The 72,089-nt window shown below is 43.1% G+C and overlaps 2 protein-coding genes across 3 annotated transcripts; one reads left to right on the forward strand and one right to left on the reverse strand.

The window, feature by feature from the left end:
- Positions 1-480: 480 nt before the first annotated feature.
- LOC119649717 (ubiquitin carboxyl-terminal hydrolase nonstop) lies at positions 481-11,340 on the reverse strand. 2 transcript variants are annotated; one of them, XM_038051996.1, is made up of 6 exons: positions 11,095-11,333; positions 10,164-11,019; positions 2,210-2,722; positions 1,612-2,148; positions 1,295-1,539; positions 481-1,235 (listed from the first exon to the last, which is right to left on the reverse strand). In XM_038051996.1, exons 2-6 carry the CDS (start codon positions 10,287-10,289, stop codon positions 1,193-1,195), a joined length of 1,464 nt encoding a protein of 487 aa, XP_037907924.1. In that variant the 5' UTR covers positions 10,290-11,019; positions 11,095-11,333; the 3' UTR covers positions 481-1,192. The 2 variants fall into 2 exon arrangements, with proteins under 2 accessions (XP_037907924.1, XP_037907923.1); XM_038051995.1 differs by having other exon boundaries at positions 1,295-2,148; positions 11,095-11,340.
- An 88-nt stretch (positions 11,341-11,428) lies between these two features.
- Positions 11,429-39,679, forward strand: LOC119649716 (protein argonaute-2-like). The gene is made up of 9 exons (XM_038051994.1): positions 11,429-11,587; positions 11,650-11,787; positions 35,865-36,071; positions 36,444-37,177; positions 37,241-37,338; positions 37,389-38,298; positions 38,359-39,015; positions 39,074-39,459; positions 39,525-39,679. Exons 1-9 carry the CDS (start codon positions 11,575-11,577, stop codon positions 39,613-39,615), a joined length of 3,234 nt encoding a protein of 1,077 aa, XP_037907922.1. The 5' UTR covers positions 11,429-11,574; the 3' UTR covers positions 39,616-39,679.
- The last annotated feature ends 32,410 nt before the right edge of the window (positions 39,680-72,089 follow it).

A 72,089-nucleotide genomic window follows, 5' to 3' on the forward strand; every position in this document is an offset into this window, starting at 1 on the left:
ACCGTCCGGTTGTGGATAAAATCCGGCTCAATAGATTACGGTGGTGGTTTAATCCGTATGGATGAGGATGATCCAGCCCGGAAAGTCTATAAGGGCAGACTCTGCCTAAGATGGAGCGATGGCGTAGGTCAGGACGCTAGACAGCTTTTGGGGATATCGGCGCAAAACCGGGATGTCTGGAGTTCCTTATTAAGGCAGGTCTAGACCGGATACCGGTTGTTGCGCCGTTGATGATGATGATAATCTAATCTTAAGCATCACAACTCTTGCTTTACCTGCTGCGAATGGTTTTGTTTGCTCAATTACCATTTAGTAGACTTAGTTTAACTCACTGCATGTGACCAAAACGCCTGAATTTGCCTGGTTTGGACTTATGGAGAATATTTTTCGCTGTAGACGCCAGTTAAGATTTCTAGCACCATGGATGGAGGGAAAGTTGAAAGTCATGGACCCCCTACAAGTGGAAATTACAAGTCACAGTTTTTTTGGTTACCAATATTATTATTTAAACGTAAAAACTAAAACTAGTGGAAAAATTAAAAAACGAGAATCATAATCATAATATTTACAATCATAAAATCAATTATTTAAATGGAATCCTATCATTATCGCCATTTGATGATATTGTCAGTAAAAAAATCATGTGAACTTCATTTGAATTGAACTAAAAGTTGTAAGAGTAAGCAGAAGTAGAATTCGAAACGTACGGTATCGCCTATTAAACAGATAGAAGCGATTTTTCTGCGCACACGTATGCTTGGAATAGCGATGCTTTTGGGATGGGAGATCCGAGAAAAAGATTGAAGGAAAAGGAAAAGAGATATGCCTCCATTAAAAGCGTATAACCGCAAATGTATGCACTACTAAAATAATTCTCATTACAGGAAGGTATATTCATAGAGGTACCATAATGTCGAGTAGATTCTTTGAAATTTCTGTCCTTTTCCAATACGCGTATTTATCAAGTTTAGCTTTTGAATATGGTTTTAAGTAAGAACACAATTGATTTATAGTGTACACAACGATATAGTTGCATGGCTCACAGCTCGACCGCTCGTCCAAGTCATATCTTACGTATGCATTTGCCTGGTGTTGTAGTTGGAAACATCTTAAGTACTTGCAGGTATACTATTTAGCTCCTTGACCTATTCTCCTACGTTAATAATGTTCAGTCATTTTGTTCAAAGCCGGCTTACTCGTATTCAAGCACTTTCTTGTGGTAAAATAGTAAATACCTGAAATCAGAGGAATGCATCGAACACTTGCCGCTGGCGACAGAGAAAACAAAACTTACCCTTCACTATCTAATACTTGTTTAATGGTGGCAGTTGTTATAATGTCATCGTCACATTTTACCCAAATATCCTTTTGATGTCTCACGTAGGCCGTATAGTGACCCTTATCGAGAGTGCCTACGTGATTTACAACGGCATAAAGAGAGTATCGATAATCTCCGTGATTATCCTTTTTTTGCGACATAAATGGTGTCATGTCAAGTTCTGATGGAAAGGATATAAATGTGGAAATTTTCTTATTAATCTGCAAAATATGGTTAGGATACAGTGATAGAGCTCGGGACATTGAATGATCATGTGCATTGGTTTCACTTACGAGGCTAATACGTTCGAACCGCTTCAAATGAAAACTAGCGACGATAGGTAATGTCCGCATCGATAGTTGTTTCGTCGATTCCTGATAGCTTTCACAATTCGAGCATTTAATTTTTACATTGGAACCTAAATGTTCGGCCCGCGTAAACCTTTCCAAGCAATCAATCAAACTCTTTGGTGGGCCACCACCCGGTTGTGCTTCGCCCAAGTCCAGAGAGATATCCCAAAAAGGATCGATCGTAGTTGATACTCCTTGACATTTTTGGCATACAACATCACTTTGTAGTCCTCCCGTGAATATTTGATCTATTATGCAATTGCACTGCGTGTTGGACGTTTCCGTTTTCTGTGCGATTGAATTTTTGTCAGATTCGTTGTTCTGTGAGTTTTCACAGTGACGATGCAAGACATCCAAGGTTGCCATAAAAAATTCATGAGCATCTTGCTGTTCGTAGCCTGCCAAATGCCTTGCGTGATTCCAGATGAGATGAAGCAGACGATGCAGTGACAGTGGCCCGCGAGCTCCAGAATAAAACTCCTTTTTTCATGGAAGAAAAAGAGTTCAATCAAGTCGAAAACCTTCGACAAATAAGATTTACCTGAAATAAACGAGAAACCTCGCAAACTAAACAGTTGATGGATGATTTAATGCTACATTCATGTCGTTCTGAGAGAAAATAATCTCGCAGCAATGGTGTGTGTATCAAGGCCTGGACTATGCAATTCATAAAGCACGTCGAGCCCAGATTAAGTAGACCTCTCAAGCCAATCGATGAACATGGAGTTACATGACGCCTTTTCGGATGCTGTCGCAGCAGATTCATTTCAACCTGCGATGGTATCCATGGACGCCATGACACGCTTTTATTTAAATTCCTAGCCTCTTTTCTTAGATGTTTTTCGGCGATAGCTTGGCACTGCTGATCATAGATAAAATCCTTGCATGAGTTACAGTAAATCATTCCATAGCAAAGTTCTAATGCGATGACATGTTTGCTTGTTTTAAGATGATCGAGAATATGTTGACCTTTACAGCCGAAGTAAATACAATGCAGACAGGAGTAAAGTTGTGGGCCTGAGCCGCCGCATGTGTAACACAAACATGATAAAGCCTGCAGAAAAAAGAGAGAGATGATTAACGTAAGGCAAATTGGAAGAAATGTAATTTAATAATTATTAAAGAAGAACGCCATGGAGTTCTAATGGAGCGATCAAAGGATAGTATACAGTCCCTGGCCATATTATTAGACGCACTGCAGATTCTATGTTTTAAGCTTTAAAATTTATTAATATACTCATTTATGTAATTTCTATGTACAATATACTTAGTTACCTAATTGTTAGCAAAAATAAAACATCATCTTTTTAGAAAAAATATGTATTTATTAACTGCTAAAGAACTTTGAAATGTATGCCATAAAATATTAATATTTTGTTGAGCCACCTTTTGCTATGATAGCTTCAATTCTGCGCGGCATGCTGTCAATGCGAGATTGTACTCTATCCTGCAATTGAGGATGATGGTTCCACACATGGTTTATTTTTTCTAGGAGCTGAGTTTTGGTTGTGATCACCTCTTTAGCCTTCATCAGCTCCCATACATTTCCAATTGGGTTCATATCGGGGCTATTACCCGGCCAAACCAATAGAGGAATATTCTGCTCTCGCAAATAAGTTTTCACAGATCGCACTGTGTGACAGGGAGTCCCATCCTTGCACGAAAATGAATGGCTCGCCATTCGAAAACCACTCTCTGAGCTGCTACTACTACCAATCTTGCCTCATAATGCCTTTTACCACGGACAAACGTCCAGTAAGCTTGCCACTGATAACTGACCAGATCATAGCCTTTGTAGGGTGCTTCACAGTTGGAACAACGCAGTCAGGATTAAATTTTTCTCCAGGACGACGGCGTCCAAATTGAGTTCTATTCTGCAAAATTTTAAATGTGCTTTCATCGCTAAAGCAGACCTATCAAGAATAGAAAAAATAAATATCCCAAGTATCAGTGCTTATCTTTCATTATTTCATAGTAGATGATGCATCTAATATCAACTTACCGATACCCAGAAGATGACATCTTTATCACGCCACTGTGTGGCCCATTTCCGACGCTTGGCCTTCATCGCAGCCATTAACAATGGGCATCTTGGCGGGTCAGCAGGCCTTTAAATGTAAATCCTTTCATTTTCGCAATTACATTAGCATTTTCCAGTTGAGATTTTATCTGTTTTGTGGTAGCACACCTGTTTTCTAGGCAAATTTTCCTTAGCTATCTTTCTGACCTGGTAGTAAAAATGGGTTTCCTACCGCATCTATTCCTTCGTTTCCACTTTCTTCTTTATACGTCGTACGGTGGCTTCAGACACCCTTCGTGATATTTCGCGGTTGGAAAACGTTTTCAGATCAATGAGGGCCTTTACTTCAACTATTTTATTCAGTGACAGGTCGCCTTTTTTGCCCATGGTTAAAATGTTCAAATTTATTATCTATACTTGTTAAATGTCCTGCACACACAATAAACAAACAGTTGCGTAGTATAAAACTGTGAAATAAATTAATGCACCGTATAAAACTACAAAAAAACCCCTCTGTACCTATAGCACTCGAGAATGCAACTGAAACAAATTTATACTTATTTGGGCTCTTGAGCCAAGCCAGGGACTGTAGGTTGTAGGGCGAAAACGTGGATTGGTGCCTACGGCGGAGCATAGAACCTGGGAAACGCCTGCCGAACCAGCACCAACTGCTCTACCCTACCTCCTCTCAGACGTGGTAACCGGTGGGAGCTCTTTGTTAACGAAAAGCCATAGACGGTCCCTCGCGCCTAAAAACTGGACAAATCATACTAAGTGGTCCTCCAGGTAGTCAAGCAAAACCGAATCGTCACTTTCTCGTAGCGAATACTGGCTAACGCCAACGACGGTCGTAGCGAGTAGAACACGTGATATTCTCACCTACCAGCGAGGCGCAACCAACCCCTCCTGGCAATACCCTTTTGCCGCACAACCTAGACAACAGCCTCGGACCCGACGGATTCAGCGGCAACGACTTCAGCAACGAAATATGATCAATGTGCGATTCGCGGTGTTTCTAGCGAAAAGTTTTGAGGAATTAAAACATAACACCGTTTTCTTGGATGGCCAGGTTGTTGATGTTGTATCCTGAAACTCTCCTAAAGTTTTCGCAGAGCTCTGATTCTATTTAGAGTGCGAACATTTTCAGCTTCAGGATACAACATCAACAACCTGGCTATCCAAGAAACGAAATGGCTCGGATGCAAAGTTGATGACATGCATTCGCTAACAGTTTTCACCAGCGGAAAACAATCGGGAAGCAGAGAATTTAGAGTGGCATTTATCGTGGACAACAAATTCAAAGAACGAATCATTGACTTTAAAGCAATAAATGAACGACTGTGTGCAATACGTATCAAAACGGATGTTTTTTTAACGTGTGGCGTGTGGCTGCCAGGCATCAACGGAAGAGAAGACAACCCGGCCAACGACAAATTCCCCTATACCCTGGTCGGTGAACAGGCCTCGCACCCGTACGCACTGTGATCTGAATGCGGAAGTAGCAGTGGATAGGCCACACATTAAGGAAGGGCGTGAATTGTATTGCTGCTACAGTGGAATCCGACGGGTAGGTATTCGCATTTCAGGTAACAGCAAACGATGACGCGTATGTAACCATATATAAATAAAAAATCAAAACTGCTTTTATCGTTACTTATCTCTTCGTTTATGAGGTAAATTTCGAAACATACGCATCATTTACATTCACGTCCCTATAGAGGAGACTAAAGAGTAGGAAAAGGATACTTTCTCCGAAGCAGTGAAAAGAACTGACGAAGCCTGCACCAGGTATGATATCAAATTATATTTGGAGATTTTAACAGCTAAGTAGGGACGGAGACCAATTCAAACTCGACTCGACTCTCATAGTTTGCATAAAATTACCAATGACAACGGACTGCGAATTATTCAACCAATAGTATCACTTCTCGCTAGAAGGTGGCGAACTGCCGTCTTCATATCGACCGTTTTGTATGCTTGACACTACTGAGAAAGTGCTCGAAAAGCTCATCAGACTCACGATTCGCTGAACGATATGTGCTGGCGTACCCTTATTCCCACGGCTTTAGAGCAGAAAGATCCACAGTTGACGCTATCGTGCAAGTCGCGGATGCTGTTCATCGGGCGGAGGCACACAGCCGCCGAGCTTGACGGGAGGTGCTCGGCGTATGCTTGACGTCAGATGGCTTTAATTCTGGAAGATGGGAAGACATTCTAGGCACACTATACAGTACTTTCCAGGCGTCTCTTACGGATATTGAAGGATTATCTGAGGAACCGCTCCTTGCTCTGTGAGACGCGAGAAGGACAGAAGAGGATAAAGGTCTCGTCGGAAGTAGCGCAGGGATCCAGCCTAGGATCAGACCTCTGGAACGTTTCCTATGATAGTCTGCTTAGACTCGACATGTTAGAAGCGTCGGTTATGTAGATGATGTTGCGGCACTTGTTGGCAGATGCACTGTCGAACAGGCGCAAAGCATACTTGGCATCTTGATGCGATGGATAAGCGGATGACTGTCATGGTTTCAACGTACACAGGATATCGAACACTTCTTTTAGGTTAATGACAAGATCGGTACTTTGCTTATCAAGCGTCGAGCCGCAACGGATAGATGGCGAGAATACTTCGAGCAGATTTCAACTGAAAAATTTGCTCATCCTCCACTTCCACAATCATTGCCGACATTTGGAACAATTCCACCTGCCAGCGCAACTGGGTGCTCAGAGGTGGCGGTGAGGAAGACGGGGCAGGAGACGCTGTACTCACTTTGGTTTGTCGGCCGTGATGCAGTAGGTGAATGCTCCAAAGCCCTAATTAGGGCCGAGTAGACCCGAGTCTGACGGGGACTCATCTGAAGTGACAAATTGGTCACGAAAGCTTACCAAGGGTATACTGGTACCATGGGAACCGGAATAGCCCCTGGACTACTTCGGGTGAACTCTCGTTGTATGTGAGTACGGCTCGGTTGTTTGCGGTTGGCCCCCTAGTGGGAGCTTCATGGGGGTTGTGGTTATGCTCAAGCGAGAAGAGACTTTCGGGCCACGGCGTGGTGTTACGTTTCAACACGGGTGCCGTACTCCGTACTGGTGCGTACCAGTATGAATGCTAAGCCATGCACTTGGTATAGACTGATACCGTTGTTGCTGGTCTCGGCGGGGCTCTGATTGTGGTCACAAAATCAATCCGTGTCTTAACAAGACCGTAGGATTAAGTCACAAGATAGATGCTCACGTTAAACCCTCGAGGACTAGAACTATCAGCACAACTGCAGTCGAGGAGGCAATAAAACGATTGAAATCGGGCAAAGCCACAGAACCTGACGACATCGCATCTGAGCTCTGGAAAGCGGAGAGCTGAGACCCAACACTGTGGCTCAGTGAATTCTTTAATTGGGTTATTCAAGAAGGAAGAACACCAACTGACTGGCAAGAGAGTACCACTGTTCCAATATGGAAAAAGAAAGGAAGTCCAGCAGAATGCTCAAATTACTGTCCGATCCGGTTACTTTCCCATATCATGAAGATTTTTGAACGCCTTCTTGACAACCGTACTCGCGAAATCGTTCAAATAACCGTGAATTGGATTTGTCAAGAACTGTGGAACTACGGACGCAATACACGCTTCGCGGTTACTGATGGAGAAACACCGTGAAAAGCATCGTTCTCTTTACATTGCATTTCTGGATCTAGAGAAAGCGTTTGACCGTGAGCCACACGAACTCATTTGATATACTTTACGATAACACTTAGTGCCAGAAGGACTCGTGCGCTGAGTTCAATTGCTCTACCACGATCCGAAAAGTTCGAAGTATGGCGGGTGTATCAAAACCGCTTCGTGTCTCTATTGGTGTTCATCAAGGAAGCGCCCTCTCACCACTCCTCTTTGTTCTTGTTATGGACACCGTCACACGGGATATACAACGTCCAGCGCCCTTCACACTGTTTTATGCAGATGTTTTCCTAACATCTGATAGCAAAAATGATCTCGAGCAACTTGTCCAAAAATGGAATGATTGCCTCTTGCAACACGGTCTCACGTTACGGGGTTGTACCGATCGTGGAAAAGTTGCGAGAGAGGCGTCTTCGATGGTATGGTCACGCAATTCGTGCTAACGCGAATTCCCTTGCCAAGATTGGCAGGCCTAAACAACGGTGCTTGAAACGCTGGATGGGGATTTAAAAGCCTCGAGATTGCACCCAAAGCAGGCATTCGATAGAGCCATATGGCGAAACCGATCACGACGTGCCGACCCCGCACTTGTGAACGGGACAAAGGCTGAAGAAAAAGAAGGACTGATTTGAATCAGCTTAGCAATGTCCTGACCTAGTGAGTCACACGGCGTTCTAGATGAATTTTCCATGGTGGATTTCTTCGGCTACTCAAACCAGTAACGCGAAAGCGAATCTTCTGATCGTACAATTCGACACCCGCAACTGCACCACATTTCACAAGTGATTGCAGTTGCAGCAACGACATATCAGCACACAGTCGAGAAGCAATCTCATTGATTTGAAATAGAATTCTCAGAGTGGCTGGAAATGCATAGATCCTGGGAATATCTGGTCTATGCAAAGGATCTATTCCCGAGAATTATATACACACTCTTTGGAATTCGTCCCAAACCTCAGCGGAAACTTCAACTGGACGGTGAAGGAGAGTGCCTCGGTGAGTACGCAAACTGTTGCCTGCAGTGTGGCGTGATGTTATTGATTCCGCCACCTCTGTCCCTATCGACTCTCGATCACCAATTTCGACGATGAACTCAAGTTGAACACGCTCCCTAATGATGGCCGGAATTGTGTCGCAACGAGTTGTAGAGCGGTACGGGTCTGCGACTTGCTACAGAGTCACGTGCGCGAGTTGCGGGAAACACTTTGTTATTACTATTCTATATAAAATATGCTACCAAATTATATATAACACATAACATAAGGATTAAAAATGCATTTGTTCTTGAACGAAAAACATCTGTAAAAATTTTGAGCAGGTTTCTTTTTTCGGCATTGTATCTAGGGTGGAAAATCACAACAGTTACGACGATGAAATCTGCGCACGGTTGTTGGTTATTGGCTCAAAATGTCTCACCATAGGATCAAAGCTCTTACTATACAAGACAATGATCTTGCCAGTCCTTAAGCTTTCCTCGGGGATTTGGATCCTTAGCTAGAAAAATTGCAAGCTGTTGGCCGCGTTCGAGAGAAGAGTCCTCCGAAAAATGTTTGGCTTCCTTCTTGCGGATCGGCGATTCCGTAGCCTATATAACGGCCAAATTTATGAGCGATACTACGATCGTCTGGTTGTCGATGAAATCCGTCTCAATAGGTTGCGGTGGGTGGGTCACTTAATCCGTATGGATGAGGATGATCCATTTCGGAAGTTATAGACCTTCAATATCTAGGGTAGAAAAAGGAGACCTAGCAGATTCTGCTTCAGATGAAGCGATGACGTAGGCCAGGATGGCACACAGCCTTTAGGAGTGTCGAATTGGTGGACCTCGGCGCAAAACGAGATGTCTGGAGTTCCTTAGTAAGGTAAGCCTAGACCTATAAGCCGCGTTATGAAATTCTCGTATCAATGTAATTTGGGTTAAGTGGCATTTCACAAGAGGCGTTTTTTTACGATCGACGCATCAATAAACGTCTCAAATCCAAAATTTACCGAAGTGCCGTCGTCTCTGTGACAGGCCAACTATAAAAAGTAATGAACGGCGCCTCGCGGTGATGGAGACGAAAATGTTCCGTCGCCCACTGGCTCTATCACGTAATGATCACATACAAAATGAGGTATGCAGTTGCACCGTCCGTAGAGAAATTGTGAGAAAGGCGTCTTTGATGTTAGCGACATGCAATTCGCGCTGATGAAAACTCGTCAAACGTTGCATAGTGATTTGAATCTAGATCAGGCCTTTGACCGACCAAAGTGGTGCAACCGATCAGGATGAACGGAAAAAAAATGTGCATTGTTAAGGGATGACAATGTAAGACACAGACTCAATGGGGATCTAGTAGGATGCCGAAAGAGAATGGCATGCGCTTCGCTTACGAGTCTGTATCAGTGCAGTTCCTATGGCGTCACCACATCAGAAAGGAGAGAACGAATGTAAGGCTGGCAAAAAGGAATCGGCGAAAAATTATTTCAGTCGTAATTACAAATTGAACTGTGGTTTTCTAAAAATTGGACTCGGAGGAGAAAAGAGCAAAGTTCCCAGGCCTTTGTTTAATGTTTATAAAGCGACTGAAAGAATTAATAATAACAAAAGTAACAAGTCGTCCTGAAAAATCAAGCGCCTCAAAGAAAACGCTAATGCTTTAGATATTGGGGTTTTGTACAACTTTTTCAAGGGCACCAAATGTTGAAACTCCGACCTAGACGACAACTGTCACCAGGACTGATCCCTGATCCATTTAACTTTGCGGACTGCAAATCGCGTCCTTACGCTCAATAACACGAGTTTTCTAATCAAAAACCACTCACCTTCCGCCTCCTCGCTTCTTTTGTTACGCACGCAGAGAAGAAAGCGTGCACCACACTAAACGAATCGAAGCCAAACTCCTTCACGTAAGCCGCAAAATGCTGACAGGCCGTGGCAATTTCGCCCATTTTCACAGCCGCCGGATGCCTTCAAATTGCCTGAACTTCGATCCGCACCGTCGCCCTCTAACTTTTAAATGTTGCAGGTGAAATAGCGTCGCGTTCGATTCACCGGGTGTGGGCTCGCCATTCACTTTTCCTTGCTGGTCGTTGAGTTTGTCTCGCCGAACTGGCTGCAGTCAATTTGCTGTGAAATTATATGCCGACGACCGGACAGTCGCACCTAGATCGTGCTCTCGTCGCCGCTGACGACACACAAGATCTGACGCACAAATTGGGTGAAAAAAAGAATATCCAGATATCAAACGGAAGTTAGTGAACTTCTGCGAAAATTGCAGACACACCAGCGTGCAAGGCCGTTAGGTAGGGCCTCGAATTCGAGGAACGGGCAATGAAAATGTCCGCCGGTGACACTTTGACAGCTCGGGCCGTGGTCGCAGCTTTTGTATGGCTTTTATTTTCCACTCCCGGGTTTTGTTTTGACGTCGCCTACTACCGCTGCGGCAGCCAGTGCGGCTCGTGATTTGCGTGCATGTGTTTGTGTCGCCGTTCGCCCAGAGTCAGCTCACATTCGTAGCACTTCGGCGAAGTTCGACGCTTTTGTTGTTATTTTTGTTTACATTCCAATCAGCTGATGTCGACTAGATGAGCTGATTAGGGAAGTTGTCATGATTCGGAGACTTGTGGTCGTGTTCGCAGGAATCAGGTGAATCGCATTCCTGTTTTGGGCAGGTAGCCTCTGCATAATATCAAGAGGAGGAAATGTCTTCATCGTATCTCTTCTTCTATGTGTAATATTCACCTGCGTCCTTACCTTGAAAGGCGATTTGTAATTCACTAAGACGCCCGTAGATAGAGCAGTCTGGTTTCCGGCCAAGTCACAATTCACTTACCACCTACCATCCAACTTTTTTAGGAACAGAGATCTGTGACGCGCTAATGCAGCTTGGTTGTAAACCTGGAACTCCACCCACAAATATCAGAATCTCTTATTATTCTTGTAACCGTTTCTGCAACACAAGTCAGCAGCTCGAGTTTCCTCGCTTTCCAACTTAACTAGATATTTCGTCTGCTAACTTCTTTAAGCGACACCCATTCAAGTCCAAATTACACATTGAACGCTCTTCAGGGTTGAGTGGGATTCTAGTGTTGTTTGCAATCTTTTTACTAAACTACCGACTTCAATTCGGGGATCTCAGTTCGCTGTGTCAATTGTGTGAGGTTGTGTTGGAATTATCTTAGGAATTTTTCTGGAAGACAATTTATTGTGCGTAGAGAGCTTAATCCTATTAAAATGGGCAAAGGAAGTAAGATTCTAATTTTCGTGCGTTTGGTTTCGTTCCTAATGAAGATATTTTATATATTGCAGAAAATAAAGGCAAAGGGAAGAAGCAAGAAGACCAGGGGGCGGGCGCAGGAGGAGGAGGGGGGCGTCCGCCAACGCAGCCCGAGCAAAAGCAGGATGAGAAACCACCGAAAAAACATGACGCGACGCGACCAGTGCCAGGTAAGTACGAAATTAACATTTTCCTCTGCGAGTGGAAAAACATGGCGGCTCTCAAAACCATAGGCGAAGAATCGCCGTCTTCTGATTGTCAGTGCCTTGTTCCCCATTGCTAGTGTACTTTCCGTGACAAACTATACTGCCGGGGGCAGGGCCAATCACCAATCATAGGGCGAAGATGCTTTCATCGTGAGAGTTGCTATCCAGTGGCCACCCGCGGTTGCGCCACTTGTGAAATGAGTTTTCGGGGAAGTACCCAATACGCCAGATTTCTAGATGTTTCTTGGACTAGACGAGGTCATATCAATGCGAAACGTCAAATTGATGATGACGTCACAGACTGATATAATGGGTAGTGAAATTTAATGGATATCTTGTATCTCTGGAACTAGTATGGCTAAAGATGGGTGATTACGGTCTCCGTGGCCCCGCAATTTGATGATGGATTCTGGTACAATGGCCTAAAATAAGACTAAAACAACTCGGGAAACCGGAAGCTTGACGCTTCAAGTATAAAATGTTTTGTGTTTCCCTATGTGAGCAGCATAACGCAGTTCTCCATTGGCTGACAGCATTGATTCGAGATATTTAAATTGCTCAGTGCTGTCAGCTTCAGTAACATGTCCAGAACAGCGAATTAAATACGAGGGGGAACGAAAAAAACGGGAATTTCTATTGAAATATTGGCACAGAATCTATTTAATGAAAACACAATTGTTCTTTCTTTCTATTATTAATTTCATTAATCTTCACTACTAAGCAAGGAGTGACTTACTTACTTCAGAAAGGTCTATCGAAGACTAAACTTATTGAACAAAACTAGCAGATATGTAACTATATGTACCACAAGCATTTATCTAACTCATTTTACATGCACACTTGTATAAACAGTAAAAGAATGAGTTCCGGACTTTATCTCTTTTCTAAGAAAAGGTTTATTAGGGTACAGTAATAAAAGTAGAAAAGAATTAGTTTTTGTTGAAATGTAAATGATAATATTTCAACACTGCCCCTCAAAAACTAATCGTGTGAAATGTAATGTTTTAAATTCTAAGAATTTGTCATATCAAAAATGCTAGAGTCACTCCTTTGTATGTTCGTTCTGGGAAAATTACAAAATACCTGTAGTCCAACATTTGTTGCAAGGATTAGGAAAACCCAGTCAAAACCTAATCAGACCACTCACTTAAAGTACCTTATATTACTCCAAGCCGATCGCTGTTCTGAGCTCCTTAAACTTGATTGCTGATACGGGCTTCGTTAGAATATCTGCCTGCTGATTATCTGTTGAAATATAACTAACTTTGATTATTTTTCTTTCTATTTGTTCCCTAGAAAAATGATACTTAATATTAATGTGTTTCGATCTCTTGTGATTGGTCGGATTATTTGCTATGCTGATACAATTAACATTATCTTCATATATTATAATTGGTTCTGGGATATGGAGATTGATACTTTTTGATAAAGATTTCAACCATAATGCTTCTCTAACTGCTTCGAATAAAGCCATATACTCTGCTTCTGTAGAAGAAGCTGCTACTGATTTTTGTCTTCTAGTATTCCACGCTATTGTACAATTTTCAAATAATTTGAATAGATATCCAGTGGTACTTTTTCTATCTGTATTAGCATCTCCACCCCAATCAGAATCTACAAACCCTATTAATATATTAGTATAATTGTTTCTTGTATATGTTAATTTAATGTTAGTGGACCCTCTTAAATATCTTAATACTCTCTTCAAATATTTCCACAACTCTTGATTATTGTTATTCATGTATCTGCTCAAAATATTAACAGCTACACTCAAGTCAGGTCGTGTACATACCATTACATACATTAAGCATCCAATTAGATTTCTAGAAGGTGCATTGTAGTTCTCTTCTAAACTAAGAGCTTCATAGTTTAATTTACTTTCGAGTGGAGTGGAAACCGCTTTACAATCTTGCATATTAAATTTCTTCAGAATTGTTTCTATATATGCACTCTGATCTAAAGTAATTTCTTCACCATTCCCAGTAACTTTTATTCCCAAAAATAACTTTATTTCTTTCAAATCAACCATTGAGAATCTATTCATCAAATAAGTTTTAAAATTATTTAATGTATCAATATCAGCAGTCACAATCACAAGATCGTCAACATACAGTACTACATATATATTTTTCGAAATATCTTTTCTGTCTAAAATATAAATACACCTATCAACAGGTGAACTACGAAAACCTCTATCTTTTAAAGCAAGATCGAACTCTTCAAACCAGCTTCTTGCTGCTTGTTTCAAACCGTATAGGGATTTATTCAGTTTACAAACTAAATTCTCTTTACATGATATTCCTTGTGGAACTTTCATATAAATTTCTTCTTTTAATTTGCCATTTAAGAAGGCTGTCTTTACATCCATATGATGAATTAGTAGATTAAATTGATTGGCGAATGCAATCATGAATCGGAAACTAGAAATTCTTGCAACAGGTGCGAAGGTTTCATTATAATCTACCAAGTATTGCTGACTAAAACCTTTTGCAACAAGGCGTGCTTTATATTTTAATGGATTTCCAAATTCGTCATTTTTTATTGTAAAAACCCATTTACAATCAACAATATTTTTATTTTCTGGTCTTGGTACTAAAGTCCAAGTTTTATTAATTGAAAGATAATTTAGTTCTTCCCTTATTGCTTCTTCCCATTTATCTTTATCATCACTATCTTTAATTTGATTATATGAAGTTGGAATTTTGCAAATTATTGATTGAGCGCATAAAATATGATCATCATTTATATTATCTTCATTATAATTTACCAATGGCTTACACTTAATTCGATCACTTCTCCTTGGTTCATTAGGAATTTTTTTATCACTATCAGATGAATGCGGACTATTATTCTCTTTTACAGAAGTTTCATTTTCATTTTTTTCACTCATGGGATCTGTCACATCTGATTTACTATTATCAGATTTTTCACGGTCAACTACTGATTTTGACTGAATACCAGCGGAATCAGTTTCTACTTGCACATTATTTTTATCTGATATATTTTCAGATACTTGACCTTCTACTGATTTTGACTTTTTGTCAGAAACATCAGTTTTATCTTCAGAGTTTCTTTTATTAATTCCTTCACATTTCGCAATAGGTCTTGATCTTATAAAATCAAGTTCATCAACAATTACATCTCTTACTATTGCATACTTTTCTCTTTCAACATCCCATACTTTGTAACCATTTGGCTCGTATCCAACTAATATTCCCTTCCAAGACTTATCATCAAACTTTGTTCTACTGTTTTTGTTATGTACAAAAACAGTAGAACCAAATATCTTCAAATATTTTATTTGTGGCTTTTTACCATGCCACATTTCATATGGTGTCTTGGTTTGTTTTAGGGCTCTAGTTGGAGTGATATTTATTAAATAGGTAGCAGTGAGAACTGCATCACCCCAGAAAATTTTATCCATACAAGCACTAATTATCATGGATCGAGCCTTTTCGGTTAACGTTCTTACCATTCGTTCCGAAACACCATTCAACTGTGGCGTTCGCGGAACTGTCAAATGATAAGTAATACCTTTTTCACAACAATAGTCCTTCATTTCATTTGATAGATATTCTCCTCCATTATCACTATATAAATTTACTACTTTTAAATCAAAATGTGCTTCACTTTTTGCCACAAAGTCTTTAAAAACCAGGAAAACGTCGGATTTATGTGCAATCGTGTATGACACACAATAATGTGTATATTCATCAACAAATAACACAAAATAATTTTTGTTGTTTATAGCCGTAGGAGATATTGGACCGCAAACATCAGAATGAATAATAAACAATGGTCTTTTTACATGACTTTTATCCTTTTCTTTATTAAATGGTAGCTTGGCTTGCTTACCTTTAATGCAAGCTTCACACAAGTCATCACTAGGATTTATGTTACAAATTTGATCTAAATCATAAATCATTTGTTTATTTTTCAATTCTATAAACTTTTGTTTGCCTATATGTCCTAATCGTTGATGCCACAGGTTATAATTGACTTTCGTAACATTGAAAGCGCGATCAATATTTTCTGTCTTACAAATTCCAACTTTAAAATTCAATTTCAAAATACTGTTAAAATGCTCACCTGTCATCAAGGTCTTACCACCTTTTTGAACAACGACACCACGTTCATTAAAAATTATCGTCATTCCAGCTGCTTGCATTTTTGTTACAGATAATAGATTGTATGGAACTTCCGGGCAGTACAAAACATCCTTTAATTCTCCTTGTATCCCTATTTTGCTGATTACGTTCAGTTTGCCTCTTTTAGCTGCTGTTATAAATGATCCAGTCTTTGCCACAGATAATTTCAACGGATGTTGAAGATGCTCAAAGTCTTTTGCTAAATCTTCTCTATTTATTATGTGGTCGGATGCACCAGAATCGATGACAAATTCTATTTCATTCTTCACGTGGTCACTCTCATAATTATCACCAATCATAAATGCGAATCCCGAAGCGTAAGCATTCTTTGCTGATGATTCACTTTTCTTATCCATAGTTTCATTCTTTTTATCGAACTTCGATTTAGAGTTTTTATAATAATAGCAGTCCTTTTTGATGTGCCCTTTCCTTCCACAATGGTGACATTCAAATTTTCTTGTATTTTTAGGGAATTTTAATTTATTAATTTTATTATTATGTCTGTTAAAGTCGCTTTTATTCATAGCACCTTTTTGCTTAAATTTCTTTTTATTGTATGACACATTTTCAACATGGAGCACTTGTTCACATAAATTTCGTCCCTCATTCGTTAATTTAACTTCATGGTCCAACAGTCGTGTTTTAACGAAAGCTAGACTTAAGCTATCATCTGATAATGTCTCTATTGCAGTTATCACACCATCATACGAATTCGGTAACGACAACAGCAAATGTGCAACTTTATCAGTTTCATCTAATTTTGCGCCAGCCGCCAACATGTCGCGAATAATGTCGTCGAAATTAGTGAAATGTTTTATCAGTTTTGTATCACCTTGCAACTTTAAAGAGAGTAACTTCTTTCTTAAAGCCAATTGGGTTGCGACACTTTTTCGTTCGTATATTGCATCCAAGTCACTTATTATTTCTTTTGTCGTATGTACTTCATTTGCAAAACTCAAAAAGGAATCACTTAAATATTCTACTATTACACTTTTTGCAGTCCTTTCTGCAATTTTCCACTCTTCGGTTATTTCATCTGGAACTTCACTGTCTACAACTTGCACAACATTTAATTCGGTTAATAAGGCGCGAATTCGAAATTTCCAGACACTATATTTTTCACCGTCAAAGGGTTTAATGTTTCTTTTCGCACTAACACGATCCATAACTACCTATATGTTATTGTTTTTCAATTTTCACAGAATCCACTATTCTTCACTGTCTTTGTATTGTTCAAAATTACTTTTCAAAACCGAAACTAATTCACAACGTGTACTGGGCCCATAACCTATTGAAATATTGGCACAGAATCTATTTAATGAAAACACAATTGTTCTTTCTTTCTATTATTAATTTTATTAATCTTCACTACTAAGCAAGGAGTGACTTACTTACTTCAGAAAGGTCTATCGAAGACTAAACTTATTGAACAAAACTAGCAGATATGTAACTATATGTACCACAAGCATTTATCTAACTCATTTTACATGCACACTTGTATAAACAGTAAAAGAATGAGTTCCGGACTTTATCTCTTTTCTAAGAAAAGGTTTATTAGGGTACAGTAATAAAAGTAGAAAAGAATTAGTTTTTGTTGAAATGTAAATGATAATATTTCAACAATTTCGTCATAACTTCCTTATTTCTCAATATTTTTACACCAAATTTTGATCAACTTGAAAGTATTCGCCATTGACCACAACGCACTTCTCTAAACGATCCATTGTTCAAAACATTTCCTTTAAGCCTTCTAGCGATTTTTGTTTCACCTCCTCCACAGTGGCAAAACGCTTTCCTTTCATATTCCTTTTGAGTCCGGGGAACAAAAAGAAGTCACAGGGGGCTAGATCCGGTGAGTATCGGTGTCCTGGCGTTGGTTGTTGGTCGAAAATTGCTTCACGGAAAGGGCGGTGTGGACGTTTTCTTCCGGACACTCTCCCTTAATCTTTTCAAAACTTCCAAGTAGAACTTCTGGTTGACAGTTTGACCCGGGGAACGAACTTTGCGTGCACTAGACCTCTGCAATCGAAGAAAAAAAATGAGCATTGTCTGGATGTTTGACTTCACTTGGCGAGCTTTTTTGGGGCGAGGAGAGTCAGCTGTCTTCAACTGGCTTGATTGCTGCTTTGTTTCGGGGTATCACCAGTAATCACCTTGGACAAAATTTCAGGGTCCTCTTCGAGCTGATTTTGAAGCTCACGACATGCCTGAAGTCGACGCTTCCTTTGCTCGTTTGTGAGAAGGCGCGGGACGAATCTTGCTGCAACCCTTCTCATGTGCAAATCTCTGAATTGAACTCCATTACATTCCCGACATCTCACAGCGTTGATCAATATTTCGGCGACGGTCTTTACGAACGAGGGCATTGATTTTGTCGACGTTTTCATCAGTTATTGACGTTGAGGGGCGTCCTGAACCAAGTTGGTCTTCAATAGACATTTCTCTTAAAACGTGAAAACCAATCGTAAACTCTGGTTTTACTCAAGGCAGTATTCCCATAAGCAGTCTTAAGCATTACAATGGTGTCCGCGGCCGATTTCCCCAACAGGAAACAAAATTTCACTGCCGCGCGTTATTCTCGACAATCTGCCATTACGTTTTCAACGAAATGTAAAAATTTGTTTTACTAAAAAAAATATCACAGGCGAACCGATGCACTCACAGCGACACAACTTCGCACACTGACGCAGGTGGCGTAAAACTAACGGACATGTGGTCAAACAATAGGTTCCCCCACTCTCCCTCCCCACCACAGCGTAATTTCCGGAACTTATGGGTCCCCCCTCGTATCTCCTGTCAATGTTATCAGCGAATGGAGAACTGCGTTTTGAAGTTGCTTCATGCATTAAGGGGGACATCCCGTGTGAAGGCCGTTTTTTTGAAAAATTATTTTGGAGGACTGGATAAAGATTGAAACGTGATTTTTTCACCATATGTTTATTGATATCTCTAGTATATGTGATAAATTTAGCTTGATATCGTAGCTAGTTTTCGGAATACGTGTCAACGTATGCACCCATCTCCAAAAAAAAGATGTTTTTATGCTGCCACGCTGGAGGGCGCTGTGTTCATCTAAGGAAAAAAAACTAAACGGCATTTTAATGTGGACAATATTCCACGGTCCGCAAACTAGGATAGTTAGAAAATATTAAAAGGTAAATTTTTGGTGGGCTTTTAAACTTAATTTTTTGGAATTTGGTGTTTTTTACGGCTTTTTTTATGAATAAAAAAAAAACGACCCGTCTGATTGCAATTATCCTAGTTTGCGGACCGTAGAAATATGTATTAAAGAAGTTGTGAAAATTTCAAAGAATTTGGTTGGATAGATTTTGAGCTATGGTGGCAGCCGATTTTTAAGATGCAGTTTCGAGAAAAACACATTTGAAAATTTAAATGTGATTATCAACAGTAAAATTTTAACTTATTAATCTGGTATACCTGGTCCATAGAGAGCCCCCTCCGTTTCTTCAAAAAAGTCTTGTAAGGCCGATTGTTGCCCTCTGGTTTCAATTTTGGCTCTTTTAGCGAGGTCAGTCGATCGTTGTTCGGACCGCCAAATTCGCGCTTCGTTACGGCGGTCGACATTTTTTTTTTTTTTTGGAGTAGGGTAGGTGAATGCGTTTACACACAGAGTGTTGGACTTCCGCAACAGCACGCTGGCGGACTACCAACTAAACACCTCCCTGTCATCAGAGAACTAACCTGGAACCGTTTAACACATTACTTCGGGCTAGCCCTCCCGCTCTCCCGGCTTTGGGAGCCCTCAAGTCAGGGAATTCCTTTCACCAACGGGAGGGGAGGGGAGGAAGGGAGTTGTTGTTAGTTCAGAGAACCCCTTACCGTCCGATCTCTCCGACGGTCGAGTTCAATCTTCTTTGTAATAAGAAGAGCCCAAACATAATGCGCAATACAATTCCAGCTGCCAGCGCTCTTCAGCATCTCTCTGACAATGTTGTCTGGAGAGAGCTCCCCTGCGTCTGCATAAAGCTGCTGGCGGAGGCCGTCCCGCCTCTCGCAAGAGAAAAAGGTGTGTTCAGCATCATCCGCCACTCCATTGCAGAACACACAATCAGGAGATCGCGCCTTCCCAATCCTGGGCAGGTAAGACTGAAAACCTCCATGCCCACTTAGAAGTTGGGTAAGGAAGTAATCAATATCACCATGCGTTCTGTTCAACCATGGGTCTAATTTGTCGATAAGCCGCGCAGTCCCCTTGCCCCTTGGCTCATTTTGCCAAGAAATTTGCCACTTGCTAAGGGTGCGTTGACGTTCTTCTCGGGCAACCACTTCTCTTAAGTTTTCGCCTTACGGCGATAGATAGCTTTGCGCTCCTTGGCAAGGAGGGCAACGGGGATCACTCCCGTAATCACCATCACAGCCGGTTCGGAGACGATGCGATAAGGAGACGCCACTCGCAAAGCTCCCCGCCTCTGCACTTGAGCGAGGCGTTTACGATGCACCTCCTTGTCAAGGGCATCAGCGCATACCTCCGCACCATAGAGAAGAACGGACTGCGTTGCTCGCATGAGGAGACGATCTCCTAGTTGATATAGGGCCTCCAACATTCGCCATTAGCCGACTCAAGGCCGCGACTCCAGCTGCAGCCCTGTCCGCTGCTGCTTTGATTTGCTCGAAGAAGCTCATCTTCGAGTCGAGCATTAAACCAAGATATTTAATCGCTGGTTTTGATTCTAGTCAACACGCCGATCGATATGGGACGCGAAGTCGGGATTCTCCTTCTGGTCAGGATGACTACTTCGGTTTTTTGCATCGCAAAGTTGAAACCGTGAGCAGTCATCCATCCGCTTACCCGTCGCATCAATATGCCAAGTCTGCTTTGCGCCTGTTCAACAGTGCGTCCGGCAACAAGTGCCGCAACGTCGTCTGCATAACCGAGCAGGCGCCATTCTTCGGGCATATCGAGTCTCAGCAGACTATCGTAGGAAGCGTTCCAGCCCTAGGATGGATCCCTGTGCTACTCCCGACGTGATTTCCATCCTCCTCTGGCCCTCTAGCGTCTCATAGAGCAGGGAGCGGTCTTTCAGATAATCCCTCAATATCCGCAATAGATAGCTTGGCACGTGAAAGGAGTTCTCTAGTGTGTCTAGCATATCTGTCCATTTTACGGAATTGAAGGCATTTCTGACATCAAGCGTTATGAGGAGCACTATCCGTCGAGATCGGCGGCTGTGTGCCTCGGCTCGATTAAACGCATCTACGACCTCCATAACAGCATCCACTGTAGATTTCCCTATTCTAAACCCGGCAGCACGGATCGCTTCAGCTCGAGCTTCTCGAGCACTTTTCCGGCCGTGTCAAACATACACAGCGGTCGGTATACAGACGGGAGCTCCGGGTCTCCTTTACCATTACTGATCAACGCGAGTCTGGTCACTTTCCAGCGACAAGGAAAAATGTCCTCCTTCAAGCACGCGTTGAATACTTGGCGGTACACCAGTTTGTAAATTTCCGCCGGCCCGCACGGCGGTCGACATAAACCTAACATATGTGACCAACTTAACATCCCATTGTCACTAGGATTTTGCCATTGAATCCTTCATTGAAAATAATTACAGCCAGAAAAGTGGCTATTTCTACGACCTTGGCCCCAGAATGAAGGTGTTTAGGAGCGAAAGTCCAGATCAATGCATTTAACGATTCATTGTTATTCTGGGTCTCTGCGCCTAAACATCTGTTCAAGAGATCATCTCGTGCCAAATCTTCGTAGATTGGTTTGATGACTGTTTGAACTTCTTCAGTCAAAGGGTCCTTCTCGTGGTGGAAACTATCCAGTTCTCCTTTAGCTTCCGCTTTGCGCCATTTGCACCAACTGTCCTCGCCTGCTGGACAATTTTGATGCTGAGGATTTTCGTCTGTAGAACACTTATGGAAGAAAGTTGACCAAATTTCTTGTTTCATTCCTTCTATCGAATTTGGGTGTCGCCCAAAAAATGTAGTGAAGTCGTTAATAACCTTACCAGTAAGTTTTCCAGCCCCTTTTCCACCAATGCCTTTGTGATTCTTCTTTGCATTTCGAAGCCGCGTTCCCATTCTTTTGTCGACATGTCCTATGCGAAGTCCTTTTTCTTCTCTGATAAGTATCGATTCCCATGAAATACTCGTTCTTTAGTGCGAGCATGACGTTAAACGTTAAAGCGATCTCCCTTCGTACGATCCATTTAAAAAAATTACTGAACACACAAACAGCACAACAAAATATAACTGAGTATAGCTTGAAAGCCTTTCAGTGCTCACTCTAGACTGGATTATCCTTTTTATTCCAAACAGCAAACAAGTTTAGACAATTGATTGGTTTTCCATTTTTTTATATTTATACATGTGTTCGAATTTGTAAGGCTCAGGTAAAAAAGGATTCGACGCTCTTTCTCATCGAGTACTCTAGTCGCGGCTGCAAACTCCTTACCTGTTTAACACTCTCATTTCTGAACTACTCGGAATATCGAAAAATCCCTTTGCCCACATATTCTCCACTATTGGCGAAAAGTAAGTTGCCATCCTGCAAATTTTCGTCTACCACCCCTCGATGCTCGATGCCATATATTGGTGTAATAAGCGAGATCACTTGCGATATTTGATTCAATTTTTCAAAAGTCGGTTTTGGTTCTCTACATCGTTGATAGTATTGATTGGATTGGATTATTCCACATATTCACCTTTGCTGTGATTTGTTCACAAATAAGCAGTACTAGGGCCGAACAATTGCTCAAATTCTTCGTACTGTTTTGCGCTGTCGGTGCATATCCTCAATGTTGAAGAATTCACATACTACTTATTCTCAAAAATAAACGAAAATGAGCTGATCTGATCTTCCTTACAATATAAACCCAGCACGTACTCATTTACTCGGTAATACGGCCCCTATTATATTTTCAAAAGGTAGTATAGGTCCCAGGGCGAAACGTGAATTGGTACCCACGATGGAGCATAAAACCTAGTAATCGCCTGCTGAACCAACACCAACAGCTCAATTACCAAACCCTATGTCCACCTCAACGCGGTGACCGCTCTTAACAAAAAGCTGCATACGGAGAAGGATGAAGGCGAGTCTCCCGCGCCTAAAAACGGGACAAATTGTGTCAACTGGTCTTCATGGTTGGGGGGCTGACAACTGGTCTTCATGGTTGGGGGGCTGACAACCCTACCCCTTGTTACGAAGCCACAACAGGAGCCTCGGACGGATTTTACAACGACGACCCCGGCAACGAAAACGCAATAACAATTTTCGCAGGGAACGTGCGCTCTCTGTACAGAGATGGAGCTGCCAAGCAGCTAACCGATACCCTGTCCCAATATAAGACTGATGTAATAGTGTTGAAGGAGATGCGTTGGACAAGGACCAGTTTCCTGGAGAAGAGTCACTGCACTTAATAGTGGCCATCCAGTAAACCATGTGCTCGAAGTAGGTTTCTAAGTCAGCCAAAAAATGAAATCTACTGTTATCGGCTTTGAAAACATAAGCCAACGGCTATGCATTATGCGCTTGCGACGCGAATTTAGAGATATAAGCTTCATCACGCCCCTACAGAGGAGACTGTAGGTTCGGAGAAGGATACCTTCTACGAGGCAGTAGAACGAACCTTCGAAGCCTGTGCCAGATATGATACCAAAATCATACTTGAGGGATTTTAACAGCCAAGATAGGGACGGAGCCCCTATTCAGGTGATTCGTTGGCTTCCACAACTTACATCAAAATACAAATGATAACAGACTGCTTATTCAATTAGCAATGTCACACGCAATGGTTGTTGGAAGTACATGGTTTGCGCGAAAAGCGGTCCACAAACAAACATGACCAAGTGCTGATCGAACGCTGCCATCTCTCAGCTTTGAAGAATGTCAGAATATATAGAGGGCCAATATAGACTCGGATCACTATCTCGTGGCGGTCCACAAACAACGTCCACACGGGACCGCTTTCAATTAAATTGAACGCCGCCATCTCAGCCAATATAGACTCGGATCACTATCTCGTTGGCATAGTGCTCCGGGCTCGAATTACAACACCATGTACAACCCCCTCCGACAATCAGGTGAGAGTGAACATTGAATCCATTGACAACACAGCCTTCCGCAACACCTATAAGGGGAAAATGGGTGCCGCAATAACCGCAGTCAACAGAAGTCCTGGAAATGAAGCATCGACAAATGAACTTCACAACCACCTGAAGAACGTTATCATTGATATTGGCACAAACATACTTGACCCCAGCTGCAAAAAAGTCGGAACGGCTGGTTTGACGGAACGAAAGAATGCCGCATACCGAATAGTGTTGCATTCTCAACGAACGCAGGCACGCGCAGAGACTTATCACGAACTCCGTCGAGCGGAGAAGCGATTTCACAGGTCTATGAACTAGAAAAGCACAGGGAGCAAACGCACCGGGCGCGTAAGTTTTATCAACAAGTCAGCAGGATGAAACCTTACATACCTCGATGCTCATCCTGCCGAGACAAAGAGGGAAATTTGATTTCCGACAGAATGGACATATTGGAGCGATTGGTTGAGTACTTTGATGAACTACTGACCAACCAGAACATCCGCCAGTTGGAGGTCCCGCCAACTGAAGACGACGGACAAATATTGCCACCATCAAGTGTAGAAGAAACAGTCCGTGTCATTCATCGGTTTAAAAATCATGAGCCGCCAGGAGCCGATGGAGTTACAGCCGAATTGGTTAAATATGGAGGTGTGGGACAGTGAATCAATGTCTAACGACTGGCAAAGAGCCATTATCTGGCTCAAATTTGTGAGGGAACTAGATGGAAGCTAGATGTTTCCGGTATAAAAATTTTTCTGATTTTCTTGTGTTGTGAGGCTAGTTATTACAAAGTGGTACTTATATACTATGATGCCGTGGGAGTACAGTAAATTCGCACGAAATCATCATCATCATCAATCAAGTATTTTTAACAAAAGAATTTATTAAGTTGTTTGTTTAATTAAAATTGAATAACAAAATACTATAAAATGGCAGTGAACGAACTGAAATTCAATTTGACTAGAAACTAAGCGAGATATTGAAAAGTTTTCAATATTATGAATGCTAACTGAGACGTCGAGACTTTTTATTTTCGTTTCATTTTGTTTTATTTTAAGAAAATTTTTTCCTTTTTATTTTGTCTTATTTTGCGCTATTGTATCAGAATCCATCATTAAATCGCGGGGCACGGAAGCCGTAATCGTGCCGCTAAAGCAAAGTTATGAATTAAGATTTGTAGGTAACATCTCTATCTATGAATAAAATCCATAGCTATAAAAATCGGTAGAAAAGTCTCAGATATATTCCATTTCGAAATTCCAATTTGGTAAGATGATCACAGATTCGTTAATGCTATGACCAAAAATGAAGTCGAAACTAAAATTGATTATAAGTAAATCGAACGCTGCTATCAATTACGAACAACAGAACACCTCACTCTCAGAAAGTCAAAGAAAAATTTGCAAAATTCAAGTGCAAGTCGTTTGTCTTATCATGCTCAAAAGTACTTTTGATCTTTATCTCGTAGAAAGATAAAACACCCAGTCGTTCCTTAATGTCGTACTTGATTTTGATAGTAGTTGCGGCACAGTATTCATGATTTCAGGATTTAGTTTTATCTTTTGAGCACATTTTCTTAGTGTAGGGAGGCAGTGCTACTTTTCTCTTTGTATAGAAGCCTTGTATGCTTGTGGTCCAGTAGAGCAAAGAGAAATGGCAGAAGAAATACCCTCACTACTCTAAGGTATCTTTTTATTCGGATTTCCCATTTTCCGAATTTGCCTTTCCGTAAAAGTACCCTTCAGTAAAGAAATAGTATGTTCTGCCATTTTTAGATGTTTAGGTGTTTTTATTGCGAGCGTTGAGGTGCCTGCTTTTCTGTTGTAGCTTCAATATTTCCAATTCTTCGCTACAATCGTGATCAACCCTGTTTTAATCATTTTATTTTACTTTTAATGTTAACTTTCATTGTTTGGACCTCGGCATCTTTTCGAGTCGATCGAACAGGCAAAATACTTTCTACTTCGCTTTGACAGCTTGCAATCTCTTCTTGTCCTTAAGGAGACGTGACGGGTTCAACTTTTGTAAATTTTAATTTTTTTATGATTGATTTTACTTGAAAATACATCCGAAAATATGTGATAAGAATATGAAAGTCATATTCGGTTTTAAAAAGTCGGGAAACCGGGAACTGGACGCTTCAGGTACGAAAGGTTTTGTGTATTTCGTTTATAAAGACATTTCAGTGAGCATTTGTCCCATTGTGTCCGGCTGTCGTACGGAAGGTCGCGGTTCAAATCTCACTGCTGGCAGTGGAATTTATATCGTGATTTCACGTCGTATACCAGTCGACTCAGCTGTGAATGAGTACCTGAGTCAAATTAGGATAATAATCTCGGGCGAGTGCAATGCTGAGCACATTGTCTCCTACGGGGTACTGTAATCCTGTATTGTACCGTTACTGTCTTGAATGAAGTGTTCTAACACACTTCGATGCTCTGATCCAATTGGATTGTTGCGCGAACGATTATTATTATTATTATTTGCCCCATTAAGGGGGTCATCCCGTGTGTCAGATCCGCGGAATCGAATTTTTTTTGGCATCAATTGTATCTAAATATAGTGCAGAATATGTGGGCGAAGGGATTTTTTGATATTCGGAGCCGTTCGGAAATTATAGTGTTAAACACGTGGTAAGTCACATGCCAGATTTATGTCGATCGCCGTAATAACTCTCGTATTTATCGGTCCGAATGACTTCGCTAAAAAGATAAGAATTGAAGCCAAGGCTGTGCATGTCTTTCTTGAAGAAGCCTAAGGTTTATGGACTAGGTATAGGAAATTAATGGTCAGTTAAGGTTTTATGGCTAAAAATCGTATTCTACTTTTTAAATGCGTTTTTCCAGAACTGCATGTTGAAAATTTGCTGCCACCATAGCCCAAAATCGATCCAACCAAATTCTTTGAAATTTTCACGACTAATTTAGGACATATTTCTGCGGTCCGCAAACTGGGATAATTGCGATTTATTCAGTAGTTTTTTTTTTATTTATTGAAGAAGTGAAGAAACAGCAAAATTCACAAAAAAAAGTTTAACACGGCATCAAAAATGTAGCTTTTAATATTTTTTAATAATCCTAGTTTGCGGACTGTAGTTAAGTCTGTACGTTGAAATGTCGTTTACTTTTTAAGGTTTTGTTTGTAAAACAAAACCTTATAAAGATCGGTTCAATGTCTGTCTGTCTGTCCGTCTGTCTGTCTCTCACACACTTTTCTCAGAAACGGCTATACCGATTGTCACGAAATTTGGTGAGAAAGTGGGAACTGTGGACCCCCAGACATGCAGTGAGTGATATCCTCCTACGTTGAGATTTAGGGGTGGGGGTCCCCATACATGTAAAAGGGGGGTGTAACATGGGTATCAAATGAAAGGTCTCGATTAGTACTTTTCGAAGCCGATCTTAATTTTGAGATTTGTTAAAAAGGCGGGGAGTGGGAGGGGTGCAAAATGATGGTTTCTTTAACGGAGCCTTTCTCAGAAACTACCCAACCGAAAAATCTGGAAAAAATCATGAAGCTGCTTCTATATGGTGTCTAGGTCTCAAAATACTCTCCATATCGATATCTGTTCAAATTAAGTTAATAACAGTATATTACCATATTTTTGGGAAAATTGAGTAAAACCCCCCTTACGTTTATCTCAGAGTTATAAAAGTTGGTAGTAGTGTAAAATATAATATGAAGCATATTATCTCCAAGTTTGATCAAAATCATACTATTAGTAACAAAGTTACAGTAGCTCAAGTTGTCTTTACCGTGTAAATTTACAACCCGAAGTACTAATTTAGTATATATGCATATTCTTAACGGGCTACGCACAAATGGGATAGTTCTACACTCAAATATACTCATAGGAGAAGCAGACAAAACCTTTCATATCTGAAGCGCCCAGCTTCCGGTTTCCCGACTTGTTTTCTTTAAGATGATGGCAGTGCCATCTAGCGGGGCAGCAGAAAAATACCTTTTTTTTGGAGGTGGGTGTATAAATTGCTCTGTATTTTAAAAATGAACTATGCGATCGGGCTCGAAAAATTGCTATGAACGCTCAAGATATTAGTAAATCTATGGAGAAAAATTCGTATTTTTATCTTTATCCAGTTCTTCACAAAAAAAATTCTAAAAAAAGTCAAAACAGGTCGGAAAACCGGAAGCTGGACGCTTAGGTACGAAAGGTGTTGTGTATTTCTGAGTACGTAGCACGTAATATATCTGTATATAATGTGAGAGTATCCACTTTCGGGTGATATTGACATTCATAGTCTTCAATTTTCAAAACGCAACAATTTTCGCGTTAGTAATAGTATGATTTCCACCAAACTTGGTACGATCATGCTCTACATTATAGCCTACATCACTGCATTTCGTGGTGCTAGGATGAACTTAAGGGGAGTTTCCAGCCAATTACGAAAAATTATAGTAATATACTATTAACTTTATTCGAACAGATATCGGTATGGAAGGTATTTCGGAGCCCAGGCACCATATAGTGGCAGCCTCCTGATTTTTTTCAGATTTTTCGGTTGAGTAGTTTCTGAGAATGGCCCCCTTAAAGAGGTGATCACTTTCAACCCCCCGCATTCCCCACTTTTCCAACAAATGCCAAAACTAAGACCGGCTTTACTAATTGATCCTTGGTTGAGTTCCTTATTGGTAATCTTGACTCCAATTCCGGACCTGGTCACAATGGGTTTCCTAAGTGCCCAACGGAGCCCTTGCGGACGTTGTCTTCTCGTCGTCGTTTACTGCAGAGCGAACCCAATTTTCTGCCTGGTGCTCTGGCGCGGGGCCGAAGGCAGGCGGCCGAGGTGGATAAATAATATTTCGGTTCGCCATTCTGCTTTCATTGCACCTTAGAAAATTTTAAATAATTAAGATACATCAATTTAGAGGTCATTATTCATTAAATTGTTATCCTATCAGTGCCATTCGTTAAGGATCTCTTAATGAGTAATGCCATCGTTGGTACTGTAGACGATCATTCTGAGCCTTGATCAGTTTCTTTCGCCGGTGTTAAGTAACTTTTCCGCGTCGCTTTTCATTATTTCTCTCTCGTGTGTCTAACTATGAGCCTTATTTATGTGCCTGGTTCCAGGCTGTTTGCTGTTACTAAATGTCCCTCGTCGACAATGGGCATGGCGCCTATTGATCTTATCCTCTTTCTCCGCTTCTTTGCCGTGTTATATGTGCTGCTTTTTCAAGTTTTGTGTCTATTTGTCACACGCAGCATTCTCAGAACGGTCCTGTCGATTTACATCAAATTTGGTGGGAAGGTGGGAACTATGAATGCCCACGAATGCAGAAAGTTACATCGTTCTACGAGGAACTTAATGGGGTCATCCCGTGTGAAGGCCGTTATTTTTGCCTTTTTTGAAAAATTATTTTGTAGGACTGGATAAAGATAAAAACGTGATTTTTTCACCATATATTTATTGATATCTCTAGTATATGTGATAAAGCTTGATATCAAAGCTAATTTTTGGAATAGGTGTTAATTTATGCACCCATCTCCAAAAAAAGGTGTTTTTCTGCTGCAACGCTGGAGGACGCTGTGTTCATCTGAGGAAAAAAACTGAACGACATTTTAATGTGGACAATATTTCCCGGTCCGCAAACTAGGATAATTAGAAAATATTGAAAGGTAAATTTTTGGTGGGCTTTTAAACTTAATTTTTTGGATTTTACGGCTTTTTTGATAAATAAAAAAAAACTACCCGTCTGATTGCAATTATCCTAGTTTGCGGACCGTAGAAATATGTACTAAAGAAGCCGTGAAAATTTCAAAGAATAGATAGATTTTGAGCTATGGCGGCAGCCGATTTTCAAGATGCAGTTTCGAGAAAAACGCATTTGAAAATTTAAATGTGATTATCAACAATAAAATTTTAGCTCATCATTAATCTGCTATACCTGGTCCATAGAGAGCACCCTCTGTTTCTTCAAAAAAGTCTTGTAAGGCCGATTGTTGCTCTCTGGTTTCAATTCTGGCTCTTTTAGCGAGGTCAGTCGATCGTCGTTCGGACCGCCAAATTCGCGCTTCATTATGGCGTCGGCATAAACCTGACATATGTGACCAACTTGACATCCCATTGTCACTAGGATTTTGAGAATACCATTGAATCCTTTATTGAAAATAATTACAGCCAGAAAAGTGGCTATTTCTACGACCTTGGCCCCAGAATGAAGGTGTTTAGGAGCGAAAGTCTAGATCAATGCATTTAACGACTCATTGTTATTTTGGGTCTCTGCTCCTAAATTTCTGTTCACGAGATCATCTCGTGACAAATCTTCGTAGATTGGTTTGATGATTGTTTGAACTTCTTCAGTCAAAGGGTCCTTCTCGTGGTGAAAACTATCCAGTTCTCCTTCAGCTTCCGCTTTGCGCCATTTGCACCAACTGTCCTCGCCTGCTGGACAATTTTGATGCTGAGGATTTTCGTCTCTAGAGGTCCTTATCAGTAAGTTTTCCAGCCCCTTTTCAACCAATGCCTTTGTGATTCTTCTTTGCATTTCTAAGCCGCGTTCCCATTCTTTTCTCGACATGTCCTACGCATTCCTTTGTTACTACTACGTATATTTTATTATTTGCAGAAATACCGGAGAAAACTCCACCAAAATCCAATATACAATATACAAAACTTGTCGCAATTGGAACATCCATGTTCATGCTTGCTAAAAGTTTCTTTGCTGATGTTGATGCGAAGTCCCTTTTCTTCTCTGATAACTATCGATTCCCATGAAATACTCTTTTTTTAGTTGACGTTGAACGTTAAAGCGGTCTCCCTTCGTACGATCCATTTAAAAAAATCACTGAACACACAAACAGCACAACAAAATATAACCGAGTATAGCTTGAAAGCCTTTCAGTGCTCACTCTAGACTGGATTATCCTTTTTATTCCAAACCGCAAATAAGTTTAGACAATTGATTGGTTTTCCATTTTTTATATTTATACATGTGTTCGAATTTATAACGCTCAGCTAAAAAACTAATCGGTAAAAAAAGATTCGACGCTCTTTCTCATCGAGTACTCTAGTCGCGACTGCAAACTCCTTACCTGTTTAACCCTGTAATTTCTGAAGGACTCGGAATATCGGAAAATCCCTTTGCCCACATATTCTCCACTATATATAGATACAATTCATGCAAAAAGAATAGATTTCTCCAACCCGACACACGGGATGACCCCCTTAAGTAGGGTTTCCATAAATGCAAAGGGGTGTGTAGTTTTTTTCTTGTCATCAAATATAGTCATGTGGGGTATCAAATGAAAGGTATCGGTCAGTACTTTTCAATGCCTTTCTGACATTTAATGCAAAAAGGAAAGAGCGGGACTGAAAAGTGGTCATTTCTTTCATTAACTCATTGTCAGAAATCTACTCAACCGAAAAATCTGAAAAAAAAATGCAGGGCTGCCATTATACGGTGCCTAGGCTCTGAAATATCCTCCATACCGATATCTGTTCAAATAAATTGAATAATAGTATATCACTATAACTTTTAGTAATTGACTGCAAAACTCTCCTTAAGTTCATCTTAGAATCAAGTTTGATAGAAATTGCACAGCGTTAACGTTGGTCGAAGTTGTCTGTTCGGTGCAAATTCTAAAACTTTGCCCACAAGCCTACCACACTGTCAGGTTAACTACACACTTGGTTGTCCCCGTGGAGAATCATTCCCGGAAAACTTCTGAATAGTACTAGCGACTGCGGTCCCTGCTCGGACGCCAGTAAAACACAAAAGTTTCTCAAAAAAATATCTTTACTTTATGGGATGCACTTAAAGACTTGAATCACAACTTATACAGAAACACTTTTCAGTGTAGGATTAACGAAAAGCAACCTTCCTTTTTGAGTTTCAACTGGGCGTGATAAGAAATGTCATTTTGTAACAAATGATGCAAAAAAAGTCCATTTTTAAGCACATACCTTCCAATATTCAACCACCAACATTCATGTTGTGTTTAAAATTTTCACTACAAATGAAATCAATGGCGTGTGGAATTTTATGTTTTTGATCGCGAAAAACAAAGCCAAATCATTTCAAATCAGGGAAGAATTGAAACAAAGGAAAGGCTGAACCTTCCTGCAATGGTCCTTTAACGAAGTAGGTAACAGTAACCTTTTATGACATACACTTATATTGAACTTTTCATAAAATTTTTGGAATCGAAATGAATTTACACACAAAGTAGTTTTGCACTTTGTGTCTTATGCACTGGCTAAAATTAGGACAAGAATCCGGAACCATTTGACATATTACCTCAGGCGAGGCCACTTTGTTTCCCGTGTCCCTACCTGGCCAACAGAACTACCTTCTACAGAACCGGAACCGCCGCTTCTCTGCAGTAAATACAGTCAAGCAACAGTGATTGTGAGCAGGAGAGGCTAAAACTATCCGTGTCTGCTGAGCGGCTGAGTTAGGAATTGAATTAGTCGGCCTCACCATACTTTCGATTGAATCATCTTTCGTGAGATGTGCGATCCATTTACCTTTCCTACGATTGCTGCCATGCATTGAAGATTCAGGCTCTTTCTTTTCACTTTCTGCAATACTTCATTGAAGATGTGGCGCCACCCGGAATCGGGAACATAAACCCCGCGGTCCTTGCAAAGAACACAGCATTTTCTGACCCCCAAGTATTGGCTTTGTGACCGGGTTCGCCACATCTGTCACACAAAGTGCTTCTATCCTCTCTTTTGCAAACCCCTGCTAAGTGCACATAGGCCTAGCACTTAAAGCAACAAGATGGCCTTTTCCTGCAAATGATTCACGCGGTCTTTATTTTCTCGCCATGAAGAAATTGGCTCTCTGTGTTCTCAGAGGCGTGGACAATGGCCAATTTTTGTCTTCTGGAATTTGACAAATATAATACATCAGTCAATAATTGAGAAAAATATTATTATCTTTGCTCTCAAAATTGCCCTCAATTTCTGCAGTCGGTTCATCTAAATGAAATTTGTTTGCCTGGAGCATTTGTTTGAGGTTTGCAAAGGCCAGGGCGTTCAGACCTGGAGAGTACGGTGGGTGGGGAAGCGATTCGAAATGTAATTCGTCTTTTTCACCATCGTTCGCATTTTCCTGGTAAAGCCTCGAGATTGCACCCAGATCAGGCATGGCGAACCCGATCACGACGAGCTGACCCCGCTTGTGAACGGGACAAAGGCTGAAGAAAAAGGAGTTCGCATTGTCCTGGTGAAACAGCACTTTTTCTTTTGCATGTGACGACGTTGTCTTTTAATTTCTTCAAGCGATCCAATAATGTCATGTAATATTTGGTATTGATCGTTTTACTTTTGTAGTCGCTGAACAAAATATCATGCGATGAACACTCACCTGACGATCTTTTTATAATATTTCACTTGAATAGCTCGAAACTTCGAAAGCAACTTACGCATGCTCAAATTTTCGTGAAAAATTTCGAATACATTACCTTCTGATATCCTTAAGGTGTTAGCTATCTCACGTAACTTCACTTTCCAGTCTTCCAAAACTGTTTTGTGAACATTTTTTTATGTTTTCCGGAACAACTACCGATTTTGGGCGTCAGCTTTAAATTTAGCATACCAACCAGTGAAAGTTGATTTCTCTAGCGCAGTCTCCATGAAGCTTATCGAGCCATTTTTTGACTACACCATTTTTCCCCCATCAAAAAACCCATGTTTTATTATGTAAATTAATGGCTCCAATTTCATGAAATTTTGGCACGTATCGTTTGACGGTTACTACCATTCGGAAATCATATGAGTCTATCAAAAGTGGTGCCATCTATGTTTTAGCTCGGGGACTTATTGAGTGTTGGGTTGACTCCTACCTTGAGGTTGCTCATATCTGAATTATCTTATCTCTTGTGATTCCTATACTTCTTCTGTGTTCGTGAGAGAATGCAGATCCCTTATTTCGGGAGTGCGCATAAGTTCTAGGCTAGAAACCACTGCTTTTGTGCTTAGAATGTTCTGGGCTGTCTCGCTGAATGTACCCTTTTTGTTAGTGTTCGATCCAAGTTCGACAAGTATATCACCGGTTCGGAATTTCTCTTGCTACGTCCTTGGCGGCAGGTCGACGCTGTTTTTTCCTCGTCTGCTTTTATCAATTGTTTGTTCCGCCTGGGGAGAGCTGAGGGCAACGCGTTTTGTGCAGCTTGGGGCTGGGCTAGGGATATGTTTTTCCTCAGTTCCTCTTGAGCTTTCTTCCAGGAGTTTCGATGGTGTCTAATAAGATCCAGGAGTTGACATCCCTAGAAATGTTTCGCTGGGTGATGGTAGCAGCCATTTAAGACCAATGCACGTCTTGGGTAGCCTGTTTTCCTTTACTCCCTATCTTTCGGATGAGGTTCACCGTCTCCGTGAGACAACTTAAACTTTCGCCTATTTGGCGAGTTTATCAATCTGCGTGACTGTCCATACGAACAGGGAGTTAACGCGTGGGTTGACGCAAACCCTTATGGGGGTTTGTGGAGAAGGAGGCAGCTGCAATATTAACCTCAAAACCGTTCTAACGAGATGTGACCCTGGTGTAGTAAGGCAACAGAATACCACAGCTGTCAGCTCAATATTACCTATTCCGAAGCGTTTGCAAAAATATAAGTCCACTCCATGCCGGGTTGTCGTCAGCGCCGCACACGTTAGTTCACCGACAGGCGGACTGGTGTTTTTTTGGGGCTACTTGATTCGGAAATAACAAGGAGCCAAATGGATTTGGACTTACCCGGCAAATCTACTCTGCTACCAAGGCGATTGAGGTTTATTTCCTTGATCTTCAATTAAGACTGAAATTACAATATTAACTTAACACCTATGAGCAAATCGATATATCAGCAATTCATGGAACTGAGGAAAACTGCAATGCAGAGCGGATATTTCTATTAACAAGTAGTGTCTCAGATTGAGTGCGCGTGCAGATGCTGACGTATATTATGATGATTTTTCTTCTATCCTTAAATGTTTACACAAATTTGAATTCGATATTTTTTATGGTGTTTCGAATGCAGTTTGAATTTCTTATTCTTGAATGAATTTGTGTTTAGAGCTTAGAGTGGTGGAGTGCACATTGGAATGTAATAACATAACATCGTATCTTCTGTTGTAACTTTCTCCTAGCACCAACACCATCGAAGTAAAGGGCCGAGAGATGAATCTTCTGCATGTGGTCTTCTTGATGTAGACTTATTTGGTTGACATTTTTCTCGTACCCATCTTTTCTTGAAAAATCGAAATCGCTATACCGTGGGATATGCCTGTTGTTTAAACTTTTTCGCTTACTTTGATTCTTTGTACGTTTGAAACATCAAGAGCATGTATGCCAAACATCTGACAACCTGCGCCAGATAAAGGAGTTTTTTTTGAGTATGACAGGGGGCTTGTCAAAATTCTCCGGTGAACTTGTTTGTCGTTCGGTCAGAAAGGTAGGACTTCTATTGTCGAACGACAATCGTGTTAAGTTTGGGGAGGTTGGAGCTCTCCGCACATTGCATTAGGCACACAGTAGGGAAACAACCGTTAAGTGATGATTCGTTTCGAGACCGATGTCAGCATACCTTTTGTTACGTATATTAGCCGTAGTCATTCCTAGATCCAACCAACCGTTCTTATAACAGGCCCTGTGCTTGAACAGTGTGCGACGATTCAAGTTGCAGAAATCTTTAAACCGCGCGTCAAAGAATTTAGAGTTATTCTCAGCGTCGAAAAAACTATCGCCAAGTCGCAGACATAATTTCAAAAGAGCTTTTAACTATGATAATGTCGTTAAAAATAACTTCTCAATTAAAATCGTAAAATTGAAAATCCGAATTACTTTTACTATTTTTAAAAACAATTTTACGTTTCTTCAATATAGGTCCGTCGGGAGATCCAGGGGCCGTCGTAAAAAGGGAAATAAAATCAGAACAGGGTCCAGCTAGTGTGACAACAGGTCAACAACAGGGAGAAGTAGGTCAACAACCTCGAGGTGGAGGTCAACAACAGGCGGGATGGGGAGGTCAACAACCTCGGGGTGGAGACCAACGACCTCGGGGAGAAGGTCAACAACAGGTGGGATGGGGAGGTCAACGACAAGCGGGGTGGGGGGGTCAACAACCTCGGGGTGAAGACCAACGACCTCGAGGAGAAGGTCAACAACAGGCGGGATGGGGAGGTCAACAGCAGGCGGGATGGGGAGGTCAACTACCTCGGGTAGGAGGTCAGCAACCTCGAGGAGGAGGTCAACAACCTCGAGGTGGAGGTCAACAACCTCGAGGAGGTCAACAACAGGCGGGATGGGGAGGTCAACAACAGGCGGGATGGGGAGGTCAACAACAGACGGGATGGGGGGGTCAACAGCAGGCGGGATGGGAAGGTCAACTACCTCGGGGAGGAGGTCAACAACCTCGAGGAGGAGGTCAACAACCTCGAGGAGGAGGCCAACAACCTCGAGGAGGTCAACAACCTCGGGGTGGAGACCAACGACCTCCGGCAGAAAGTCAACAACAGGCGGGATGGGGAGGTCAACAGCAGGCGGGATGGGGAGGTCGACAGCAAGCGGGATGTGAAGGTCAACTACCTCGGGGAGGAGGTCAACAACCTCGAGGAGGCGGTCGACAGCCTCAACAATCAGGAACAGGTCAGCAATCATCGTGGCAAGGTCAACAATCAGAATGGAGAGGCCAACAACCAAGACAGGAAGGTTATCAACAACAGAGAGAAAGTGAACAAGCAAGACGTCAACAAGAGGATCGACCACCCCCAGGAAAAGCGGTTGAAAGTAAATTTGAAACACTATCCGTAAGCTCGACTTCAAGTGAAAAGTCTAAAACGAGTTCAAAAACACAGACGCCTATAAAAGGTGTTCTAGCGGATTTCAACTTAAGAACCACCCCTCCGGACCCCAAAAATTTCAAATGGTGTGGAAAAAATGGCAAACAACATCAAATCGAAGCCAACTATGTTAAAATAATCATGGACAAGATGCCAAAAGTTGCCTATCAATATGATGTCCAATTCAACCTAGAACGACCCACTCGTTTTCGGCCAGTTGCTTTTGAGCAGTTACGAACGCAAGTTTTGAGTGCAAATGCCGGTCAGCGGGGAAGTTTTCCTATTGCATTCGATGGGAAGAATATTGCATATTCTGCGGTCAAAGTTCCACCTAATTTCCTGGGCGTTGAGCATGTGGTAAGAAATCTGCTGCATTTGTTTTTTTTTCCAAATTTAACTTTGGTTTTTCGTGTCTTCTAGGTACAATTCATTGATGGCGAAACCAATGCGAATAAAGAAATCAAAATTACTATGAAAGAAGCGAGAGATTTAGAGATTGACTTGATGGCCCTGAAGAAGTGAGTGTTGTCACATGCGGCAAAGCACTTTTCTGATTCATTCATTTCAGTTATCATGATACTGGTATCGGCGAAAAGCCATTGCGCGCTTTGCAGTGTATTGATGTTGTCCTACGAACACCCCCATCTCGGATGTCAAAACAAGCTGGTCGTGCTTTCTATACGAAGCCTACAAACCCGGAGGACCTGGGTGATCAGTTTGATTTGTGGTTGGGACTCTATCAATCAGCTACTCTAGGAGATTTTCCGATGTTGAATATTGATGTTACCCACAAAGGATTCCCCAGGGATTCAACCCTTCAGGATGTTTATTTGAACTTGAATAGAAATTTCGACCAAGCCGACAGCTACATAAGGAATCTCAATATAATCTACACTCCTCCAGCTTGCATGAATGGGGCGTGTAAGTTGTACAAGGCAAACGGTTTAGCAGAGCCTGCGAATAGAAAGACATTTATAAATGATGAAACTCAAACGTCCATGACAATTGAAGAATACTATCGGAGTAAAAACTACAGCCTGCGAAACCCTGATTTTCCGTGCGTGTCAGTCGGCACTGTACGGAGAATTTACTTGCCGATTGAGTTGTGCAGGGTCCAACCGGGGCAAAATATCCGGGCACGTGCAGGGCCAGATCAAACTCGAGCCTTGATAGGACATGCTGCTACGTCCACAACGATCAGAAAGAGTAAAATTTTTGAAATGTTTAACTCATTTCGCCATAACGCGAATGATGTAATGCAAGGATTCCGACTATCATTAGACTCTGAATTCATCAAGGTAATTGCGAGGAACATTCAACCTCCGACGATACAATATAAGGAAAATTCGATAATGCCACAAAAAGGAAGCTGGCGAGCAGATAGATCGAAATATTTGCAACCCGCTCCCCTGCAGAAGTTCGGAATTTTGATAACCACCCGAGCTAACGATGGTGCCGTTGTAGAGTTTGCTAAGAAAGTAAAACAAATTTACCGCATTTGCATTTTATTCGATATTACAGTTTTCTTTAATTCGCAGATAATTAACGAAGCTCGAAGAAACGACATGAATGTTCAAGATAGGTACGAATTGTGGAAGGAGTTGCAGGTTCGCTCTATTCCCGAGAAACTAGAAAAGTTGAAACAGGCGGGCTGTTCGATTGTTTTCGTTATAATAGGTGGCTTTGGCGACACATATTCTAAGGTGAAACAAATAGCTGAGATCGACCTGAAAATAGTGACACAGTGTGTGAAATGGGTCACTGTGCAAAAGAAAATGAATCAGTCTACCATCGCAAATATTTTTTTAAAAGTCAACGCCAAACTCAATGGAGTGAATCACATGTTGAAACCATCCATGGAAATACAATTTATCAAGAACACTGCCGTGATGCTTTTAGGAGCGGATGTAACACATCCATCCCCGGATCAATCACATATCCCTAGCGTTGTCGGTGTTGTAGCTTCACACGATGTAAATGCCTTCCAGTACAATGCGTGCTGGCGTTTACAGGATGCTAAAAAAGAGATGATTGAAGATATGGAAAACATCGTATTAGAACAACTGCATTTTTTCAATCGGAAACGTAACCAATTCCCCACGCATATTATTTATTATCGTGACGGTGTCTCTGATGGACAGTTCAAGCAATTGGAGGAGATAGAGCTGAGCGCAATTAATAGAGCGTTCGCTAGAGTAAGTGTTGAATTGTCCGGTGGTAGCATTCAGTTTTCTGATGCAAACTCAATTTCAGGCAAAACCGAACTACAAACCAAAGCTGACTTGTTTGGTGGTTCAGAAGCGACATCACACACGATTCTTCCCGCCGGTTCCATCTGACATTGTTCACCCGAGGGATAGGAATCAAAATGTGTTACCAGGAACAGTGGTTGACACCACTATTACGCACCCAGGCGAGAAACAATTTTTCCTCGTCAGTCATGAATCGATACAAGGCACGGCAAAGCCCTCGAAATATTGCGTTATACGGGACGACAATAATTTCGACCCAGATAGCTTGCAGGCTGTGACTTACGCTCTTTGTCATATGTTCACTAGATGCAATCGGGCTGTTTCGTATCCAGCGCCGGCCTATTATGCGCATCTTATGGCGGCAAGGGGACGAGTTTTAATTGATGGGTAAGTGGATACTATATACCGTCGAGTATGGGGACATATTCATCTGATAGTGATTCTCGTTCCAGAGTTCGATTGGATATGAGCAGACTTGCGGAAGAATATAGAAGGCGATGTATAGATACAATAAAAGTATCAAATCCAATGTTTTTCGTCTGAAATATACGACATTCTGTTATAATATTCAACGTTTCTATTACAGAATAAACTGTTTGATATTTTATATTTTTGTTTGAATTATGCTATTGACGACTGTTCCGTGGTTTTTATTTATTTGCTACATGGTTGGACGAAGTTAGGTGTCCCGAGCACCGAACTACAGGATCCTGCCTGACCACTTTATCGTCTCGCCTCTTCCTTATCCTGGTTTCCAAAGCTTCAGATAGCTCCTTGTGGGCTGGTGTTCCTGTCTAAATATTTAGTTGCAGTATAAAGACCTCTATTAAACCAAGTTTGTTAGGTGTTATAGTGATAAATGAAGAGCTGACTTGATAAGAGTATTTTGTAATGACTTATTAGGTTGGTGTTGATTAGAAGACCATCCCGGTTGACTGAAGTGGACCTAGACAGAATTTACCCTGAAGATCCGCCAGTAAATACTGAAGTGCTCCGTCGACATGCGGTAGCACGCCTCTGTGCTAGTCAAGATTGAAGGTGATGTACCGTCGGAACTGTTTTATGACCGATGCGTGGGACCGCATCGGAGCCTGGAATACAACAAACATGGAGATATCACACATCCTAGCGAAAGGAAACACACAAGTTAAAACTGGAAAAGTAGGAACATAGAGGGCATGCTGACTAGGTGCTACCCCACCAAATTAAACTGGCTCTTCGTGGCCAATGAATGTTATCAAGTGCTTGACCAGATTCATTACACGCTTCAAAATAGCAAAGTCTTGATTGCTTGAACAGCATTAAAAGTTTACTGTATTGAACATCATTTGTACACACAAATTTTACATACATATGTTCTTAAAAAGTTCTGCATTGCGCATCGGTCAAAGTTCTGCTCACAGCAATTTGCCATAATAATAATCGTTGGTTCGCCGCACGTAGATACACAGCACCAGTGGACGGTGTTCAAGTTGCCGAGTAAATCATTAAAGTGTTTATAATAAATTTTATTAACTCACCAAAGGTATTTTTACTCGAACATTTTTGGTCCGTCGAGCCGGATTCTGATCAGGCGCAGTTGGGTAAGCAAAAGTTCCTACTACTGCGCGACTGGTGCCATTTTATCTTCGATTGCTATATGCAGTATAGTGAAAATAAGTGTTTATAACTGTGGTGTTTGTGGTTGTTAGAAATTGATTTGTGTTGCGTTAGTGCGGCGTATCGACCGTTGCACTTTTTCGAAGTTTTGTAGTAACAGTGGTGCGGCCCCCTTCGAGGTGCCTTGCGTTGGAATTGCATATCAGCCGTTGCATTTTTAGGGTTACTTGTGGAATTGTCACCTACCTATACTAACGTTAGTATAGGCCCCACGGTGAAACGCCTGCTGAATCAACACCAACAGCTCTACTACCAAACCCTATCTCCACCTCCACGTAATGACCGCTGCGCGCCTAAAAACAGGACAAATTGTACCAGCTGGTCGTCCAGGTTGAGGGTCGGATAGGGCTGATAACCCTACACGGAAAACAACCTGTTACGAAGCCGCAACAGGAACCTCGGACTGGATTGACTACACAACGGTGAAGCCGGGAACGACAAAGGAATAACGATTTGCGCATTTTCTTATGGAACGTGCGCTCCCTGTACAGAGATGGAGCTGCCAAGCAGCTAGCCGATACCCTGTCCCAATATAGGGCTGATGTAACAGCGTTGCAAGAGATGCATTGGACCAGTTTCCTGCAGAAGAGTCACTGCACCATATATTATAGTGGCCCTCCATTAAACCATGTACTCGGAGTAGGTTACACCAAGCGGTTATCAACTTACGCTCAAGGTATAGGACAGCGAATCAATGCCTGAAGACTGGCATTTTTAAAGGGAGATATCACGCAGTACAGCAATTATAGAGGTATCACGTTGCTGAGTACCATCTATAAGATATTCTCTGCTATCTTACTAGGTCGGATAGCCCCATACGCCCAGAACATCATTGGCCCATACCAAAGAGGCTTCACTCCAGGCAAATCAGCAACATATCATATTTTCTCTCTGCGGCAAGCGATGGAAAAACTGTTGGAATATGGACAACAGTTGCACAATCTGTACATCGACTTTAAAGCGGCCTATGATAGCCTGGCTATAAAACTGTACACGGCCATGAGAGAATTCGGTATCCCGACGAAATTAATAAGACTAACTAGGCTGACCCTGACCAATGTGCGGGGCCAGATAAAAGCAGCAGGATCACTCTCAAGACCATTCGACATCAACAACGGTCTACGACAAGGGGATGCCTTATCATGCGTCCTCTTTAACCTGACCCTCGAGAAAGTGATCCGTGATGCTGAGGTAAATGCAAGAGGTACGATCCTCTTCAAGTCCACCCAACTACTGGCCTATGCTGACGATATCGACATCATGGGAAGAACCACCCGAGACGTACAAACTGCCTTCATCCAGATCGAGCAGGCGACTATCGGGGCGAGATCTTGGGCTGCACATCAATGAAGGCAAGACAAAATATATGGTGGCAACGTCAGCACCGAGGACGAATCAACCAACAACATCAAACCGCACTCGTCAAACACGAAGAAGAATAAGGATAGGAGAATACAACTTTGAGACCGTTGACAATTTCTCCTATCTAGGGTCGAAAATCACAACCGATAACAGCTACAATGATGAAATCCGCGCACGGTTGTTGTCAGCCAACAGAACCTATTTCAGCTTACAAAGACTGTTCCACTCGAAACGTCTCACCATAGGGTCAAAGCTCTTACTGTACAGGACTATGATCCTGCCAGTCCTCATGTATTCCTCGGAGACTTGGATTCTTAGTAAGAAAAATTGCGAACTCTTGGCCGTGTTCGAGAGAATAATCCTCCGAAGAATTTTTGGCCCCCTACATGAGGATGGACGATTCCGTAGCCTACACAATGACGAAATCTATGAGCGATACCATGACCGTCCGGTTGTGGATAAAATCCGGCTCAATAGGTTACGGTGGGCGGTTCACTTAATCCGTATGGATGAGGATGATCCCACCCGGAAAGTCTATAAGGGCAATATCTATGGTAGGAATAGAAGACGAGGCAGACCCTGCCTAAGATGGGGCGATGGCGTAGGTCAGGACGCCAGACAGCTTTTAGGGATATCGAAATGTACAACGGTCATGATTTGCCGGTGCGTTTTGCGCGAGAATCTGCCAGCTACAAAAAGGGGGCTCCTAATTAAGGAGCTTCAAAAGCGTTTCTGAGAAAAGTTTGAAAATGACTATTTGGGGTACCTACAAAACGATACAAATGGAAAAGGCCGGGCCGGCAGATCACCCTAGTCGCCATAAAAGAAAGTAACTACAGTCCCCCAAGTTGTAAAATGGCCGGTGCACTTGAAGTGCATCCGGACCCTAAGGGACTGATGTGGCAAACAAAGTTGATAACAGCTGCCAGGAACAACGTTCATCGGGTTGTGTATCAGTTCGTCGTTCTTCTTCTGGAAGAGGAAAAGGAGCTAATACAGCCCCCAGAAGCGTCTTATGTTCCTCACCGGGAACTTATCACACTTCGTGCCAGAAGAACTCGTGCGCTGGGTTCAATTGCTCTACCACGATCCGAAAAGTAAAGTTCGAAGTATGGCGGGTGTATCAAAACCGCTTCGTGTCTCTGTTGGTGTTCATCAAGGAAGTGCCCTCTCACCACTCCTCTTTGTCCTTGTTATGGACACCGTCACACGGGATATCCAACGTCCAGCGCCCTACACACTGCTTTATGCAGATGATGTTTTCCTAGCATCTGATAGCAAAAATGATCTCAAGCAACTTGTTCAAAAATGGAATGATCGCCTCATGCAATACGGTCTCAGATTGAATTTAAACAAAACTGAATTTTTGACGACCGATCTCCATGAAACAGGCACAATCACTGTCAGCGGCAGTGATCTGCCCAGAACTGAGCGATTTAAATACCTCGGGTCAACGCTATCAGCCAATGGAGAGCTGCGTTATGAAATTGCTTCACGCATTAACGCAACCTGGATGAAGTGGCGTTCCACAACTGGTGTTCTCTGTGATCGACGTATCAACTAACGTCTCAAATCTAAAATTTACCGCAATGTCGTCGGTCCAGTCGCTCTCTATGGCTCTGAGTGTTGGCCGACCATAAAAGACAATGAACGGCGTCTTGCGGTAATGGAGACGAAGATGCTACGTTGGACTAGTGGCGTCACACGTTTAGATCACATCCGAAATGAGGATATCCGCGATCGTTATGGGGTTGCACGATCGTGGAAAAGTTGCGAGAGAGGCGTCTTCGATGGTATGGTCACGCAATTCGTGCAAACGAGAATTCACTTGCAAAGATTGGTCTGAACATCGAAGTCGATGGTAAACGACCAAAAGGCAGAACTAAGCAACGGTGGCTTGATACGCTAGATGGGGATTTGAAAGCCTCGAGATTGCATCCAGATCAGGCATTCGATAGAGCCAAATGGCGAAACCGATCACGACGAGCCGACCCCGCTTGTGAACGGGACAAAGGCTGAAGAAAAAGAAGAGGTTCTCCAAGAATTATATGCAAATAACTTAAAAAAGCCAAAAAAAGGAAAACTAAAACGTCTCCATGGATCCTGCTGTTCATATAAGTTTACTTTACATGATGGTGGCGTCATACGCGTCTTACCGTGCCATAAATTTACCTCAAATGAGCAACTTTGACCTTCTATAACTTTGTTAATAATAGTCGGATTGCTTCCACCTTTCTGAATTATGTCCTACATTATCGCCGCTGATGTCGAATCACGTAGATCTCTCCCGTGAGTTTTAAATGAGAACTGTATGTCCTCAAAGTCGCGAGTAAAAATCTCACATCCTTGTCGAGGAAAAGAGAAACAGGGATCCTTATGAAGCTTGCGGCGGCATGCATGTCGGAGAGTTATCTAACATTCAGAGGAAAGTTCTACAAAGGAACCAGAGGGGTGGCAATTGGGAACCCCCTATCACCGTTTCTGAGTGACGTATTCATGAACAAGATTGAGAATGATCTACTTTCCAAAGACCTACTCCCAAAGATCTGGTCAAGGTATGTAGATGAAAATTTCACCATTGTCCAGGAAGACAAAGTGGAGTTAATGCTGGAGGTGCTGAATAAGGTACATCGATCCTAAGATTTACGATCCAGGTAGAGGTCGATGGAGAGGAATTCCCGATTCTTGATTTAAGGCTCACCAGAGAGGAGAAAGGGATCTCTTTTAATACCTACAGGAAGCCTACACATGCGCAACGGACGAAACCAGATAATTCAAACCACCCCCATTCACACAAAATGACTCCTTTCCATGCCATGATCCACCGATTATTCACCGTGTCCCTCTGTGCTGGGAGACACGGACAACGTCAGATTAAAGGTTCTAAGAGAGGTGGCAAAGGTGACACCGGGCGACATTACTGTCTCCACGATCTCTAATTAAGTCATCAGGTAGCAATTGCAAGATTTAGATGTTACATTTTAATATTTTAGCATAGATTCGGAATTATTATCTTAGTTGATCAGGTACTGAAGGAGGGCATAACTTGGACTGGAAATACCTATATACTAACAAAAAATTTATTCCGTTTGAGGAAAAAATCAACTGCATTTTATTTCATTTAAAAAATCTTACAAATAGTGACGGCTCGGTTCCATGCGTAAATCCATAAAACTTCGGACCCGGGTGACGCAATCGAGCAATGCTTCTCTTGCCTCAGATGTGCAACGAGTCGCGGCCTTTGGGTTTCCACCCACCCGCATGAAGTGGACTGAAGAAATGAACCTCTTTATTATCCGCTCCTACTACGAGATAACAAGGGTGGGGGCAGGTACAACATCTTTCCGCGTCTGTTGCACACGAACCTGACTGTACAGCGAGTTGCAGACCAGTACTGTTTTGTTATTCGCAGCGACACAATCCCGGCCATCATCAGGAAGCGTATTCGGCTTGAGGTTATGGCCGAAACTGGTGACCAAAAGTCGATGGCGGCCGAGGCGGTGGCAATAACAACTCTACGCCGCCCTGTAGGTAACAGTTTCAGCATTCGGCGAAGCATTCTTCTTTACCATCCGGCTGAGACCTCCGCTGAGGTTCGGGACCCATTCCAAAGAGCGTACATAGAATTCTCGGAAATGGATCCTTTACAGAGACCAGATATTCCCAGGCTCTATCCATCTCCAGCAACTCTGAGAATTCTATCTCTAATCAATGATGAGATTACATCTCGGCTGTGTCCTGATATGCCGCTGCAACAACTACAATCACTTGTGTATTGCATGCATGAGCTTGACCTGATTGAGCACTTTGCCATCACCAGCAGACTTAGGAGTTGTCTCCTGAATGTGCGTAACAAGAGAGGCGCTAACATCGACCTAGAAAAGGTTCACTATCTGATGGTTGCTTACGTTCGTTTGTGTGTTGCGTCCATCACTTTTCGCAGGGTTTTGGAGCTGCGAACCCTTAAGCTCAACATCGACCACTTGTATGACCCAGTTGTCGCACGACAGTGGGAGAGTCATATTGCTGATCTGACGACAGAAACACTGAGTAACCCGCTTGAGAATATTGATGGACATCGTGCCACCATTAAAAATGCTCTTTTCTCGGGTCCCACACAGGTCGCCGGTAGCATTCCGAAGGGGTTACATAAAATCTCGCTGACTGCGGAATCGTGGGAGCGGATCGCTGATCGGAAGGATTGAATGCTGTATTGACAGTGATGGCGGTTATGATGCGCTCCGATAATGTGCAAATTCCCGGGAAATTTAATATAGTGTGCGCTGTGACAAAAGGAAATTGCTATGGTGCGGATCAGAGAAGCGGAAGATATCGCATAACGCAATAATTTCAGAAGTTTATCTTTCATCACGAAAAAAGTTTTCTGTAGTCGCAAATATTTCGATGGTCTTGTGAAGGATGTTAATGGTCTGCTCCTCATCCACGATGAACCTTGTCTTAAATCCGGAAATGCAGTTATTTCAACACAAAGATTAAGTTGGGAATGCTCTGCACTAGTGTTCTTTCTGTGTTGGTATATGAGAATAGCACACGGAAAGTGACCATCATTGTCACTCGAAAGCTCTAAGCGTTTGTGAACACTAGTTGGGGACGTATCATCGAAGGATGTTGGCCACATAGGTACTAATTAAATAAAGAACTTAGTCGGCCCACAGGTCTGTCACTAGTATGCGATGTGAGCATAAGGCGAAAGTGGCAGTGGATAAGTTACACATAAAGAAATGACGACAATTGCAGTGATAGCTACGTCATACCGTGGAACTTATTTAACCAAGATGGCTGACTAGAGCTTCGCCCCAATGGTACTGGGTACAGAGTATTAACGAACAAGTGTGAGTGACTCACGAAGTCCCGAGGGATGGCCTGGGGGGAGTTGAAGCGCATTTCAGATAATCGTGAATGTTGGTCCGTAAATGTGATTGACGCGATGTACCCCACCAAGGGATGAATGGTAACCACATAAGAAGGCTTGTGAAGTGGAACATAGTGTGTACCATGAGCATGACAGAGAAACTGAAGCCGACGTTAATATTAATAATTTCATTACCATAAACCGTAATATGAAAAAATTAATAGATGAAATGGCTAGTAACCGTAACGTAGACTCCTCCTCAAAATAAAAGTAAGTAAAATATTTCTGGCTATCAATGAACTCAATTGAACTAGACAATTTCTTGCCGAAAGACTGATTGGAGAGGTTACTACTTATACTGAAAATCTTAGATTACCAGGATTTTCACGATGACTTTCTAAGGAGTAAATAGAGAGAATGATGAGAACTAGTGTGTCCCTTTTACTGGAGGTCATGATCCCTTTGGAGGTTAAGGTGTACCTGCTAACTATAGTATGTACGTACGTCTATACCAGTTAAAAATTTTAATAATTCCCTATTTCCAAGTATTTTAACTTAATATATGGTATTAAGTATACCCCCCCCCCGCCTCGACATACTTTACATAAGTACCGGACATTGTCCCAGAACTTGTATGGAGGTTTCGACACACTTCGCACTGAATCTGCAGGCAGTGTCCGTGGAGGTCTCCAGCTTTCCTAAGTGATAGTTTAGTCGGCAGTGACCTGTAATTATTTCCATTATAATGCGGGGGTCCTTCTTATATAATATAATAATCGTTACCCCGACAATCCAATTGAATTAGGGCCGTGAAGTGTGTTAGAGCACTTTATTCAAGACCTTAACGGTATACTATAGGGTTGCAATGCCCACTGTTACCAGTGAGATTTGAACCGTACAATGGCCTAGTGCTCTAACCAACGAGCTATCCGGACACGATCTTCTTGGTGAGGTTTAAACAGGTCCTTTTACGCTGGGATTCGTATCCCCAATAAGCACCCTGGACTGCTCCATTCCTAGTAGGTTCGCTCCGCATAATTCACTCAGCATTCCTCTTCATTTTTTAATGTTTAACATTTTAATATCTCTCATGAATCCAAGAGGGGACTGGCCCGCGTAGAGGCTTCCTTCTTGGCCAGTTCATCCGCTGTCTCATTGCCACTCAACCCAACATGGCCCAGAACCCAGAGTATTCAGACCTTATTGTCCGAGCGTTTTCAGTCTCTCAAGGCATTACCATACCAGTTTAGAGTTGATCTGGTTGGACCTAAGTGCCTTGATCGCTGCTTGGCTGTCGGTAGGAATAGCAATGTTCTGCCCCCTGTAGTTTCTTTGGAGATTAAAGGAGACACATCTGTCTATGGCGTATATTTCCACCTGGAATATGCTAGTGTGCTTACCCATTGGTTCCAAGTACATTTCCTTGAAACAATCAGCTTGGCACCCCCTCTGCTGTGAGGGATACGTCAGTGTATCAAGTAATCAGTTACTGGTTTAAGCCGTATGCCACAGCCACGCCCTCACGCCTTGTTACTCCAAAGTGTTTCAACCTTCTTATCGAAGTGAAACTTCGTTGTCATGTTATGCCTGAGTATCAATAATTCTGGGAACTGCCTAGAAAGAATATCAATCTTCCTTCGTCTTAGTAGTACTCCCGGCCATCCTAAAGATTGCTTGCATCTGTATGTGCAGATGGAGAGGGGTTAATCCCAGAAGGACCTCCAGGGATGCCGTTGAGCATGTTGTCATTGCCCCACTGATTCAGAATTTCTTTTATTTGACTACTCTCTAGCATTCTGCCAATCCAGAAAGCCAGGGTGTTTCCCATTCCCTTGTGGTTTAGAGCATCTCGTATCTTTTTGTGTGATATATTATCGAATGCTTCTTCTACTGCTATTTCCATTTCTTTTGTTTCTATGGCATCCCGGTAATATATCTGTCAGCGGATACAGTGCAGTTTCCGTTGATCGTTCTGCCCGGTAAACGGTTGGACCCTGATGTAGGGGAAAAACGTAGGGTGAAAATAATCCTTTTTACTCGCTCTCGGAATAAAGACCAATTTTGCCCGCCTCGATGCCCTTGGTGTATATCTCAGCGCTACACTGCCTCTTACTATCTTTAGAAGAGACTAAAAAATGATTTCTAGGCCTCTGTGGACTAGTGCTCGGAAGATGTCATCTACTCCGGATGATTTCAATTGTTTAAAAGTTCCCACTGCCCACCTTACCCTAGCTTCCGAGCATACCTCTTTTGTTAGTATCCAGTTCTCCCTAATTCCCCTTTTGTTCCTTGTTAGAGTGTCAGGCAGAATGCTGTCGCCATCCGCAGTGGGATAGGACCCCGGGAAATAAGTTTTGAGAAGTAGGTGTACTTTGTTCTCCTCATTTTCGGTATATGTCCCATCTTCCTTCTTTAGACAGACAGAAGATATTGCCCCGTCTTTGGCTGTAGCAGTGTATAGCTTGATTGATCCTGTGGTTTGCTCAATCCCTCACTGAATTACCTATTCCACCAGGGTATATCCCTTGATGACTTAACTGTGTTAGCCGGACAGCTGGCCTCATATGTGCCAACGATGGTTTTGTTGAGGTTTTCCGCCACTCTTTCTAGTTCCAGTTCGCTCTTGATGTAACCACCCTTTCGAAGGTAACCATGTTATTGTTCAGGTGCGTTGCATAGAAATCCCAATTCGTTCTCCTGGGATTTCTTACTATTCTTGTTGTTTCGGATTTGCCCTCAATGTCGTATGTGATTATTCAGTGATCCGACATAGGGGGCTTATCCGACACCCTCCAATTCTTGACCAGCCCATTCATCAGAGTATTCCCTAGAGTAAAGTCTGGTACCTCTTATCAAGTGCTGGCCACGAATTTTGAAGTGTCCCCTATGTTACATATATCTAAATTATTGATAAGAATGGATTCAATGAGGTACAGACTTTTTCGATTGGTGTCGCTGCTTGCCCAGTCTTCGCGATGGGCGTTGAAATCGCAGCCGAGGAATAGTGGTAACGCCCTCCGCTCACAGTACTTCACCAGTCTAGCGACTGGTTCCGGTGGGATACGGATGTCCTCTCCTGGGAAGTAGCCCGATGCCACGACCACAATACATCTAGTAAGTAGTAGCCACACTCAATGGACCGGACATCCGAAGGTATTGGGGAAGCTTACCCATATACATCATAGATACTAAACTACAATGAAGCTTAATAGGATTCAAAGAATCGCGTGTGCAGGTGCTACTGGGGCTCTGCAGTCCTGCCTGGCAGATGCTCTCAATGTACTCTTGCGTCTTCTCCCCCTAGACTTACATATTAAATACGTTATAGCGTGCAGTACCGTCAGACTACGTGAGTCTGGAAGCTGGACAGCGAAACCCTACGGCCACAGTAACGTCGTAGAATTGGGCACTAGCACTGAGGAAGGAGGCACGTGGTCTCCGAAACAATAGTGTGCGGGGGAAAAAATAAAAATATTTACAGGATAAGGAGAAAAACCTAGTTCTTTTCTCAACTTATATACCAACTGCAAAAAAAAACATGGACATTCATCCTAGACGAAGTACCTCATGAAATTTGGGCATTCCCCACGGACTATACCACACGCAAGCTGAATTTCACGAGAAACTTTGCTGTGGACTTTCCAACCAGGGCAGAGTGGAAGTGGATCAAAGATGGTCTGTGGAGTTGGTGAAGGGGTTTTCTCGAATATACACAGGTTTCGCCAGTGTATTCCAAGCGGATGTACTGGCGATATTGGAAGTCTGTTGATGGAATGATCGTAAGCGTAACATAGTAATTCTGACCAGCCAAGCTAGCCATTAAGGCCTTGTACTCAGCGACGACATCCTCCAGGGCAGAGCAGAAACGCGCTGAACAGTCTGGGCGTGACGTTGACGGTCACTCTACTCTGGGTTCCCGAGCATAGGAACATAGAGGGGAATGAGCAGGCCGTTGGATTGGCCAGGTGGGACTCTGCTTTTGGTAGTCTTTCGGGGGATACAATTGGTGTCTCGCTGGTGACTGTTACGGACGGAATCTATTTGTACTACTTAGCAGCCACTGGACTTAGATGGAGAAGGCTTACCACCTGTGCCGCCCAACGCTAATTGGGTTCCTCGTAGCGGCCACTGATACCTACCTACCTACTCAACCACATGAAGATACTGTCTTATTCTTCTGCCCTGCTTTCATTGTGACTTGGATACTGATCAGGAACTCTGAAAGACATATATATTATATTTTAAATTGCATTTAAGAATCATGCAAGCTCTTTGTTTCTCGCAAGAGGTATCCCAAATTACCTACATGCTTCGTTCTTGTAAAGCGCGAATCGATACGACTTTCGCGTGGTGGAGCTCTTCTCCTCCGACATGGCGCTTTCTTGCATGTCGCTGTCGACCCTAAGCCTTCTAGGTCTAGGTCATCCAGCTTGTGCTCTTCACTGGGCAGCAGGTCTACTTGCCTCATTGATTCAGTTTTTCCTCCTCTATGGCCTCCGGTGTATCTTCCGAAGTGTCTTTTTTCGGCTTTTCTCTGTGCAAATGGACAGGTATGTTGCCAAATCTATAGTTGATACGCGATACGCGTGCCAGCATGTAAGTTGATCGAAAGCGTATCCCGGTAAACACAAGCTTCGCAGTCCACCACTTGTATATCTGCCTAACGACAAGCTCTAAGGAAGTTTCCTGCTTCTCAGGATTTAGTATTTGTTCGGGAAACCTGACCTACCCGGGCTTTCCCTTTCTTGGGTTTAGGTTTGAGTTTTTTTGGGAGCATTTCCGTCATGTGGGCCTCGATAACGATGGCTTAGGTATGTCCTTAGCCTTCTTAAGGGTCTCTTCTGGTATCGGGATTTTCTCCTTCCTGACGTCTGATATACTGATCTCAGACATGCTTTTGCTTATCCCTGCTTTTTTGAGCAGTGGCCTTTATTGGTTGCAGTCCTCGCAGTATATCAATGTTGACCTTGGATCCACTGCTTGACGTCGCAGCTTCTCGCTTTTTGGATGTAAACCCTTAGCACTCAGTGTTTCAGAGATGTGTCTCCGCCTCGTTGGCTAGTTTGTGTGTGATACGGGGTCCCGATTGTTTGGTTGTAGTTTTTGTTTTTATTCGTGTACTCATTTGATTCCCACGTATATGGGGGTTAGGAGATCCGCTATGCCATAGCCCCCCGTAGCACAGTAAGATCAAACTTACTCACTGAGGCAAGCAGGTACCAGGGGGGCTCCGCTCGAATACTGTCATTTACCCTCGACTGCAAACTATCCAATGGCCATGGTTTGCATGCACCTTGGATTGGGGGAGATGTTTTTCGACTCCCAAGTCTAGATCCGTAGCGTTTTGTTAATAGTAGTGTCACCTCGCACAGTGTGTGGCTATCACCACTCACTAATGGTCGTGGTAGACAAGCGGCTTGGCTCCTGTCACATATCACCCTCGAAGAGAGACAACTCACCCTCAAGAGAGGCAAGTTGGCCTCAGGCAGAGGCTGTTGTTAAACTAGTACCCAGCAACTACAGCCCTTTTCAATTCAAAAAGAAAATAAGTAAAAAGTAGAGAAAAAGGTTTTAAATTATTAATTCAGCCTAATTTTCGCCCTGAGTTCACCTCTAGGTACTAATTTATTACCTTTAAGATCACTGAGGAGCATTCTGCCTGCTAGTAGCTGCAAAGAAAATAGTTTCCATGAATAAAAACAATGAGATCTTAGCGAATATGTACGTAAACTGGGGGATGTGGGAAGTTCACCTATCAAGTCCACCACAACTGAACAAAGTAGAAATAGTAGAAAGAAATTAGCATAAGAGGCTTCGGATGGGATGGGGATGGGAATATTCCACTAACTAGAATCCTTCAAAGCGAAAATTTGATAACAGATGGAGCAAGCCTCACTGAACAGTAGCCCATTTTGTGGCCTAATACCGTTAAGGAATAGTTTGAGTTGACCGACAACTGTGTGTTTGCTCAATTTGACCATTTGTCTAAATAGCAACCGCGCAATATAAACAGTATTGAAATTATAAATAAAATTGAACATTTTTCAAAATACTGATTATCCTGTTAGGCAAAGGAAAGAACTGGTGAGAAAGCGATGGAAGGTGAGACTCCAATAGAAGCGAACAGGCTGGATAGCTTTATTGATCAAGAAGCAAGGTCGTCAGCAGATAAGTCGTTGCGTCGCCCACTCAGTATGGCGAATTTAACAGGGAGCTCAAGGACTATTCCAGCGGAATATCGATCCTTACACCCGAGACAATGTGAACAAGCACTACAACGAGAAGACCTTCTTATAGGCATGCCCTGGGAATCACTACCCCAATGTCATATACTAACAAATCGTCACTCTTTGGAGCTTGCATGCGGACCCCAAACACAAGTCCAAGCTGTACCAGGAAAATCTGATAGTGTTCAGCACGAATCGCGAAAATTACAATGGTCATCCCGTAATTTGCAATTAAGTGAGCAACTGCTATCCTCGAACAAAAGGCAAGCAGAAGATATTTATAATGGTATAGTGTGGGTAATACCACCGCGCCAACTACAAGAAGATCCACCTCTCGAGGAAATGTGGAACGCAACGCATCACCAAGCCCTTCGAGAATCCTCCCTCTCGGAGGCAGCGTGGGTGAACCAAATCCAACCGAAAAACTTATCCGTTTCAGCTGGAGCTCAGCGACAAAGCCAAAACCAAAAAGAGTCTCCTTTTAAAAAAGGATGGCTATTGCAATCACAAAGGACGCGTCTTGGAACTCAGCGCTCACCTTACAGGCTCGTTAAGACTGCTCTCAATTTAGGACCAAATGAACAAGTGACAATGCAAGATGAAATGCAAAGCAAAGATCCTTTCGCAGGAAAAACATGGGGAACACCAGACCAGTCACAAAGCCCGATGAAATGGAGTGATCTGTCTGAAGAACGAAAATGTGAACGAAAAAGTGTTCCCCTAGATGTAGTATGGATGCGGTCTTCTCGGAACCATTGGCCCGAGTGCAACAATATTTTCCTATCAGGAAAGTGTCCGCTTATCCATAGACAATGTTGAGACCGACAAAAACTTTAAACCGCAACTTTTTTATACAAAGGTACTTAAAAATTGTAAAGAAACCATTTGTTTCTTCCTAACAAGAAATGTCATAAATGGAAATGTTTTGAACTTTTTGGATGTTTTTGACGAACCCATTTCAGGAAACCATTTGAAATTTGAAAGAGCAGATTAGGCTAGCATAGTAAATCAAACATGAGTTTTCCACCTCGAATTGAAGTTGAGCTTCCGAAAGGGTCTCTGATTGCGTCACTTCCGTCGTTTTCCCATAGACCTAAGTGAATTATCTATGAGCTGGTCTCATTGTAGAGCTCGAAATATATATGCCTATCCAAGGTGTGCGCAATAGGTAGAGCATCTGGAGCTCCATCCGATATCGTGCTCTTGGGGCCGGTAATACCTAACATACAATTCTTTACACTGCGGCTAGTTCACATTGGGGGGGGGGTACTCTGTCCCAATACAATCTCAAACGAAGAATTACGTCGGCGTATTCCATTGTTGACTATGCCCGTGCAATGGTATCTATTATTCCAGCAGGACCAACGAGTGGGTTGTCCTAGAAACGCGGGGCATACAACAATAGAGGATGAGTGTACGTTTCTCCAAGGCAACCTGGGCGGAACTGAAGCACATTTTTGAAGACAGACAGTGACAATTCATAGATATAAAAAATTGGAAAACATGGCTGACTTTTTCCCCAGAGCAGAGGCAACTCATCAGTGGCTGCGTCACCTCTGCCATGGGAGTAGCATGACCAAAAGTGGCTACAGGTGGTAATCGCTCCTTTATGTATAATTGCAAATACGATAAGAGTGCGAATTACATTCGCCTTATATATTCCGAGCCAAACTAGGCCGAAGTGATATTATTTTTGTTTGAGGATGAAGGGTAGGTGCAGCTGATGCGCTAGACCCCATTCGGGCAAGAAGGACATGAAAGTCCTGGAGGTTTAACGTGAGTACCGGCCTTGTAGGCATAATCCCACGGTCCTCTTCGGACACGGATTGATTTTGGGACCACAATCAGAGCCCCGCCATGCAAGCACAGCGGTCCTAGTTTATACTGAGTGCAGGCTCAGCATTCATACCAGTAGATGCGAGGTCTATCTAACACCTCTGCCGCAACTAAGGAGTACGGCATCCGAGTTGTACAGCGCAATTCAACGCTCGAGCTCCGAGGAGCTCTGCCCGCGATGTAGGCATAACTACAACCACCATGAAACTCTCACAAGGGGGCCAACCGCAAATGACCGGGCCGAGAACACATCCTCCAGGAATTCTCCTCGAGCATATGCTCTCAGAGGGCCATCCCGGTTCCCATGGTACCAGATAACCTCCGGTGAGGCTTCGTGACAGAGCCACTTCAGATGAGTCCCTTGCAGACTCGGGTCTGATCGTCCTCCTCGAATACGTGGGGGGTAGGGACATTCATATAGTAGAATGATACCTACCTGTATCTACAATAGGGTAGGCTTTTTACGGGATTTTAATAATAATGATAACTCCGCCCTAGCCGGTCCCAAGCCCGGTGGTAAAAGGCGGAGGGGGAGAAACCTAAGGTCCGGTATAGATAACCGGCGGGAGTCGTCTGACTTATGGACTGGGTCGGGATTCCGTAATAGACAGCACGCGTCGAAATCGCTAATCGTGGTATCGTTCGATGTCTATGCGCCGCGATAACCAAAAGCATGGCTCCGCCTACTGCCACAATCTGTGATGATCACTCCAGCAGGATCGTGTAGATAGTGGATGAAGTGAACTGAGAAAATTAACCTGATCATCATTCACTCCTACTGCCAGATAACAACGGCGGCGCAGGTAAAACATCTTATCGCCTTCAATTCCAACTTCGAACCTTCTATCTCAAATCATTTGTGGCTACTGCTGTCGATGCATCCCCTATTTATGTGGTGCAATTGCGGCTATCATGTGCCTTCTTTTTCTTCAGCCAGTGTGCCGTTCACAAGTGGGGCCGGCTCGTCGTGATCGGTTTCGCCATTTGGCTAAATTAAATGCCTGAACTGGATGCAGTCGCGAGGCCTTTAAATCCGTATCCAGCGCATCAAGCCATCGTTGTTTCGTTCGTTTACCATCGAGTTCGATGTTCAAACCAATGTTGGCAAGTGAATTCTCAGAGGCTAGATATTGTCTTCTATTTATAGTCAAGCCTAAAATTGATAGACCAGTGGGTTACTCCAAACTACAATTTTTATTTTACCTACCTACCTACCTACCTACCGAGTAGCTTTGTACTGATGAAGGGGGAAAGTTGCTCCTGAAATATATATCTACACTGTAAAATAAAAATTGTAGTTTGGAGTAACCTACTGGTCTATCAAGTGAATTCTCGTTAGCGCGATTTACGTGACCATACCATCGAAAATGCCTCTCTCGCAATTTTTCCACGATCGGTACCACCCCATATCGATTGCGGATATCCTCATTTCAGATGTGATCAAAACGTGTCACGTCACTAGTCCAACGCAACATCTTCGTCTCCATTACCGTAAGACGCCGTTCATTGTCTTTTATAGTCGAGCAACACTCAGAACCATAGAGAGCGACAGGACGGACAACATTGCGGTAAATTTTAGATTTGAGACGTTTGTTGATACGTCGATCACAAAGAACATCAGTTGTGGAATGTCACTTCATCCAGGTTGCGTTAATGCGTGAAGCAATTTCATAACGAAGTTCTCCATTGGCTGATAGCGTTGACCGAGGTATTTAAATCGTTCAGTTCTGGACAGGTCACTGCCGCTGACAGTGATTGTGCCTGTTTCATGGGGATCGGTCGTCAAAAATTCAGTTTTATTTAGATTCAATCTGAGACCGTGTTACATGAGGCGATCATTCGATTTTTGGACAAGTTTCTAGAGATCATTTTTGCTATTAGATGCTAGGAAACCATCATTTTCATAAAGCAGCGTATAGGGCGCTGGACGTTGGATGCACCGTGTGACTGTGTCCACAACAAGAACAAAGAGGAGTGATGAGAGGGTGCTTCCTTGATGAACACCAACAGAGACACGAAGCGGTTTTGATACACCCGCCACACTTCGAACTTTACTTTTCGGATCCTGGTAGAGCAGTTGAACCCGGCGCACGAGTTCTTCTGGCACCAAGTGTTGTTGTAGAGCATACCAGATGAGTTCGTGTGGCACACGGTCAAACTTTCTCTAGATCCAGAAATGCAATGTAAAGAGGTCAATACTTCTCACGGTGTTTCTCCATGAGTAATTGTGCACCGTGTATTGCGCCAGTAGTTCCACAGTCCTTGATAAATGCGGCTTGATTAACGGTCTTTTGAACGATTTCGCGAATACGGTTGTCAAGAATGCGATCAAAAATCTTCAGGGTTTAGGAAAGTAAGCGGATCGGATGGTAATTTGAACATTCTGCAGGACTACCTTTCTTTTTTAATATTGGAACTGTAGTACTTTCTTGCCAGTCAGATGGTGAATTCACTGAGCCACAGTGTTGGGTCCCAATTTCTCGCTTTCCAGAGCTCAGATGGTATGTCTTCAGGTCTTGTGGCTTTCCCCGATTTCATTTGTTTTATTGCCTCCTGGACTTCAGTTGCGCTAACAGTTAAGTCCTTGAGGGTTTAACGTGAGTACCTGTTTTGCGACTTAATCCCATGGTCTTCTTAAGACACGGATTGATTTTGTGATCACAATCAGAGCCCCACCGAGACAAGCAACAACCGTATCAGTCTATACCAAGTGCACGGCTCAGCATTCATCCTGGTGGATGTGAGACCTACCTAAATCTCTACCGAACTAAGGAGTACGACACCCGTGTTGAAACGCAACGCCACACCGAGGCCCGAAGGTCCCTTCTCGCTTGAGCACAACCACAACCCCCATGAAGCTCTCACTAGGGGGCCAACCGCAAATAACCGAGCTGTACTCACATACAACGGGAGTTCACCCGAAGTATGAGAGTCCAGGAGCTATCCCGGTTCCCATGGTACCAGCATACCCCTGTTGAGGTTTCGTGGCCAATTACCACTTCAGATGAGTCCCCGTGCAGACTCGGGTCTGATCCCTCTGATTAGGCCTTTGGAGCATTCGCCTACTGCATCACGGCCGGCAAGCCAAAGTGAGTACAGCGTCTCTCGGTGCCATCACTATGAAGATTCTCCTCGGCCACTTGGTTTTGGTTTGGTCTTCCTCACCGCCACTTCTGAACACCAGTTGCGCTAACAAGTGGAACTGTTCCAAATGTCGGTAATGATTAGTGGAGGATGAACAAATTCTTCGGTTGAAATCTGCTCGAAGTATTCTCGCCATCTATCTGTCGCGGCTTGATGGTTAGTAAATAAAGTACCGTTCTTGTCATTAACGCAACAGAAGTGTTCGATATCCTATGTGCGTTCGTTTCGGCTTTTGGCAAGTGGATACAGATCTCCCTCGCCATCCCGAGTGTCCAGCTATCGTAAAGGTTTTCGTAATGGTCGGCTCGGGTGACAACGACCGCTTTCCGGTTGGCATTCTGATAAATTTGCCAATTAGCAGGCGTTTTATCGTCGAGAAATTTGTGGTAGAGGCGTTTGTATTCACGGACCTCCATTTCAACATCATCAGTCCAAAACCAAGTATTTCGGTTGATGTACCGTTTAACCGGCTTGGTGACTCCGAGGGTTGCAGAGGCCGCTTTGTGAATCGTGTCTTCCATTTGGTTCTATGATTCTTCCACATTCGTAATGGTCGGCAATCGTATGAGTGAGATCGTTTCTTCTTTCTTCTCACCAAATCGCCACCATTTGATGCGCCGCGAGCCAGTTCCTCACCCTGTTTTATCGGTGGTTTAATTCGCAGGACGGCAATCAACGGCCAATGTTGAGGTGCGATGGTCTCATAGGGAACAACTTTGCAATCAGTGACAGTGGTAAAATGTTGGCGTCTTATGAGAATATGCTCGATTTGCGTTTTACTGTTCCCATTATAAAATGTAGGAAGACGAAACAGTCGTTTGATGAACCATGTATTTATAAGTACAAGGTCATGGGTGTCCGCAAAATCGATTATAGCTCGTCACCTTCATTGCGCGCTCTAAACCCCTTTCCCCCATGGCACCTCTTATCGTCTGCCTTTTCACCCACATGATTATTAACGTCGCCGGGAATGATGATAGAGTCGTCAGCAGGCACGTGACAAGTCTTTTCATAGAGAAGTTGCTAGAAGGCATCTTTCTCGGGATCAGGTGTGCGTACGCGGTGAAGAAGTAAATAGTGCGGTCGGCTGATATAATGGTCAGTTTCATCAGCCGATCAGCAAATCATTCGACTTTTTTAATGGCATCATGGAAACTTTCTGAGATGGCAATGAGAAAACACCATATTGAGTGTGTGGGCTACCAAAATAGAGAAGTTTATAGCCATTTTTATTGCATTCGCGTTCAATGTCGCAGCTTTTGGCACCAGACCATCGGATTTCTTGCACAGCGCAGATATCAATGCGCTTTTTCTAAAGGGCTCTTGCGAGTTCCTCGGTCTTTCCAGTTAGGGTACCAACATTTAGTGTGCACACATGTATTTGTTTTATCCGGACAAACTTACTTACATCCTGACGTCCATGCGTCAAGAACCCTTGCCCATTTCTCGACAGAACCGGGGCCCGTCCAGCCGTTTCGACTGAGGTGGACGCCCTAGCATTTTCCCGAGGTTTTTTACTCTATCCGATCATCGTGTTTCTGACGTCATTGTATGCATTTTCTTGGTCGGCCTGTCGCGGGACCTGTCACCAAGAAAGATCAGGTAGGACTTAGCATAGTGGAATAACTCCAACTATAGTTCTCTCAGCATTTTATTTTTGTTTTTGTTTTACTGAGGATAGTACAGAGTACGTTGCCTCAAACCCTCCTTCTTTACTAGGCTTGGGACCAGCATGCTATGTTAATAGCATGGCGGAGTTGCGACTGTCATGTGACACGGTCAGAAAATTCCCTTCCGCATTATTGGTTCAAGTGACCGAAGAGATCCACCATGGAAAATTCGTGTTCAACGTTGAAGTGAGCTATTAAGGCTGGACATTGCTAGGCTGATTCAATTCAGCACCAGCAGCGCTAGCAGACGGGTCAAGAATAACGTGTAGAAGGTTTACCGAAACTATGCCATCCCCAGTGGGACACCCGTAGTTGAAATTCTGCATACACTCAAGCAGAAACTTTCTGTTGTGTGCAGTCGTTTATGATGGTATGGTCCGGTCAACACTACCAGGTGAATAATAATACTGCACTGCGTCCTAGAAGTCTATAATCGCCAAAAAGTTGAACATGTATGAAGTTCCCTTCACTCTCCTAACAGAATCAGTGAATATTCCTCCTATGATCCGGAGGCTACTTTTTGTGTAGTTTAAACAATCTTTCCAGCGCTTGGGTTTGTATCACCCATGAATATTCTGGACTGTTCCATTCCTAGTTGTTTCGCCGCCTTAGTGTGTCGAGCGCCTTTAGGACGTCCCTTCATTGCGTCAGCCTAATTACATTTTATGTTATATTTATTCTATTGGTATTACATGTCAAACAGACTTTTTACACTTTGCTTATACGTTAGTCATTGGAGTTTCGTCTTTGGTGGCGAGTTCTTTTCTTTTCTTTTTGGCCTACGCATCCGCTTCGGAGTGCATTGTTGGTGTCTGCCGTAGTTAGTGTAAGGCCTTGTTAGAATCCGGTACAGCCGCGCCTTCGACAACACTCGCGTTGTTAACTTAGCTCTAGTTATGTCGTTTCACAATCAAGACGCGGCAGGCTCATTAGAACCTCATGTGACCGCCCTCGCTGTCCGCGTCCCTCCATTTTGGCGACAGTATTCGGAGCTGTGGTTTGTCCACTTGGAGGCGCAGTTCCACATGTCCGGAATAACGGCGGATGCAACCAAATTTAACCACGCGATTGTAGGTCTGGATGAGGAGTCCATCCTCCTGGTGGCCGACATTGTGAAATCGGCCTCCTACATACTGTTGAAGACCGAGTTATTCAAACGCCTGTCGGTAAGTGAGTCAGCTAAGCTGGATCACTTACTGGCAGGTTTGTCGTTGGGCGATCGAACTCCCAGCCAATTGCTTCGCGAAATGAGGCAATTGGGCAGGAGTAAGATCGACCATGACTTGTTAAAATCACTCTGGCTGCGACGACCCCCGGAGGGCGCAATACTCGCGTGCGTCTCCGGTTCTTTGGAAGCACTGGCGGCTGCAGCCTTCTGACAAAGTTGACGAGTTGAAGCGTGAAATAGCCGCGCTAGTGGCCAATTCGCTCGCGGTCTTCTGCTCAAAAAGGGCGATCGGGCAGCAAGTCATCAGCACAACCTACGGACCGAAGTATTTGTTGGTACCATCGCAAATTCGGCGAGAAAGCCACCAAATCTACGGTTTCGTGTAAATTCGCACCTACTTCAAAAAACTAGGTCCACGGAGGGTCCTGGCGACAGTCACCCAGAGCACAGCGCCACGTCGCCTAACAATTTACGACCCTCTCAGCCGGCGCGGCTATCTCGTAGATACTGGTGCGGAGGTTTCGGTTCTTCCCGTACCCCGGCACCATCGACTATTTAATAAATCGTTAAAACTGGCGGCAACAAATTCCTCCCGAATTAACACATACGGGTATAGGCAAGTGGACGTGAGTCTTGGCTTGCGTAAGACGTTTTCATGGCGATTCATCCTCGCGGATATCAGCTTCACCATTTTAGGCGTAGACTTCTTGTGTCACTATGGGCTGCTGGTGGACTTGCAAAACAAGTCTCTTATAGATCCCACGACCAACCTTAGTTCGTTGGGTCAAATGGCATGAGACAACAATCTTTTCGTTCTTTTAGAAGACATTACCGACTCTCGTGTTCGGGAACTTCCCCAAAAGTTTAGCCAGATGACTACCGAGTGTAGTCTCTCTAAACCAGCGAAGCACAATGTGCAGCACCATATTAACAACACTGGTTCCCCGATCTTCTCGAAGGTGCGTACCCTATCACCCGAGAAGCTGGCTATTGCACGGAAAGAGTTTGAACAACTTATGCAACAGGGTATCTGCAGACCTTCGAGCAGCTGTTGGTCTTCCCCACTCCATATAGTCCCTAAGCCAAATGGCGAATGGCGCCCCTTCTAGATCGATATCCTATTCCTCTCATCCACGACTTTGCCCATCATCTCGCAAACTGCCGCATCTCTTGGGACTCTTCGAGTTCACACGGATGACTTACGGGTTGTGCAATGCAGCGCAAGCCTTTTAAAGGTTCATGCACTCGGTCCTCCGAAACCTCGACTTCTGTTTCGTATATTTGGATGATGTTTTGGTCGTCTCTTCCACTGAGTCTGAGCACTTAGCCCATCTCGAGTGCATTTTTCAACATTTCCTTGAGGCCAGTTTAGTCCTAAACGTCGACAAATGTCAAGTTTCCCGCGTCCGAAAACCGTGAAAGATTTGCAGAGGTTCTTAGGCATGCTAAACTTCTATCGTCGTTTCCTGCTCAAGGCCGCCCAACACCAGTCCGTTTTGAACGCGTACTTGTTTGGCCCCAAAACAAAGGACACACGAGAGATTGTGTGGGCTGAAGAGGGTGTCCGCGCGTTCGATAAATTTCCATTTCCTCAACAAGGTGCACCCCTAGCCGTTTTTATTGATGCCTCTGACATCGCAGTAGGTGCTGCTCTTTATCAAAAGGTGAAGAAAGTATGGCAGCCGTTGAGCTTCTTCTGCAGACAGTTAAACCCCGCTCAACGGAACTACAGCACTTACGATTGAGAACTGCTCGCCGCGTATTTTGGCATTAAGCACTTCCGATTCTCCCTTGAAGGTAGGCCGTTCACAGTGTTTACGGACCATAAGCCCCTCACAAACAAAAGTCCGACAAAGCATCCCCTCGTCAGCTTCGACACATGAGCTTGATAAGCCAGTTTACGTCAGACATCCAGCACGTGTCTGGCAATGACAACATAGTTTTTGACGCTTTGTCACGTGTCTCCGAGGTTAACATCCCCGCCGAACTCGACTTCTCGGCTATTGCCAAGGCGCAGGAGGATTACGCAGTACTTCAGAGCCTCAAACCCAACCCCAAATACAAATTTCGGGAGTTGCCCATCTTCGGCTCGAACCTCTTTCTCTGCTGCGAAGTCTCGGAAAACGGACCCCGGCCATACATTCCGGCCACCTTTCGCAAGGAAGTGTTCCACGCGATTTACGACTTAGTGCATCCAGGCATCAGGAGAACAAATCGGCTAGTCACCGTGAAATATTTCTGGCCCTCCATGAACAAGGATGTCAACTCCTGGGCCAGAGAGTGCATTGCATGCCAGAAGTGCAAAATCTCCAGGCATGTAAGGAAAGAAGTGGGCTCATTCCCCCGCACTACCAAGCGGTTCTGCACCATACACCTCCACATAGTAGGACCTTTACGAGACTCGCACGGTTGCAAGTGTTGTCTTACAACCATCGATAGGTTTACGCGGTGGCCTGAGGCAATACCTCTGAAGGACATTACAGCGCAATCTTGTGCAGAAGTTCTCTGTCCAGAGTGGATACCTCGCTTTGGCGTCCCTGCAGTGGTCATCACTGACCAGGGAATGCAATTTGAGTCCACCCTTTTCTCGGAGTTAGGCAAACTCCTGGGTTTTAAACGCCAGGGGACTACTGCATACTACCCACAATCCAATGGGATGCTAGATCGTTGGCACCGGACGCTGAAAGCCGCCATTATGGCACGCGACGATCCGTCCTTTACCCAAGTCTTGCCTCTCGTCCTACTTGGCCTACGTACAACCCGCCGAGAGGAATTTTCCGCCGGTATACGGAGAGAACCCGAGACTCCCAAGTGATCCGGTCTTCGACAAGAGATCGGGTCTCACAGAGTCGGGGTTGGTGCGTCTGCTGAAAGACAACCGTCGCCACATGAAAGCCCCCACACGACACTCTTGGCACCTGCCTGCGCGCCCAGGGACCTGGACGCACGTCCTGGTCAGGTCGGATGCTGTCCGGAAGCCGCTACAGCCTCCATACGAAGGCCCGTACCGTGTTTTCGAGCGTGGAGAGCATTTCTTCCAGCTCGAGATCGGGGACAGAAAAAGGCTGCCTCCTTATCCAGGCTGAAGTCCGTTTGCGCCCCAAATCAACGTCACGTTCGCTTCGCCGGATGATGAGGAACGCGGTTCTGGAGTCGGTCGCTGAAACCCCTAGGTTTCATCTGGGGGCGGAGTGAAGTGGCGCAACGGGGTTAATGTTGTTAATTCGATTTGACAGTGGCCACCATCGGTGTTCTCCGTGGCAGAGCAGGCCCATGAAAAAGGAAAAAAAATAATTGAATTGAATTAGTGAAAAGTCAGATCGAATAGACTGAAGTCGTAGACGTAAGAAAAAGGAAAAATAAAATTGTGAATTCTACATTGAATAAAATAAAATAACAAAAAAATAGATTAAAATTTCAAATTAAAACCAAATTAGTAAAAATCAATTGCTTCAGAACCGCAAAAGACGCTGAGCAGCTGGTGATATTTGATCATCGTAAAATTCAGCAGCTTCTTTTAATATGTGTACTATTTTTGTGCAGATTGTCCCGCGCAGCGTTAACCAAGGATCCGCGCATTGATTTCTTTAAGTTAGTTAGGCATCCACCTCCTTTTGAACGATCTACCGCACCCCTTTCCTTCCGTTTTTATGGACTCTCCATAGCACAGATTTTGTGACGCCAAAAAGCACTCCGACTTCTCATAAAGTGTTATCTTTCTCGATTGCACTTATCCTTAGTTCCTTTATCTCATTTGAAAGTGTTTTATTACGAGGCATCTTTTACAAACTGTAATATTCAACGTTGGTGAAAGGGTAGCATAGGTCCCAGGGCCAAATGTGGATTGGTACCCACGATGGAGCATAAAACCTGGAAAATGCTTGCTGAACCAGCACCAACAGCTCTACTACCAAACCCTATCTCCACCTCCACGTGGTGACCGCTGGGAGCTCTTTTTTAACGAAAAGCTGCAGACGGAGAAGGATGAAGGCGAGTCTCTCGTGTCTAAAAACGGGACAAATTGTACTAACTGATCCTCCAGGTTGGGGGTTGGGTAGGGCTGACAACCCTACACGGAAAACAACTTGCTACGAAGCCACAACAGGAGTCTCGGACTGGACGGATTACACAACGATGAATCCGGGAACGACAACGGAATAACGATTTGCGCATTTTCTCATGGAACGGGCGCTCCCTCTATAGAGATGAAGCTGCTGAGCAGCTAGCCAATGCTCTGTTCCAATATAGGGCTGATATAACAGCGTTACAGGAAATGCGTTGGACAAGGACCAGTTTCCTGGAGAAGAGTCACTGCACCATATAGTGGCCATCCAGTAAACCATGTGCTCGAAGTAAGTTTCTTAGTCAGCCAAAAAATGAAACCTACTGTTATCGGCTTTGAAAACATAAGCGAACGGCTATGCAGAAATACAAGTTTCATTAACGTTCACGCTCTTACAGAGGAGACTGCAGAGTCGAAGAAGAATACCTTCTACGAGACAGTAGAACGAACCCTTGAAGCCTGTCCCAGATATGATACCAAAATCATACTTGGGGATTTTAAAAGCCAAGTAGGGAAGAAGCCCGTATTCAGCTTACACCAAAATACAAATGATAACGGGCATCAGGGTCACACGAAATGGTTGTTGGAAGTACTTGGTTTGCGCGGAAAGCTGTCCACAAACATGCATGGGCCTCTCTAGGCGGGACTACTTTCAACCAAATTGACCACGTGTTGATCGAACGACGCCACCTCTCAGCCTTGATGAATGTCCGAACATATAGGGGGGCCAATATAGATTCGGATCACTATCTCGTTGGCATGGTGTTCTGAGCTGGAATAACAACACCACCCAGAATCCCCTCTGACAATCCGGTGAGAGTTAATACTGAAGCCATCCACAACACAACAAACAAAACGAGACACCTATAAGAGGGAAATGGGTGCCGCAATAACCGCAGTCAACAGAGGACCTGGAGATGAAGCATCAACAAATGATCTTCACAACCACCTGAAGGACGTTATTATTGGTACGGCCATAAAGATACTTGGCCCCAGCTGCAAAAGGAGTCGGAACGGCTGGTTTGACGATGAATGTAAGCCGCATACGGAGTAATGTTGCATTCTCGTCGAGCCGGAAGCGACTTCACAGACGGAAAAAGAAAGCCTGGAAGAACCAACAAGTTTGTGAACTAGAAAAGTAAAGGGAGCGACCGCACCAGGCGCGGAAGTTTTACCAACAAGTCAGGAGGATGAAGCCTTATACACCTCGATGCTCATCCTGCCGAGACAAAGAGGGAAATCTGATTTCCGACAGAATGGGCATATTGGAGCGAGGGGTTGAGTACTTTGATGAACTACTGAACCACCAGAACATCGGCGAGTTGGGGGTCCCGCCAACTGAAGACAACGGACAAATACACCACCACCAAGTATAGGAGAAACAATCCGTGCAATTCATTGGCTAAAAAATCATAAGTCGCCCGGTGGTAATGGAATTACAACCGAATTGGTTAAATATGGAGGCGACCAGTTACACCAAGTAGTTCACCAACTTGTGCTCAAGGTATGGGGCAGCGAATCAATGCCTGACGATTGGCAACGAGGCATTATCTGTCCCATACATAAAAAGGGAGATATCACACAGTGCAGCAATTATAGAGGTATCACGTTGCTGAGTACCATCTATAAGATATTCTCTGCTATCTTGATAGGCCGGATAACCCCATACGCCCAGAACATCATTGGCCCATACCAAAGAGGCTTCACTCCAGGCAAATCAGCAACAGATCAGATTTTCTCTCTGCGGCAAGCGATGGAAAAACTGTTGGAATATGGACACCAGTTGCACCATCTATTCATCGACTTTAAAGCGGCCTATGATAGCATAGCCAGGGTAAAACTGTACACCGCCATGAGAGAATTCTGTATATCGACGAAATTAATAAGACTGACTAAGCTGACCCTGACCAATGTGCGAGGCCAGATAAAAGCAGCAGGATCACTCTCAAGACCATTCGACATCAACAACGGTCTACGACAAGGGGATGCCTTATCATTCGTCCTCTCTAACCTGGTCCTCGAGAAAGTGATCCGTGATGCTGAGGTAAATGCAAAAAGTACGATCCTCTTTAAGTCCACTCAACTACTGGCCTATGCTGACGATATCGACATTATGGGAAGAACCACCCGAGACGTACAAACTGCTTTCATCCAGATCGAGCAGGCGACTATCGGGGCGAGATCTTGGGCTGCACATCAATGAAGGCAAGACAAAATATATGGTGGCAACGTCAGCACCGAGGACGAATCAACCAACAACATCAAACCGCACTGGTCAAACAGGAAGAATAAGGATAGGAGAATACAATTTTGAGACCGTTGACAATTTCTCCTATCTAGGGTCGAAAATCACAACCGATAACAGCTACGATGATGAAATCCGCGCACGGTTGTTGTCAGCCAACAGAGCCTATTTCAGCTTACAAAGACTGTTCCGCTCGAAACGTCTCACCATAGGGTCAAAGCTCTTACTGTACAAGACTATGATCTTGCCAGTCCTCATGTATTCCTCGGAGACTTGGGTTCTCAGTAAGAAAAATTGCGAACTCTTGGCCGCGTTCGAGAGAAGAATCCTCCGAAGTTTTTTGGTCCCCTACATGAGGATGGACGATTCCGTAACCTACATAACGACGAAATCTATAAGCGATACCATGACCGTCCGGTTGTGGATAAAATCTGGCTCAATAGGTTACTGTGGGCGGGTCACTTAATCCGTATGGATGAGGAAGATCCAACCCGGAAAGTCTATAAGGTCAATACCTATGGTAGAAAAAGAAGACGAGGCAGACCCTGCCTAAGACAGCTTTTAGGGATATCGAATTGGTGGACCTCGGCGCAAAACCGGGATGTCTGATGTTCCTTATTAAGGCAGGCCTAGACCGGATACCGGTTGTTGCGCCGTTGATGATGATTGTGATGAATATCCAACGTTAAAGAAGAAGTTTCCAAAGTTTTGATCGGTTAAAAATTTTACGATTTCAATTTTTGTTGAATTTTTTTCTTTTTTAAAAATTTAAATTCATGCTTTATGCTATCCATGCAGAAGAATATACAGAAAGAATTTTCCAAAAAAAAATTTGAAATACATAAAAAAATAAAAATTTTACAGGCATTTGATTATCCTTGCAGAAGCAACCAGGCTGTACAAGGCTGTAGCCAAAGACGGGGGAATATCCTCTGTCTGCTTGAAAAAGGAAGATGGGACATTTATCGAGAATGAGGAGGACAGGGTACACCTGCTTCTCAGAACTCATTTCCCGGGGTCCTAACCCACGGTGGGGGGGGGCGACAACATTCTGCCTGACACCCCAACAATGAATAAAAGGGGAAGGAAGGAGAACTGGAAACTAGCAAAAGAGGTATGCTCAGAAGCTAGGCTAAGATGGGCAGTGAGAACTTTTAAATCACTGAAATCTCCCGGAGTAGATGGCATTTTCCCAGCACTTATCCAGAGAGGCCTAGGAATTATCTTAGAGTCTCTTCTGAGGGTGGTAAGGGGGAGCATAGCAGTAGGATACATACCAAGGGCATGGAGATGGGAAAAAGTGGTCTTTATTCCGAAAGCGGGTAAAAAGGATGCTTTTCACCCTAAATCTTTCAGACCAATTTGCCTAACGTCATTCGCACTCAAAACGGTGGAGAAGGTCATAGACAACTATATTAGAACTAACGTTCTAAAGCGTAATACCCTACATCACTGTCAACACGCTTACCGGGCATTTGGATATATACTACAATAGTAAGGCCAATGATTACCTATGGAGTGGTAATCTGGGCAGAAAGAACCAAACTCAGCACACAAGTCAGGGAATTACATAAGCTCCAAAGACGGGCTTGCGTGTGTGGGGCAATGAGGACATGCCCAACAGCATCGCTGGAGGTCCTTCTGGGATTAACCCCTCTTCATCTGCACATACAGATGCAGGCAAGGAGGGCAATATTTAGGGTGGCCGGTGGTATGAGTGAGGAGGGGAGCTGCCTAAATCGAAGGAAGATTGATATTCTTTCTAGGCGGTATCCCGAATTACTGATACCAAGGGATAACATGACAACGAGGTCTCACTTCGATAAGAAGTTTGAAACACGTTGGAGTAACAAGGCAAACTGGGAGAGCGTGGCTGCGACATACGGCTTAAACCAGCAACTAATTACTTGGTACACTGACGGATCCCTCACAGCAGAGGGAGCGGGTGCCGGTGTCATTGGTCCAAGGAAAATGTACTTTAAGCCAATGGGCAGGTACACTAGCATATTCCAGGCGGAAATATACGCCATAGACAAATGTGCCTCCTTTAATCTGCAAAGGAACTACAAGGGGCAGAACATAGCTATTCTCACAACAGCAATCAAGGCACTTAGGTCCAACCAGGTGAACTCTAAACTGGTATGGGAATGCCTTGAGAGACTGAATACACTCGGCTCGTCCAACAAGGCCTGGATACTATAGGTTGGAAGGCAACGAGTCAGCGGACGGACTAGCCAAGAAGGGAGCAGCCACGCCTTTACACGGGCCAGAACCCTTCTGTGGAATCGGAAACAGTTTCATGGCTATTAATCTAAGAACGAACCAATACGCACAAAGGATTGCTTAAACCTCACTAAAAAGAACCTCCGAATCATAGTGGGAATTCTCACTGGTCATTTTCGGCTGAACTACCACCTAGGGACGCTAGGGATATCTACGGACACTGCCTGCAGGTTTTGTGAGGAGGATGATGAAACCTCTATACATGTCCTGGGACAGTGTCCGGCACTTGTGCAAAGTAGGTCGATACATCTGGGAGAACACTTAATACCAGATGCAAAGCTGAAAGATCTGGACGTAGGGAACATACTAAAGTTCGTGGCAGTTATAGGCCTGCTTGAGATACTATGATCAATAGGCATACTATAACCCGTAAAAGGGACACAATAGTTCTTCAAAGACGCGGTACGACTTTCCTTTAACAGAATAATAATAATGATTATCCTTGCAGAGAACTTGTTAGATAATAAATAAAACAACTTTTTTGTATATTTTTGCTTTTATCCTTTCCTGCATTCAACTTATTTGTTTTTTTTTTCAAATTTAATATTTTGTTTGCTCTTAGAAATTCCATCTTACTTTATCGCTACTTTACAATTCATATCTCTCCTTGTGTATATTTTAAATCATTATTTTACAGTAATAATAATTTACTTTACAATTTTATCTTTTTTAGTGTTATTCCTGAAAACATTAACGTCAGACTTTCTATAAAACGTATGTCTAGTTATGGCCTCTCAACTATCTTTTTCATGGTTTCACCCTCGTTCGTTTGTTTTAATCATCGTCCTTTCGACTTTTGCATTTGTATTTGATTCTATTGGAGTTTTCCTTCCGGATTTTCTTTAATCGGTTCCGTCCTTCCGCGGGACGTTTAAACACGCTTACGTTTTTCCGGTTTCATGGTTTGTTTGTAACAAAATGATACTAGAAAATACAAACTATTATATTTTATTTTTCTATTTTATTTGTTCGTGGCTGCTATTGTTGTAGTTTACTATTGTATTGTTGCTCGGCTTATTGGTAAAAACATAAAAACGTTTCGTAAATATATTGCAAGTATTTCGGCTCTATGGAAATAAAGCTGAGTCTTATGGAAACTAGAAAATGTGGTGTAACAAGTAACACAATTAAAAAATAATTAGCACCATTTTGTACAATCGTAGTTTGTTTTGTTTTTACTTTGTTATTTGTTCTATTGTTAATTTGTTTACTTTGTTATGTGTGTGAGGATTGCGTGGTAAGCTCCATCCCGTCCGACCGGCTCCATTTTTTATTTATAAGTTTCAACTTAGTTATTATCTGTCTCACTTCATTCAAAAAATATTCCATTTCTTACTCTGTCTCTGCGAATAACAAAAATACTTAGTTTATACTTTCTTCCTAAGACTCCACCTACTCCTGCACCTATAACGCTACTTCCCTCAGTATAGTGTCCTTGCGTCTCACTTTGCTTTATTTATAAATATAGTCTATTGTTTGTAGGTTCTGTATGCTCTGTGTTTAGCTAGTGTTGGGGGTTGTACCATTTTGTTCTATTGTTCGTGTAGTGTGTGACGGGTAGGGTAAATATGTGTACGCGTTCGCGCTTGCAATTTGTTATAAATCGGTCTATTGTAAATATATAAAATATTCCTTTGCTATTATTTATTAATTAAGGTTATCTATTGCGGTCTATGGCGTTAGTTCATCTGTTGCTTTGTAAATAAGGAGAGGAAGTTTTCAACATGTGCTTCTGATTTTTCGATCCATTTGAGGCGAATTGACTCTGCAATGGCGCTACTACTGCAAAAGCTGAGATTTCCGGGGGTTGATTTAGCAAGTGTAAGGCAACGGTACTGTATCGATTCGGAATGAAAATACTGACGTTGATTATCGGGGTCAGATCTTAGGCATTTTAACGTAACAGTGTCTAAATCACTCTCGTTTTTGCGAAACTTCCACGCCATCACAAGGTAAATTCAACGTAGGTAACAGTGTCTAACTTGGGTTTTGTTCGCTTTCAGTTAAAATTAAAAAGTTTATAACATTCGTTCCAGCTCTCTAACATTCAGTACACAGTTATTTCATAATGGGGAGTTTTATTTTAAACCTTAGCCAACTGATCATGCACACAATCACGGGATAATCTTCGGCCCTTTGGTTTGAACCAGCATTTTCCATGACACGAACGCTAGGATAGGATTGGGATTAGGTTTGAACATAAAAATATTGAGTTACTTAGTAAGTATCCTCTCTAATAGACAGACAGCCTTAAGGGGAAAACCCTTCCATGACTTTCATTTTTCGCATTTTTTGTCCTTAAAAATTCACTTACTTCTAACAGACAAACAAAGGGGGCAGTATTCAAAATACATCCAAGAAAATGTTTGCATAAATGGCAAAATCAATCCTGCTCCGATGAAAACACGGCTTGGAAAACCACTTCTTCTCATCATGGACTGACTGTCCTGTTGGGGTTAACGAACAAATTGCAAAAAAAAGGGTGGA

This window comes from Hermetia illucens, chromosome 2 (genome assembly GCF_905115235.1).
Source record: "Hermetia illucens chromosome 2, iHerIll2.2.curated.20191125, whole genome shotgun sequence".
In the NCBI taxonomy this organism is placed as follows: Eukaryota; Metazoa; Arthropoda; class Insecta; order Diptera; family Stratiomyidae; genus Hermetia; species Hermetia illucens.

What these genes read in the sequence shown, in the direction of transcription:
- LOC119649717 (XM_038051995.1), bottom strand. Translation starts at nt 10,289, where the DNA reads ATGGGCGAAATTGCCACGGCCTGTCAGCATTTTGCGGCTTACGTGAAG. An exon ending in AGGTTTCTCGTTTATTTCAG is followed by an intron (nt 2,149 to 2,209) that starts GTAAATCTTATT and finishes CCATGAAAAAAG; the next exon opens with GAGTTTTATTCTGGAGCTCG. An exon ending in CAAGTATTAGATAGTGAAGG is followed by an intron (nt 1,236 to 1,294) that starts GTAAGTTTTGTT and finishes CTCTGATTTCAG; the next exon opens with GTATTTACTATTTTACCACA.
- LOC119649716 (XM_038051994.1), top strand. An exon ending in ACAACAGGTGGGATGGGGAG is followed by an intron (nt 36,072 to 36,443) that starts GTCAACGACAAG and finishes AACCTCGAGGAG; the next exon opens with GTCAACAACCTCGGGGTGGA. An exon ending in TTGTAGAGTTTGCTAAGAAA is followed by an intron (nt 38,299 to 38,358) that starts GTAAAACAAATT and finishes TTTAATTCGCAG; the next exon opens with ATAATTAACGAAGCTCGAAG.